This window comes from Primulina tabacum, chromosome 11 (assembly GCF_025594145.1).
Source record: "Primulina tabacum isolate GXHZ01 chromosome 11, ASM2559414v2, whole genome shotgun sequence".
NCBI classification, from domain to species: Eukaryota; Viridiplantae; Streptophyta; class Magnoliopsida; order Lamiales; family Gesneriaceae; genus Primulina; species Primulina tabacum.
This window is the reverse complement of record NC_134560.1, coordinates 11,064,074-11,136,162: the sequence shown is the minus strand read 5'-3', so window position 1 is coordinate 11,136,162 and position 72,089 is coordinate 11,064,074. Positions and strand designations below refer to the sequence as shown.

The 72,089-nt window shown below is 34.8% G+C and overlaps 4 protein-coding genes across 8 annotated transcripts; all 4 read left to right on the top strand.

Moving 5' to 3' along the window:
* The first annotated feature begins 21,086 nt into the window (after positions 1-21,086).
* Positions 21,087-28,884, top strand: LOC142517705 (puromycin-sensitive aminopeptidase-like). The gene is given in 32 exon segments (XM_075620089.1): positions 21,087-21,171; positions 21,280-21,355; positions 21,976-22,052; positions 22,256-22,369; positions 22,517-22,591; positions 22,675-22,782; positions 22,864-23,076; positions 23,177-23,238; positions 23,321-23,348; positions 23,433-23,521; positions 23,601-23,627; positions 23,902-23,965; positions 24,051-24,131; positions 24,248-24,295; positions 24,420-24,438; positions 24,615-24,619; positions 24,731-24,742; positions 24,892-24,948; positions 25,061-25,104; positions 25,106-25,168; positions 25,570-25,650; positions 26,058-26,202; positions 26,204-26,242; positions 26,501-26,649; positions 26,727-26,865; positions 27,113-27,259; positions 27,358-27,439; positions 27,534-27,709; positions 27,986-28,096; positions 28,192-28,308; positions 28,521-28,592; positions 28,679-28,884. Coding segments are annotated over 32 exon segments (2,664 nt in total). The 5' UTR covers positions 21,087-21,108; the 3' UTR covers positions 28,760-28,884.
* A 4,997-nt stretch (positions 28,885-33,881) lies between these two features.
* On the top strand, positions 33,882-37,060 carry LOC142518395 (uncharacterized). 2 transcript variants are annotated; one of them, XM_075621183.1, is made up of 3 exons: positions 33,882-34,155; positions 35,350-36,630; positions 36,733-37,060. In XM_075621183.1, exons 1-2 carry the CDS (start codon positions 34,054-34,056, stop codon positions 36,607-36,609), a joined length of 1,362 nt encoding a protein of 453 aa, XP_075477298.1. In that variant the 5' UTR covers positions 33,882-34,053; the 3' UTR covers positions 36,610-36,630; positions 36,733-37,060. The 2 variants fall into 2 exon arrangements, with proteins under 2 accessions (XP_075477298.1, XP_075477297.1); XM_075621182.1 differs by having other exon boundaries at positions 35,350-37,060.
* A 1,363-nt stretch (positions 37,061-38,423) lies between these two features.
* On the top strand, positions 38,424-42,392 carry LOC142519133 (putative E3 ubiquitin-protein ligase RHB1A). 4 transcript variants are annotated; one of them, XM_075622067.1, is made up of 6 exons: positions 38,424-38,500; positions 39,668-39,799; positions 40,841-41,198; positions 41,285-41,394; positions 41,507-41,539; positions 42,270-42,392. In XM_075622067.1, exons 2-5 carry the CDS (start codon positions 39,731-39,733, stop codon positions 41,537-41,539), a joined length of 570 nt encoding a protein of 189 aa, XP_075478182.1. In that variant the 5' UTR covers positions 38,424-38,500; positions 39,668-39,730; the 3' UTR covers positions 42,270-42,392. The 4 variants fall into 4 exon arrangements, with proteins under 4 accessions (XP_075478182.1, XP_075478179.1, XP_075478181.1 ...); XM_075622064.1 differs by lacking the exon at positions 42,270-42,392 and having other exon boundaries at positions 38,452-38,513; positions 41,507-42,006; XM_075622066.1 differs by lacking the exon at positions 42,270-42,392 and having other exon boundaries at positions 38,458-38,502; positions 39,705-39,799; positions 41,507-42,008.
* Positions 42,393-52,119: 9,727 nt separating this feature from the next.
* LOC142518206 (uncharacterized) lies at positions 52,120-56,006 on the top strand. The gene is made up of 8 exons (XM_075620928.1): positions 52,120-52,389; positions 52,510-52,531; positions 54,049-54,105; positions 54,187-54,268; positions 54,430-54,525; positions 54,643-54,767; positions 54,865-54,883; positions 55,576-56,006. The coding sequence occupies exons 1-8, from the start codon at positions 52,290-52,292 to the stop codon at positions 55,816-55,818; spliced, it is 744 nt and encodes a 247-aa protein (XP_075477043.1). The 5' UTR covers positions 52,120-52,289; the 3' UTR covers positions 55,819-56,006.
* The last annotated feature ends 16,083 nt before the right edge of the window (positions 56,007-72,089 follow it).

Genomic DNA, 72,089 nt, shown 5'->3' with positions numbered 1-72,089 from the left:
AAAAATAAAAAATTATGGTAAAAAATAAAATCTCAAACTCACAAAATATATTAAACTACACATTTTATAAAATTTTCTTCATTTAATTGTGTATCTTCTTCACAAATTGAGAGACCTATTTATAGAATCTATTTGAAATAATCCAAAAATAATTACATCATTACATATATCATCACATACTAATTTTTAATATTTTCAACTCTTATTTTCAACACTCCTCTTTGTGATGATGATCATGATACAATGATTTTTTTAATCAAGCCTTTTTATACATGTCTCGTTAAAAACTTTACTAGGAAAAACTCATTGGGATAAATGTGAGGCCCGGGGCCGAAGAGGGCGGGGGATGATCGCCGGTGCCATGAGGTTGCACGGACAATGAGCGGCTCCTGACAGGCTTCTAGACGGAGGGAACATGGATGAACCGATCATACACCGGAAGGAGAGAGATTCTGAAACTGTTCAGGTATGGGACTGTGCAGTTGAAGAGGGCTTAAAAGATTTGATATGTACTACTCATATCAAGAAGGTGCATCTTCTTTTCGGTAGCTCATCACATAAGAACTCCAAAGTTAAGCGTTCTTGACTTGGGAAAATTTTGGGATGGGTGACCCCTGGGAAGCTTCCCAGGGTGCGTGTGAGTGAGGACATAAGCACGCTGAAAAGACTCGTCTTGGTACAGTGAGGATAGTCGTCAAATCTGGGGTGTTACAGTTGATATCAGAGCCGACCTCTCCGAGTACGGTGTGGTTCGGGGACGAACCAAGCGGAAGCTGGTGGGCATGTGAGGCCCGGGGCCGAAGAGGGCGGGGGGTGATCATTGATGCCAAGAGGTTGCACGGATAATGAGCGGCTCCTAGTAGGCTTCTAGGCGGAGGGAACATGTATGAACTGATCTTACACCGGAAGGAGAGGGTGTGAGGCCCGGGGCCGAAGAGGGCGGGGGGTGATCGCCGGTGCCATGAGGTTGCACGGACAATGAGCGGCTCTTGGCAGGCTTCTAGGTGGAGGGAACATGAATGAACCGATCCCACACCGGAATGAGAGGGATTCCGAGACTGTTCAATGTAATGGACTGTACAGTTGAAGAGGGACTTAAAAGATTTAATTGGTACTACTCATATCATGAAGGTGCATCTTCTTTTCGGTAGCTCATCACATAAGAACTCCAAAGTTAAGCGTGCTTGACTTGGGGCAATTTTGGGATGGGTGACCTCCTGGAAAGTTTCCCAGGGTGCGTGTGAGTGAGGACATAAGCACGCTGGAAAGACCCGTCTTGATACAGTGAGGACAGTCGTCGAATCTGGGGCGTTACAGTCGCGGCCGTGGTTTTGAAAACAATCGAGATAGTTACTATAACTCATCTCGAAAGGGCGTCATGAACCACCTACTGAAAAACCATCATGAGAACACGAGTGTTAATGAAAATCACTCAAAATGATTTGAAAGTTCTTGTTTTAGATGCGACACTGCAAGATATTAGTCTCGTATTTGTCGAGCCCCCGAGCACCTTTGTAAGCTCTATAAAGAATCAATAAAAAGAAAAGAAAAAGAGACTGATTTCACTTAACACAGTGACCATTTGAGTGATTCAACTCATTTTGATGCTGCAGATTTTCTGAATGATTTATCTGAAAATGATCAATATAATGGTGGAATAGAAATATAAAGTATTTTATTTTTCATGTACTCATATGATAATATTTTATTGTATAATTATGATATGTGTTATAATCAATATACTGGTGGGATAAAAATGTAAAATATTTTATTGTACCCATAACATAATGTTTTTATTGTATAATTACTGATATGTTTTATATTTTTTAATAAATTACATATGTAGTTTCTGTAACTTTTTTTCATTGCATATTTTTTTGAAGTTCAAATATGAAAAATGTTATGAACAAAGCTAAACAAGGAACTAATCACATGGAAGTTTGCATACCTTATAGTGGTACAACGCACACTATTCTCCGAGATAAAAGATTTTTCTTGGAATTAAAACCAACAAAAATAATCGTGAATACAATATCAAGTCATGTAGACTTGATTAAAGGTTGTAGTAAAGCACATTTTTGTAATCTAATGGTACTAAATTTCTGATAAATAATACTTTGTATTCACCATAATCGAAAAGAAATTTGTTGAGTTTTAATTAAATATATTCTCATGGGTATGATACTTAGGCAACAAATGAAGGAAATGAGAAATATATGTTTCTTACCACATATAAATCAGGAAAGAAATATATAGTTGAAAAACTATCAATGCTCCATACTGGATTGCATTATACACATATAAGTCCAATTGAATCAAAAATGGTAGTTGATAATTCTTCAATATTAATTAATTTTCATGATCAATCCTGGTTCAATAATGATGCGAAGAATGATAGAAAATACACATGGTCATCCGCTGAAAGACCATAAGATCTTTCAAAATAATAAGTTTCAATGTAAAATATGTTCTCTTGGAAAACTTATTAAAAAACCATCACCAGATAAAATCCAAACTGAATCACCCATGTTTTTTGAATGTATTCAGGGTGATATTTGTGGGTCAATTCATTCATCATGTGGACCATTTAGATATTTTATGGCATTGATCGATGCATCCAGCGGATGGTCACATGTATGTTTATTATCAACTCGTAATGTGGCATTTCGCAAGATTACTTGCTCAAATAATAAAATTGTGGAATCAATTTCCCGATTATACAATAAAGAAAATTAGAATTGATATTACTGGTGAATTTACTTCCCAAACTTTCGATGATTATTGTATGTCAATAGGAATCACTGTTGAGGATCATGTTGATCCTGTACATACACAAAATATATCAGCTAAATCATTGATTAAACTTCTACAACTGATTGCTAGACCAATGATTTTAAAAACAAGACTCCCTATTTCTATATGGGGACATGCAATTTTACATGCTGCTGTATTAATTCGCATCAGACAAAGTGCATATAATAAATACTCTCAATTGCAGCTTGCATTTGGTAAAGAACCGGACATTTCTCATCTGAGAGTTTTTGGATGTATGGTGTATGTGCCTATTGCACCGCCTCCACGAACAAAAATGGGGCCTCAAAGAAATATCAGAATTTATATCTGTTATGATAGTCCATCAATCATTCGATATCTTGAGCCTTAGAAAGGCGACGTGTTTACAGCACGTTTTGCTGATTGTCATTTTAATGAGAAAATCTTCTCAATGTTAGGGAGAGAAAAGAAACATATCGAATAAGAAATTACATGGTATGCATCATAATTGTTACATCTGGATCTAAGAACTAAATAATGTGAAAAAGATGTACAACTAATTGTGCACTTGCAAACAATATCAAATCAAATACCATATGCATTTGCAGACACAAAAATGGTCTCTAAATCATATATACATGTTGTAAATGCCCTTGCTCAAATTGAAATTTCAAAGAAACAAATTGAAGACACTCATGATGTCATAAAGCGATTGAAGCGTGGAAGGCCAATCGGTTCCAAGGATAAAAATCCTTGAAAAAGAAAATGCATAGAGAAACACGATGATCACAAAATAGAGAATGATATTCCGGCATAAACACATGATGATAAAAATGTTCTGTTAAAACCACAAATTGACGAGAATCGTGAAATCTCTATCATTTATATTAATTCTGGAAAAATATGGAACCGAAAAGATATAAAAGAAATTGATGGGATATTTTCTTACAATGTAGCATTTGACATCATAAATGACAATGAAGTTCATGAACAAAAATCTTTTGGTGAATGCAAAAATCGACATGATTGGATAAAATGGAAAGACCTCATCCACGTTGAATTAAATTCGCTAAATAGACGTAACATTTTTGGACCTATAGTCCTTACACCTGAAAGTATAAAACATGTTGGGTACAAATGAGTTTTTATTCGTAAGCGAAATGAGAAAAATGAAATAGTATGATATAAATCTTGACTTGTTGCATAAGGTTTTCTCAAAGGCTTAGAATTGATTATGAAGAAACGTATTCTCCCGTTATGGATGCAATTACGTTTCGGTATTTGATTAGTTTGGCGGTATCTGAAAATTTAGAAATGCATCTTATGGATGTTGTCACAGCTTACTTATACGGATCACTCGATAGTCATATATATATATATATATATGAAAATCCTTGAAAGATTTAAGATGTCTGAAGCACAAAGTTCAAAACCCAAAAAATGTATTCTATGAAATTACAAAGATAATTATATGAGTTAAAGCAATCCGACCAAATGTGGTATAATCGGCTTAAGTGAACACTTAATGAAAAAGGGATGTGTAAAATATTCAATATGCCTTTGCGATTTCATTACGAAACAACATCCCGATGCGTAATTATTACTGTATATGATGATGATTTAAACATCATTGGAACGAATTAGGAAATTCAAGAAGTTGTGTTGTACTTGAATGAAGAATTTGAAATGAAAGACCTTGGAAAAACAAAGTATTGTCTGGGTTTATAAATTGAACAAAAAGAATGTGGAATATTTGTCCACCAGTCAAATTATACAGAAAAGGTCCTTAAACATTTTAATATGGATAAATCAAATCTTTTAAGTACTACAATGGTTGTTAAATAATTAAACATAGAAAAGGATCCATTCCGTCCATGTGAAGATGATGAAGTTATTCTTGGTCCAGAAGTACCATATCTAAGTGCTATTGGTGCCTCTTATGTATTTTACAAATTGTACAAAACCTCATATATCTTTTGATGTAAATTTATTGAAAAGATTTAGCTCATATCCAACAAAGAGACACTGGAACGGAATTAAACATATATTCTGTTATCTACGAGGAATGACACACTTGAGACTTTTGTATTCAAAAGATACCAATCAAAGTATAATTGGTTATGCTGATGCTGGATACTTATTTGATCCACACAGAGACACAGTTCCCAAACCGAAAATGTATTTACTCGTGAAGGCAATGTAATTTCTTGGCGTTTACAGAAATAAACACTCGTAACAACTTCATCAATCACGCCTTGTACTACATAAAGCAAGCCGTGAATGTATGTGACTAAAATCAATGACCCAACTTATCCAAATCTCATGTGGATTATCATTTGACATGAAGTTTGTGACACTATATGAAGATAATGCTGCATTTGTTACTCAAATGAAAGAAGGATATATAAAAGCGACAGAACTTGAAACGTGCACTACTCGTTTTTTCTTCAAAATTTACTAGAAATTTTTTTTCTCATTCTATACTACTTTCGGCCGAATATAAACATATATAAATATATAACATTTTTTACACCATTTTAAAAATTAAACCAACCAACTGTTATTTAAAATCCAAAAGAAAGTAATTCAAATGTAAAATCGTAAAACGTCGACCAATCTAACCTAACATTGTTTCAAAAATAAACTTAACCCTAACATCCTCTCAAAAAGCTCTTAAAAGCATCATAATCAATAAAATCTCAAAAGTAACTTAAATCATTAGCATAAGTCATAAACATAACTGTGGAAAACTAGCGACAGTCCTTGGGTTATGTGCACCTTCAGCCCAACTAGTTCAACCATCAAGTCCTCCATTAATATCCATACCATGCTCACCTGCATCGATCACACCTAGTGAGTCTATTGACTCAGCAAACCCTAACCATGATTACAAGTAATACATATACAATCCACATGCAATAGTTAAAATACTTTTACTTAAAATAGCTTTTCATGAACATGCATAAACTTAAACATTTTTCTCTTCCTCATATCATATCATACTTCCTTTCAGCATATCATATCATATTTTCTTTCATCATATACGTACACGTTTTGCTTTTATTGAATTCGGATCGTTAGTTGTGACTTTCGTATCTGCTGAAGGTCGTTGGATCTATCTACGTGTAACCACAATACTGGGCGGCGGGGACATCAGCGACACTTTCAACCGTAAACTGAGCATTGGCCTTACATATCATCGTATCATCATAATAATCGTATTAGTCACAATCACTTCACCTCCTTCAACTTTTCATATTTTTATCACTTATAAAAATTCATGCACATATAAATCATTTTTCTTTTAAACCAAACATGCAACATATATTTTAGTATTAAAATTTCATCATAAAAATTCCACAAATATTTGAAATAAACTTTTTAACCTTATTTACAGCATTCAGGGCACTGCCAAGACGTCTAACATTTTTCAAGTGTAAAATGACCGTTTTACCCTTGGACTTAGAATTTCTCGATTTTGACTTTTTCCTCACGTTTATTAATTCAATACTATCCCAAATAATCATTTAAGCTTAATTTTTTTCTAATATTTTTATTTAACGTAATATCAAGGATTTCGAATTTAATTCTTAATTACTAATCCGTGAAGCATTTTAATCCCGAATTAATTCAAACTTAAATATTTTCTTCTCAAACTTTAAACATAGACTTTTTATACCTAAAAACCCTCGTGAACCATGAATCGACCTCCGTGGAGCATGGTTCAAACCCTTTTCCATTTAGTTCACTATTTCGAACCCTAAGTTGTTCTACCAAGCCATTTCTCGTTTTTCTCGAACCACACCCGAGCCACTTCGAACCATCCCCTGACCAGACAACCTAGGGACCCTAATAACCCACTTAACCAGCCCCTAGCCCATGTCATAGCCCCCTGTACATGAGCCGCGGCTTCCCCCCTTAAGCGCCTAGGACTCCTACTCGACTAGGACTCTCATACTCGAGCCACCACCGAGCCCAAACCTTCTTGACCCTTATTGGACCACCCTTCGCCCTAGCTTAGACCACTCTGGCCAAGCCGTGACTCCATCCGCACAGCAGCTGCCCTCGGGTTGCATGGGAAGAGTCCTATCTCGTGTGGACTCTTCCCTAGCCGCCGCACATGAGTCCTAGCCATGCTAGGACTCTTTCTCACACCTAACCACGTCCAACTCGAGCCCTGGTTAGGCCCTGGTCGAGCCGCACTCCTTGCTTCCTCCTAGCAGAAACCCTAGTGCACAAAACATGAAATTTTCGTTCAACCCTTCCCTAGCCCTTGTCCAGCCCTAAGCCATGACTCACGTGACCCCTAACACGATGGAAAATCAGTCCTTCCAAGTTACCCTACCACAAAAACTTGAGTTATTGACATGTCATGGCATAAAAACGAAAATAAATACAAGGTAAACATATTTTTCATGCAAACATGCTTCGAACATATAATATGGTATGATGGATGAGAAAAAAGAGATTAAGGTGTGTCATTTGCGTATTTTACGCACGAAAAACAAGTTGAGATGCGTAGAACGTCGACGAATGGAGGACCTTGCTGAATTTTTTTCTTCAAAACGTGACCTTCCCTTCAACAATACGTGTGTGTATGTGCTTGATTGCTGCTAGGAGAATTGTTTTGTTTGTTGTGTGTGGTATGCGTGAGTTTAAGGGTTTTGGGTAGGGTAGGGTTTAGGGCTTCTTATTTGTTAATTAAATCATGTGTGCAAGTTTAGGCTCATTAACATGGTGTAATAGGCACATTAAGCTCATTAGTGAATATATAAAATATTTTGTTTAGGGAAGTTCGTGAAAATATTAGCCGATTTCTTGAAAAGTTCATATTTTAGTCAAAAATCGAACACTGATTGAAAATACGACTCGGCGTATAAAAACACTTCAAAACACCCCAAATTCAAAATTTTCATTTAAATACATGACACATTAAACAATTAAAAATAATTATTTAATAAAAATAATTTTTCCTCATATGGTCCCTAGTCTACGTTCCTCGATTGCATCTTGAATAAACTTTAAAACATAGTTTTATGCATTCATGTAGAAAGATGCATTTTAAACATGTAAACATGCATATCATATTTAACTCATGTTATTAAAACTATTTAATTAGTCATTTTTTATTTTCCCTAGATTTGCATGAAGTTGGATTACGTTATCGTATTTTGGATCTTTCAGAACTAAACATATTCTCCTTTAAGTTCTTCGTATTCACCCAAAAGCTTAAAAAGAATAAAGATATTGATATTCGCTATATTCAATCAAGTGAAAACTCATAAGATCTCTTCACAAAGGCACTTCCTACGACAATATTTAGAAATCATATATATAATATTAGTATGCACAATCTACGAAATTTGCGAAGAATCGTTCGTGTTAACGTGAGGGAAATTTTTCATGACTGCACTATTTTTTCTTTAATATGGTTTTTATTGTAATGCCCCAGATTCGACGACTGTCCTCATTGTACCAAGACGAGTCTTTTCAGCGTGCTTATGTCCTCACTCACACGCATCCTGGGAAGCTTCCCAGGGGTCACCCATCCCAAAATTTCCCTAAGTCAAGCACGCTTAACTTTGGAGTTCTTATGTGATGAGCTACCAAAAAAAATACACACCTTCTTAATATGAGTAATACATATCAAATATTTTAACTCATCTTCAATTGCACAGTCCCATATCTGAACAGTTTCGGAATCCCTCTGTAACGTCCCGAAAATCTGAAAGTACACGTGAACCACGCGCATGTAAATTATTAATTTTCTTTGATATTTTATTAAATTCTTTTAAAGCATTAAATGCATGTTTATTTTATTAATTTGTGTTTAATTATTTTATGCATAATTCATGTATGATATGATTTAATTCATGAAATTCATGCATTAGGATTTCTAGGTGCATTTCACGATCGAAGAGGAACGGAGACCGGAGAATTTTCAGGAAAATTATTTTTATTACATGATTAATTTTTATTAATCAATTTAAGATGTTTTTAAGTTATTTTTCAAGAAATGGGTTTTTTTGGGTTATTTTACCCGAAGTATGTTATTTTTAACGGTACGTGAATTTTATATAATCGGGGGACTTTTTAAGGATTCGGCTAATATTTTCAAAATCTTTCTAAAACGAAATATTTTTCGGGAGTAAGTTTGGATTTAATGGCCTACTTTTAAGTTTTTCGAGTTTAAAACTCTTTTAAAACTTTTTAAATTAAATTGTGGCCCATTAACAAATTATTAACAATTGATTACCAATATAATTAGCATTTAATCACCATTTACCCTTAACCCAAAACGTGTATCAGCCGACAATCACCCTATTCAGATTCCATCCCCTCGGTTTCAACACACAAACAGCTGAAAGCATCGGTGTTTGGCTTGTTCTCGCAAGAATTGTCCATCCGGGTTCCCTTGTCTCGATCTTACACTTCAAATCACCAAGGCACGCATTTGTACCATTATTTCTGCATCATCCATGCTTTATACTATCGTGTGTATGTATATGTATGAGAAATTTTTCGATCCAACCATGTGTGTGTGAGTTTTTCGGTTTTCATTGGTAAAAGGCATTCATGTGCTTCAACTCTCGCGTTTTCCTTCAGTTGGTGCAAGGGGCTGCTGTAGGGTGTGTTTGAAGGTTGTTATCACCGTAGGGAGTGGAGTGGTAGGCTGGAAACAAGATCATCACAGCATTTTGTAAGGGTGGTCTCGATTCTTGTTTCTTGGTTCGGTATTGAGTTTGGTCGATGTTTGGAGGATTCGGCTGTGCATGGGTTCTAACCCAGCCATGTTTCAGACCTTGTAGAGTCTAGTAAGATGTTAGGAAGGAGTCATGGGTGTTTGGTTGAGGGAGAAGCTCGATCCTCGGAAGCTTGTTGTGAATCGAAGGGGAGGTGGTATTTTCGGCTGATTTTCTACACGTGGTGGTGCAGCGGCGTTTTTCTTGGGTTAGGCTTAGTTTAGAAGGGTAGTTAGGTTCCTAATGGTGAGTTTAAAGGTTGGACAAGTGGGGAGAATAGAGAGGACCGAAAGGTTAGGAGTTGAGGGCCATGTGTGCTAATGTGATAATAGAATAGTAGTGGCCGAGATTTTTGTCTCTTTTTGGGATCTTTCATCCGAAAGTTATAGGGCTATTATTAGAGTATTAGGGGCCTTTTAGTGTTTTTAGGATATGGTACAAAGTTGGAAAAAAAAAAAATTTGATTAAAGTTTCGAGTCGATTCGGGTTAAAACCGGGACCCCAGTTTAAGTTTTAAAACGAATCGGTTAAGTTCTGATTTTGGCTTGAGTTTACGTCTAAGAATGCTTTTAAAAATGTTTTGGGACATTTTAAGGAGTTTGGTAAGCTTCGGCTCAATTTTAGAAGTCCAGGGGTAAAACGGTAATTTTTGGGTTTCCAGGGGCAAAATGGTAATTTGTACCCGGGTGAGATTTTGGTCCTAACAGCGCCCTGAGCACAAATATAGGATATTTTAAATGATTATGCATCATTTTTACGATTTTTACGCAATTATGATAAATATGTTGCATGCTTGTTTTAAAGGAAAAGTTACGCATATGCATGTTTTTATTAAGTGATGAAAATGATGACATTTTTGATGGATGGGAATTGGTTGTGACTGACGATGTATATGTATACGATGACATGAGATATGATGAGCTGAGGCCCGGGCTCAGTGGGCGGGTAATGCTGTCGCTGATGTCCCTTCGCTGCCGGGTACCACGGTTTTTATAGATGGATCCATCGATATAGCTGATACGATAGAGCTGATACGAAAGTCACAACTAACGAACTGAATTCAATAAAAATAAAATGTTTAAGTTTATGGTGACACGATGAGCTGTTTTGAAACGTATATGATGATATGAGATGACATGATATGAGATGACATGAGTTGACATGACATGATTTTATACGACACGTTTACGTTATGCTTTTAAGTTCATGAAAGATATGTTGAGTATGATATTTGTCACTGCTGTGTGCTATGTATATGTACTGGTTATTAACGGTACAGGTGTGTTGAGTCTTTAGACTCACTAGATGTGTGTGATGTAGGTGAGCTTGTTATTGAGAGGACTCGAGGTGCTGAACACTGAGTAGACAGACCTGGTTCGGTGACACGACCCGAGGACCACATGTTTTCCGCATTATGTTTTATGAGATTTGAGAGGAGATGAACATTTTATATACGCTGAGGATATTACGATTTTTACTCCTTTACGTTTACAGTTTGATTTTGGTCATTTTAAACTGTGAGATTTTTATTGTCAAATAAAGACGATTATTTTAAATGTTATTTTGTAATGGCGAGCTTTTTTTAAAAAAAAATATTTTTGCACTTTTAAAACGGTAGACGTTTCAGCGACCATGACCACGACCACTTACACGTCCACGATTACGACCTCGATTTCGACCAAATCTTGTCTACAAATTTCATTTTGGTTTCTAGGTTTAAATTCATTTTTACATACAAAATTTACTTCTGCAAATGGGACTGATGATTTCTCATTAGCAATTCAGTTGTTCTTTTCGTCACAAAAAGACATGCGATATGTTCAGAATATCTCGTAAATCCACCATCTATATTGTTGTTGTAGAGTTATATTTGATGCATGAAAAGTAAAAAATATTTTTCAAGCATTTCCGTAACCTCATATTAATTGCGAGATATTTGATACATTACCGAGTTGTAATCGCTGACGTTTTTAAAATCTTGGAATCTTAACGTATTTCATTCATCACGGACGGTCGGAAGTATAACTTCTCTTATATGTTCAAATCTTTTTCATAAAGCCATGATCTTTTTCAATGAGCTATTTACATTTTAATCATCCATCAAGATGTCGACGTAAAAATATCATAATTTTTGCTTTTTTGTGATGATGAGATACAATTTTCTTTAATGATCTCATTTAGAGCCAATGGCTCAAGATGCATTTCTACATCGAGAGTCTATGACATATAATTTTTTTTCCGTAATGTCGAGCGCAACGAATTCGAATTTTGCCAAATTTGACATAGTGGTACTAGAAAAATAACAATGCGTTTTATTAGTTAATTTCTAAATATATTAATATGATAATGCAAAGTAACAGATAAATTATAAGTACAATACAAGGCTAATGAGTATAATAACCAAAATAAATATACAAAATAAACTTGAAAGAATCATCATCTTCTTCTTTGAAACATTGATGAAGAAAATTTTTCAGGGAGGAAGAGTAAGTTTGGAATGATTGAATGCATTTGTGAAATCATATTTATAGGACAAAAACTAGCCGTTTATGATCGTTTATACAGATACAAAATCTTAAAAAATAAATGTATGTATATGCATAATTTTATGGTAATAATATGATATATATAATGTTAATCATGTCTAAATAATTATGCATATGACATCATATTATTATAATGAGTTGTCAATGACTCTTTTTATATAATACTGTGATATTATTCAAACATTTATATATATAATTATTATATAACACAATAAAAATATATAAATAATGAAATAATCACATCACGTTATTATAATGAGGTGTCATAGACTCCTTTTATATAATAACATGAAATTATTCAAATATATACATAATAAAAATAAATAAACAGTAAAATAAATATTCTTACTTTTGAATATTATTACTTTTTTTCTTGTGTTTTGGAGTTTGGAAAAATATGGAGAACATTCAAGTTTTGTGCTGATAACGAGCTAAAAATAAAAATTTACGGTAAAAAATAAAATCTCAAACTCACAAAAAATATTAAAATACACACTTTATAAATTTTTATTTTTAGCAAATAAAATCTCAAACTCACAAAATATATTAAACTACACACTTTATAAAATTTTCTCCACTCAATTGTGTATCTTTTTCACAAATTGAGAGAACTACTTATAGAATTTTTTTGAAAATAATCCAAAAATAATTATATCATTACATACATTATCACATACTAATCAATATTTTCAACTCTTATTTTCATCAAGAACTAAGGATTAAAAGTATTGAGTTGAAATGTATAAGAACTAAAAGTATATTTTAAGAAAATATGAGGACTAAACTGCTGTTTTTTTCCCACAAAACAAATATCACATCAGTGCCCGCGCTTAAGTTTCTGTTTGCAGTGATCTTCTTTTTTCGCTGTCGCATCAGCCCGCATCATCAAAGAAGGTGATGCAGAACAATGAAAACTTGAATCGAAATTCATGATTCTTTTTAATACATAATTGAATTTTCCGTTGAATAAAGGGTTAATTAGGATTCAGTACATAAAATAAAAAGCCTTTGGTTCCAATACCTGGAGAGAGAAATTTTCTTTAAAAATGCCAAAAATATCCTTATCCCCTATTGATTTTAATTGATCCCGGTGCTCTCGAAAATGGTATCAGAGCTTAGGATAAAATTTAATTCAAACACATGATTTATTATTATAAAGCAACTAATGTTTGAGAAGGATAATTTCGAAAAAAATTATGAATCCGAACTCTGGTTCGAGAAAAATAATTTACAAGAACTATTCTTATATTTTGGAATATACACAAGAGCATCTAACCTTGGTTAGATATCAAGATCATCAAGGGACGCTACAGCACCCTCAGGTAAACTTATGATTCAAGCAAATAAGTTTCTGGAGATAGTACCAGATTCCTCTAAGCTCTCTTCGGATCTTAAGGAAATTCAGAAAATAGTACAAAATTATGGCAATATGCTATACTTTGTACCCCAACGAGTTGAAAAAATCCTTGAAAACCAAGAAGAAATTCTTTGAATATTAAAGGATATTCAAACAAGAATTCAAAAACTAGAACAACAACCAAGTTCTAGTAAAAGAACTTTAGGATGATGGTTACCACCATCATTTGGCACTGAACCTTTGTTACATCAACAAGAGGAAAACCAAAGTGGTGTCAAAACCTTTGACTGAAGAAGAAAAGATTATCAACCTAATTAAATCTGTCTCAGAAAAGAAATTAATCTGATGACAAGTTTAGAAAGGATTGGTTTAGAGGATCAACAAAAACTTGCGGAATCTTTCGCAAATCTCAAAGTTGTAGACCTGAAGATGAACACAGCAGGAGGTGAAACACCTGCTATAACCTGGTCATCTTCTCAGGAACCATCAAGAGAAAGTGTGGGATCTCAAAATATAAACATGAGAGAATCTCAACCCGATTTCCATACTGGTGGAGGATCACACCCAGCCGGAATAAGGACAAGGAGAAGTCAAATTCCCTTGCACCAAACACCCTATGGGAAAACTGTTTTAGATCATATACATCCTTATGGGGTTATGCTTAACCTTGATGCATTAGATTTCAAAAACAGAGAAGATCTCATAGATGACCGGAATATCTGCTATGAGAATCGCCACGGGTACACTTGATCTCAACAGAGAAGGATTTATTAAACTTTTAGAAATGAGTCTTATGGGATCAGTTAAGATTGCTTGGACATGACTTCATTAGAAACTAAAAGTTCAGTCCTAGCTAGTGAATCTCTCAGTGAGATCGCTGGAAAAATGGCTACCCTATTTAAAGCATAATTTATAGGGGTAAACTATTTTAACAGTCAAGATACAGAGAAGAGGAAGAAATATACTCAAGCTCTGTATAGTCTTGAATTACATGACATATGTTTAGTGGATGAATACATTATTTTATTCACTAAATATAGATAAAATTCAGGAGTCGAAGAAGATATACCTATGCAGCTTTTCTTAGCTAAAATGCCAAGTTCCTGGAGAGAAATGCTCATAAGGGAATACGCATCTGGTAATCCAGATACGTTGGCATGAAGAGCCTATTTCCTAAAAGAAAAATTGGCATAATGGTGTCATATGACAGCATTACAAAAGAATTACAAACTCTTAAGGGATATCAACAAAAGAACTCCTTTGTGTTGTAAAGAAAATGACTTCCAACAATTATTGGAAGCAAACCACAGAAGCTTAAGAGAAAAAGTTTAGGACTCATCTTTATCTGCTCTTAACTGGAGCATTGTTTCTCCAAACCGTCTGAAATCTTTCATTTTTGGGTTAAGAAGTTTTCCTTCATCACCACGCTTGCTGCGAAACTGGATCAGCAATTTTCTGTAAAATGCATCTCGTAGTCTCTGGACTATGATTTTATGATCACATGGTGTTGTGAACACTAATTGTCTAGTCTCATTTTCTTGAGTATAGGACTTGAACATTTGTAGGAAATTATTTCCCAGCAATATGTCAACTCCTGTACCATGAAAATAAATTGGTGGTGTTTTTACCTTGTACCAAGGTGCTTGTCCAGCACCAAAGGCATTTTTTCAGTCATCTTAATCCCTTTGCATAAGATTAAGATTCTTCTGGAAAAATCTCTTCCAGCAATCTTTGGTAATTCTTCTTCCAAATTATTTGGAAAAACTCCTCGTTTTGTTGTACAGATTCCAGCACCTGAATCAATATAAGCAGCAAAATATTCTACCTTATATTGTTCATATAACATTCCTACTGGAATGTATATGGAAAATGGGCTTGTGGTCATTGGATTTTCCACATTATATCATTGGCCATAAACTTCATTCCATATTCTAGACGTTTCTAAGATTTGTTTTCCTCGAGAAATTCTAGTCCAAGAATCAGTCGATTGATTCTTTCCCTGGAATTCCTTGGATATGAACTTCCAATTCTCCGATATTAATCAGTCCTTGGTAAGTTCCTATTGTAGGTTGTTCCAAATAGTATATGGTATTACAAGGAAATTGATTCTTTTGTTTCGTAATATCAAATAATATTTCTACTTCCTTCCACCCTTCTAGGCAATCTAAGCTTTCCTATTGTCGAAAAGCTTTTTGGCACCTGTTGGGTTTCTTGGACAAGTGTTTTCCCCCACCTATGACTTGTAATTCTATCTTCTTTAAAAGATAGTCTTCTTGATTCCAATCTAAGACTTTGATTCCTTTGTAGAATCGGCTTGTCTTGTATTTGGATATCTATTTCCTGTATTAAAGGAAACTCAACTCTTTCTGGATAAATTGCATGTGATGAAGGAAAACTTCTTGACCCAAAAATAAAAGATTCTAGACGGTTTGGAGAAACAATGCTCCAGTTAAGAGCAGATAAAAAACTCCAACCAAAATATATAGAATGCCTTAAGATAACTCTACACAAGAATGAAGTAGAGTTTGAATCTAAGGTGTCATTGGAATATGTCAAGAAAATGATCAAAGAAAATTACAATGAAGATTCCTTGGCATGGTGGGACAGAAATCAATCAAAGCCTGCCTTAAAATTAAGGAAGACAAAGACTATGAATTTTCTGTTGCAAGCATATCCCAATGAATATAATCGATCAAAGGGATATGCAGATTATAATCAAGGAACATTTGGACCTAGGTTTAATCAAAGCAGGAATGTCACCATATAGCAGTCCAGGTTTTCTGGTACGAAATCATGGTGAGATAAAACGAGGAAAACCCAGATTGGTTATTAATTATCAAGAAATTAATAAGATTCTGGAGTTTGATGGGTATTTTATACCTAGCAGAGAACATCTGATTAGTTGCATAAGCAACGCCAAGATATTCTCTAAGTTCGATTGTAAGTCCGGATTTTATCAAATTCAGATGCATGAAGAAAACAAGAAATTCTCAGCTTTCTCCACACCCCAAGGACATTATATTTGGAAGGTATTACCAATGAGATTGGCTAATTCACCTCAGATATTTCAAAGAAAAATGGATAATCTTTTTAAAGATTATTTTAAATTTATGTTTGTTTATATCGACGATGTTTTGATAGCATCTAAAAATATGGATGAACATGTTAAACACTTGGAGATTTTCTCTAAGATTTGTAAAGAAGAAGGACTGGTTTTATCTGAAAAGAAAGCAGTCATTGCAACAAAAAAGATTGAATTCTTCGAAATTGAAATCGATGAGTCAGGAATAATTTTGCAAGAACACATAATCGAAAAGGTGTAGAATTTTCCAGATAATCTCAAATACAATAAGCAACTTCAAAGTTTCTTAGGAGTTGTTAATTTTGTTGGGATATTTATTAAAAACCTAGCAAAACATAGAGAGGTGTTTAGTCCATTATTGAAAAAAAGATTCTAGATTTATATGGACAGAAGAACACACAAAGGGACTAAGCCAATTAAAAGAGATTTGTAAAAATCTTTCGAAAATGGCTATTCCTCAAGATGAAGATGATCTGGTATTATACAAAGATACCAGTGATCATTGGTGGGCAGCAGTTCTTACTAAGCTCACACCCGACGGAGAACAACCATGCAGATATTGTAGTGGTTTATTCTTAAATGCAGAAGCCATCAGATGACATATCAACGAGAAGGAATTTTATGCAGTAAAAAGGGCTTTTGAAAAATATCCATTATTTTTACTTGCAAAGAAATTTACTTTAAAAGTTGATAATACACAGGTTAAAGCTTTTCTGAGAAACATGATTGAATCCAATCCATAAAAAGCTAGACTTTTAAGATGGCAAGCTTTATGTCAAAATTATATTTTTGATATAATTATTATTAAATCTCATGAAAATATTCTTGCAGATTTTTTAACAAGAGATGGACAACATTGACATTGATGCTATTATCAAGATGCAGAAGCATTTGAGGAACACCTTGAAATGCTTTAAACCGAGTTCAACAAGTTAGGACTGAACGCAGAAATTGCGGGAAGGCTTCAAAAGCTGATAAGAGAATTGTCTCTGATCGAATAACAGGATGTTTACAGGCATATACTCAGTTATGGTCTGTGACATAAAGGCCTATTCTCCAAGGCATCGAGAAGCCATTGGTTTCCTGAATGAAGAGTTTTCGAGTACAGGACTCTATACCTGGAGTAGGGGATTCAAGTACCCCTAGCACAAGTGTTAAGCCATGATCATCTTCTGATGAGTCGGTCAAAACAAAAATTGAAACTCCAGATTTCAATCTCGAGTCTCAAGTCAACCCTTCACCTCGGGGATTGAAGAGGGAGAGATCAACCTTAGACCCAATACTGACAGGGGCAAAGCTAAGGTTGGTACTAATGAAACTGTAATTTCTCCATTCCAGGTGTACCAACAGACTTGGGAGAAATTAAACACAAGAATGGGCATCAACCAGCCATGGTTCGAGTTGATGTTGCAGGAAAATATCCTAAGGGTATGGATGAAAAAAAATTCATATCTAAAGGAGGTCAATGCTTGGTATAAATTTGGGGCTCTTGCCTCAGTTTATACTACTTCGCCCAGCTTCCCGGAGATTTCAGCATTACCAAAGTGGATACAGGAAGCGGTATATGAAACTTGGTGAAACAATGATAATTTGTCCAGATGAGATATTCTGGAGTTGTATTTTTTCAGTACAACACCAGAACCAGCAGGGAAAGGCTCACACGAAGCATTTCATTTTATCAAGCTAAGGAGGCCAGACATAAATGTCCAGAAATTCATCAAAGATCCTCCTGCAAACGAAACACCCCTAGTCTCTTCATTCAATGAAGATGAAATATATACCAGGAGAGCATGGGGAGTTTGGGTCTGTCTAACAGAGATGGAAAAAGTCAAGTATCCATTTAATTTTTACCAAAATTCTGTAAATGGATCCTTCATGTTGAATACAATGACAGGAAAAACAACAAGCTTCGCAGAAGATCTGTTCGAAAAGAAAAAAAATCTTCTGTGGAACAGCAAGCTGCCGGCAAGCAAAGAGACTCGCCGAAAATTCTGTAATATGGCACATGTGGGAAGATGGTCGGAGAACATCTTCCCAGAATGCCAAAACCAGAAAGAACCGGAGTTTGGTAAAGGATTCAAGTCGAGATCTGATCGGAAACACTTTACCGACACCAGTACAAGTGGGGAAGGACAACAAGCACGATTTTCTCGGGGACACAAAAAGCCAAATATTCCCCGATAAAACTAAAGTGGACATGTGATCATCCCACTAAACAAAAGAAAAGACCACCATGTGAGTGGAACACAAGGATCACCAATAATCCATGGTAAAAGACAAAGAACATTGGATTCTCTATCTTTAAAGATAAAAAAAATCCAATAAACAGACAAATAACTTTAACCCAAAAATTCATCTATAAAAGAAGTTAAAAATGGGTTAAAAGAAACATACAAGAACTAATACGAAACTTGAAAAATGTCAATATTCTTTGAATATCTTAAGGCAGTCAAGAGACGTATCAAAAGGAAAAGAGAAGAGCTGAGATTTTTCCGAGCCTATCATAAAAAATTAAAAGAAAAAGGCAAAGAAATTTGTGCAGACATAGCTCAAATCAATATCGAGCATATATGCCGGAAGATAAGACGAGAGGAAAAAGCTCTGTCTAGATTCATACTCTAGACAAAATCAGGGACCACCCCTATTGTGGAGAAAAGGAACCACTCAACCACTACAGAAAGTGGTCCAGATGCAAGCTGTAAAGGTTTACAAAGATTTGAAATCCGAGTTTCAAATCCGAAGAAACCTTCTATAAATAAAGAAGAAGAAAGAAGTTGAAATCATCGAACATTTCCTCAATTTCTTTCAAAAATAAGTTGTAATATTTTCTTTCAAGTTTATGTGTTTTGTAAGTTCAGCTACTATCAGTAGTTAAACAAGTTTCAAGTTAGGGTTGTGCCAAGTACTGCCTGAAGGAATCTGCGTCGGTAACAATCGATTGCGATCGCGTGGTTGGACTGTGAGGAGCAGTCTGTAAAATACGGTGAATATAATCCGATGATACTCCGGTCAAATATGTAAAAGATTTAATTTATCTTACGAAAGCATGACGAGCCTTTATTTATAAAAGAAAAATCAATTATTAAAAGATAAGGTTGAGGGGTATTTTGGGAAATTTGGCAGTGGAAACAAAGTTGGAACAAAATGGGTACTGAATCCCGTCGCCCTTGAATAAATGATTTTTGACACGACCTTCATAGAAGTACTAAAAACTCAGGTACCTTCTCCGCGTAACTTGATGTTTTTCTTGGTTTTTTCGTTTATTCTGTGGATTTATGGGTTCAAAGTTGTTTCTTGAGATTACGTGGATTGAGGTCATCTGGGTATTGCATATATTGAGTTAAAGATTGAATCTTTCTGAAAACCTTAGCGAACAATTGGTTTTTCTTTGTGTTGGATTTTTAAAATATTGAATCATTTTGGAAATTGCTCCGAAATTTGATTGCATATTTGAAATTTATCGGTCATTAGACTTCTTAGGAGTCAAAGTGGTAGGATTTATGATGTTTGGTGTGATTCTACCTTGCAAAGCTTCGAGCTTGTTGAATACATTCCTCATCTGTTTCTTTTTCTGTTCTCGTGTGATTACCTAAGTCCATTTCCATGTACTCTACTTCATACGTTCCATTGATTTGTCTGTTAAAATATTTGTAAAATGTTGTTATTAATTTTTCGAATGCTTAATTCTTCTGAAAAGTTTGTTTTCGCTTGGATTATGGTAATTCATGTATTTAGTAGAATCATAGCTTAATAACAAAATGGTTTGCCACTGATCAAATGCTCTTTATTTTAGTGATGTTATTCCGTTGAAGCGTGCATGTTTTCCTTTTCATTTGTTAAATTTTTTTAATCATAGCGTAATAACAAAATGTTTTGCCACTGATCAAATGCTCTTTATTTTAGTAATGTTACTCTGTGGAAGCGTTCATGTTTTCCTTTTCATATGTTAAATTTTTTTATCGGTGCTCAATTATTTTGTCTCGAAGAAGACTTGAACTCTCACTTGCTTTAGCACAAGATTTCGAGTTTCTCTGTCTATCATTTGGCTACGAAGCATGTCGAAACTTGAAAGTGCGCCCTATTGCGCCAGATATGAAAAATGAGAAAGATGTACCATTTCTATTTATTGATCTTGTATGCCCGACTTGGTCATTTAATTGTTTGTTATGTTGCTTCTTTTTTAAGGGTTCTGCCCTTTCTTTGGGATTTTTACAACATTAATGGTGATTTAGTTCTTTTTGATTTGCCATTGTGCTTTCTTATGTTTATTCCAATTCCAATTCCAACTCTGATTTCGTGTATTGATTTTACATCAATCCTGTTTGGGATGCCTTGTGTGATTTTTCAGCAATTTTGTCATATAGACTTTAATTCCACTAGGCTACTTTTCGTGGGAGGGAGTAATCAACCACCACATAACTCATTGCCTGTAAACCTTTCATTTCTTCCGAGCTGCTTATTATTTATATGATTCAATGTATTGCTTCTTTAACTCGATTACTTATATTTTATTTACTCGAACAGTTGTAAAGTGCGACGATTATAGGGCAGAAGTTCAATTGCTCAGTTGCCCCAGAACTGCTACCAAAGCAAGTTTAAGAATCTAATATGACTGCACCAAAAGAGATCTTTTTGAAGGATTACTACCAACCTGATTACTTTTTTGACACTGTAAGCTCAACCGCATCTTGATTCTGGTTCATTTACTTTATTGGTAAAAAATTAACGTTTGTTTACCCACAGATAATCTGAGCAAAAATATTTGTATTTGCCTCTTAGGTGGACCTGAAGTTTACTTTGGGTGAGGAAAAAACAATCGTTTCTTCAAAAATAGTTGTCTATCCCAGAGTTGAAGGTAACTACTGAATTTTATTTTTCAGTTTTTGGTTCTCGTTGGCATCGCATTCATCAGTGTGTTTGTCTGATGGTTATTAACACAAGAAATTGACTGGATTTGCTACAATTCTGAAATATGGTGGTGGTTTGTAGTATTTATCAGTTTTAATGTGAAATTTTGATTGTTCTTGTTGAAATTTTCTGTCTTATATCATATCTAGTGTTGAAGAACAATAGTTCAAATATCTTATGATCTTATCTACTGTTGAAGGAATAATAGTTCAAATTGGCTCTAGTTATACTTGTTTAAGCAGTTTGATGTGCCATAAACAGAAGAGTGAGCTTTGATAAATTAATAATCACAGAATGAATCCTTTTGGTATCCTATTTCCTATGATAAAAATATCAACTTGCAACTTGTGGTTCATGTACGGTTGCTCTGAATAAAAAGGGCCAAAATTTAGTGTATTCTCACTATTACAATTCCATTTGTGGTGGTTATACAAAACCTCATATTTACTTGTCCGCTAAATCGTTTTTACTGTTTTTCTATCACAGAGCCCGAGTTATGCTTTGGTCAATTCAAAATGTTTAAAAAATCTGAGAAATAATTTCAGCATCTAATGGCCTTCCTAACAGGTTGTTCTTTACCACTAGTCTTGAATGGGGTTGATCTGAAACTGATTTCATCGAAGGTTAACGGAAAGGAGCTGAAGGTAAGTGGCATATGGACTTCTTTCTTAAACCTTGCGCAAGATAGCATACAAAAAATGGTGTTCTTAAGCTACCCTATGATCTTAGTTTTTTTCTCAAAAAACACTTCTAGAAAATCTCTGATCTTAGGTCTTTTCATGATTAATGAAGAATATCGTTTACTTGACACTTATTGCCAAAGATAGTAAAAATGATTTTGTTCCAGGAGGATGATTTCCATCTGGACTCACGCCATCTGACTGTTTGCTCTCCTCCAAGTGGAAAATTTACGATGGAAACTGTCACTGAAATCTATCCTCAGAAGAACACATCCTTGGAGGTTCTGCCTTGATTTTACACTTACATCCAATCTTCATACATTATATGTACTAATTTGTACTTATTATATATATATATATATATATATATATATATATATATTTTACTTGATTTCTCAGTTTCAGCCTATTGTCATGTCTTAATGCAGGGGCTCTACAAGTCATCTGGGAATTTCTGCACGCAATGTGAAGCAGAGGGATTTCGGAAAATTGCATTCTTTCAGGTGTTGCTTTTAAATTACGTTGATACTTTTGCTTTGATTTGGTTTCTTCGGAGCTTTTTGTTGATACTTGTATGCAACATTAGGATCGCCCGGATATCATGGCAAAATTCTCTTGTCGTATTGAAGGTGATAAGTTATTGTATCCTGTATTGTTATCTAATGGAAATCTCATAGAGCAAGGAGAGATGGAGGTGAGATGCTTCGTTTCTAACTGATCATGAATTTTAACTTTAGATGCAAATTGATTGGCGTTTTCTTTTGTATTACTTCAGGGGGGCAAGCATTACGCAATTTGGGAGGATCCTTTCAAGAAGCTTTCCTATCTTTTTGCACTGGTTGCTGGACAATTAGAGAGCAGAGATGATTCTTTTATTACATGTTCAGGCCGGAAGGTCATACTTAAAATCTGGACCCCTTCTCAAGATCTTCCGAAAACAGCGCATGCCATGTACTCTTTGAAAGCAGCAATGAAATGGGATGAAGATGTATGATCTCTATACATTATATGAAGTGTTTGGAAGATTTTTGAATCTGGTAGTGATCACATTCACCACCTCTCTCTTTCTCTCTTTCTTGCCTTCTTAGGTGTTTGGGCTTGAGTATGATTTGGATCTCTTCAACATCGTGGCTGTTCCAGATTTTGATATGTTAGTTCACCCCTATTGAGGACCCATTGTCAGTACTTACATAGATATTATGTTACATTACTGAGGTTAATCTTATTGACAGGGGAGCCATGGAGAACAAGAGTTTGAATGTATGTTGAAAGCTGTTACAGCATCATATAATCTTAATATTAATGATATTTTTTCCATAAATTTTGTATTTTTTGTTTTTACAGATTTTTAATTCCAAACTTGTCCTGGCATCTCCAGAGACTGCAACAGATGCAGATTATGCTGCAATTTTGGGTGTGATTGGGCACGAGGTGTGCCTTTTTTGTATAAATTTGCATCTCTTTTTTCTTTATTTTCTAATCTTTACTGAAACTAGGATCTTTTTTAACTAGCCCTTCCCACAATTGGACAGGGAACAGGTTGGTTTGTATTTCTTGTGTTCGGAAATATTATATTCCTTGTCTTGTATATTATTATACGAGTTGATTGTGACTTTTGATTGCCAACTATTACTGTACCATATTATGGAGATTACTAACTTCTTCTACATTTGGGATTGGCAAGTTTTATTTTTTTACTTATTGATATCATTAAAACAGATTTTGTGATTTTATTTCTAAGTTGAGAATAGTGAGTATTCATCTTCAATTATTTCAATGTTGAAACAAAGTTTCACATTTAAGAACATACCAGAGTTACATGTCGGGATTGGTTCCAGCTTAGCTTAAAGGAAGGTCTCACTGTTTTCCGTGATCAGGTTGAGATACATTTTTGTTGGAGTGAGCTCCACATATTTTGTTATGTATTTAGCAAGAACATCAAACCCAATGTCTATTTTTCAGGAATTTTCATCTGACTTGGGAAGCCGTCCAGTAAAACGGATAGCCGATGTTTCAAAGTTGGGAACTTATCAATTTCCTCAGGTTTTGAAAAGTTTTCTGGTTGCATTACTTCATTCATTATGTTGTTTTATTTGTATGCACATTAAGTTTCAGTAAGTTTGGCTACAGTACCACTACCTTTTATCTTAATCTTACAGGATGCTGGTCCCATGGCGCATCCTGTGCCACCTCATTCTTACATAAAGGTTTCCAACACTTCCATTCTTCAAAATCTCTTTTATATATGTGTGTGTGTGCGCTATTAAAGTTTTGTACCAACTGATAATTTGGAAATTATTCTGACATCTTATCAGTTTACCCCTTTAACAGATGGATAACTTCTACACAGGCAAGTCTCTTCTTTCTATCTTTTGATGGGGACAATATTTCTGTCCATTACCAATTATTTTCAAATTATAACCTGCCCTTTTTTGGTGTCTGACATTGGTGATCGTTTGAATTTTTTTGCTGGCCCTTTTACCGATGCTCTGGATGTCATGGTTGACCTTGATCTTTGGCTTGCAGTAACTGTATGTCTTAGCCTTTGATCATTCTCTCGTTTATGTTGCAGTTTCATCTCATTAATTTTGACAAACAACTAACTCTTTTTTCGTTGATCTTGTTCGTCTCTTTCCTGACAGGTGTATGAAAAGGTTTGTTCTTTCTCTATTTTCTTGTTTGGTTTGAGACCTTTAATTTGTTAATTAATTATTTTATTTTGTTGGTAAGTTTGTCAGTCTCTAGAAATAGTAGAATTATGTTCTTGTCATCATTGTTTCAGTAATTTATTTTCTTCTGCCAGGGAGCTGAAGTGGTGAGGATGTACAAGACATTGTTGAGCAGTTCGGGATTTCGAAATGTAAAGAAGAATATTTTTGCTTGAACCTGTCACCTTTTTTTAATATTTTCTTTTTCTAGAGTTATATTACACCACAATAATTATATAATTGCATTTGTGGAGCTCCTTTTAGGGTATGGATCTGTATTTCAAGAGGCATGATGGGCAAGCTGTGACGTGAAGATTTCTTCACTGCCATGAGGGATGCAAATGGTGCTGACATGTCCAATTTCTTGTTGTGGTATGTTTTAAAATGTCTTTTTCTCTTTATGTTATGACTCGAATAAATGTGTATCTCAACTTCAAAATAAAATATCTGAGAATAAGAACAAATCTGGAAATGGAAATTATATTCAAATGATATAAGAAATCCCAGAGTTTAATTCCTCTGTACAAATGCTTCGCTAGCCATGCTAGTGTCACTCTTAGTAAAGAACAAAATATAACTGAATGAATTACTACCCTTCCCTCACATTTTATTCCTCTCGCCCTCCTGCCTTCCCTTTTTCCTTCTAGAACATATGGCTTTGATTATGGGCCTTTCCCTCTCCTTTATGTTTGGGCCTGCTGGACTTGGGCGCACAACACTTTATAAGCACTTGTGATTGATTCTGAGAAGCTTTATTTTAATGGAAATTGCAGGTATTCCCAGGCTGGGACACCCCATCTGAAAGTTAACTCTGCTTATAATGCTCAAGATAGTACTTTTTCTCTCAAATTTAGGTAAGATCCTGTTTGATCATTTTTATGTAATTAGTATTTTGCTATTGATTTTATGAATCTATAACAATATTTTAAGTTAAGGGCAATTTGAGTTCTACCAGAGAGACCACTCAAATCCTCGGACACTATAATTCTTTTTGGATATAAATTATGTATCTCAAGTTTTCAATTATTCAGGTCAGTTGAAATCCATTCATCTAATTAAATGTTTTGATCCAAACAACCTTAATTTTTATGCGCAAAGTTAGGGGTGGAAATATGCAGGTTGGGGTGATTTTATTGGTTTTTGACCCGGCCAGATATTTGCAGACTGATACTACAACAAAAGTTCATTATTTTGAAAACACAGTTATGCAAGTGTCTTGTGTGCTTAGTTCACTATTGATGTAATATGATCTGGGATGCAGTCAAGAGGTCCCCCCGACCCCAGGACAGCCGCTTAAAGAACCCATGTTTATTCCTGTAGCGTTGGGCCTTCTTGACTCTAAAGGCAAGGACATGCCTATATCCTCCGTATACCATGATGGGAAATTGGAAAATGTTACCAGCAACAGGTCAGCCAGTACACACTATAGTTCTCAGGGTGACAAAGGTTAATTCTGAATTATTTATTTGAGTGTAAATATGTCTTCTCTATTTTCGAAAGGGTTGCAAGGATCGCCACTCAGTTGACGAGCTATGGATTAAGTGATATAATGGACTATTTTTTGTGTTCTGTAACTATAAATTAGATGAAAAATTAAATTTGGCTTGAGCTGCTCGACCTCATTGTATCCACGTTAAATGATATGCTCTAATATTTGTTTATGTTGCCGCAAGTTTTATTTGTCTTGTTGTTGATTGTGTGCAGGAAGAAGAAGAATTCGTGTTCAGGGACATCCTAGAGCATCCAGTACCATCTATACTTAGGGGTTATAGTGCTCCTGTTCGGATGGATTCCAATCTCACTGATGCTGATTTGTCTTTTCTGCTTGCTAATGATTCTGATGAGTTCAATCGGTATGTGATTTTGGACATATAATCGATTTACGTACAAATAATTGGAAGAATCCGAAATGTTGTTTCTGCTCTTTTAGTTGGGAGGCTGGGCAGGTGCTAGCAAGAAAATTGATGCTTAGCCTAGTGTCAGACTTTCAGCTAAACAAACCATTGGTTCTCAGTCCCCGGTTTTTACATGGAATCCAAAGTGTACTTGGTGACTCGAGCATGGATAAGGTAAGAAAAAGTTTGGACTCTATGGGGAAACATGTTAAGAAAATTATTTTCCATAATATTTCTGCTAATTGTTCTATGTCTGTTTGTTTGACTCTGCTAGAATCAACAATATTTAAAAGCTGTCTCATTTTATTTATTTTGTCCATTTTTGCACTCCTTACAACAAAATCTTGGATCCAAATATAACTATTTTTTCTTTTTCAAGAAATAGGTTTGCTGAAGTTTTTAGATGTCCTGATTTGTTTAGGAATTCATTGCGAAAGCTATAACTCTGCCTGGTGAAGGGGAAATCATGGACATGATGGAAGTCGCGGACCCTGACGCCATTCATGCGGTTAGAACTTTCATAAGAAAGCAGATCGCTACTGAATTGAAAGAAGAGTTACTTAATGCGGTATGGGGCTCTCTAGTTTCTCTCAGAATACCTCGTTTTTCCTCCGCACTTCTTCTATGAAGATTAATTACCTATTTTTACTTGTTCATGTCTCATAGGTGAAAAACAATAGGAGTTCTGAGCAATATGAGTTCAACCATTCGGATATGGCAAGGCGTGCTCTTAAAAATATCGCCCTTGGTATGTTTTATCTCTATCAATTTACCAAAGCCTAACTTTTGATTTTAATATTCGTTGTTTGTTTTGTAACTTCTTGTTTGCCACTTTTCTGCAGCCTATCTTGGGTCACTTGGAGATGCTGAGATAACCGAGCTTGCTTTGGAAGAATATAAAACGGCCACAAATATGACCGAGCAATTTGGAGCTTTGGCAGCTCTAGATCAGACACCTGGTCAAATGCGAGATGATGTTTTGGCTGATTTTTACAACAAGTGGCAGCATGATTTCTTGGTAAGCATAGTTGCGTTCTTCAAAGTAGTTTTGTTTCTCTCTTTTTGGTCTTGAGAAGTCTTGGGGTAATTCTGATCTACATGTCCCTAATGTTGGTTTGCTTACAGAAATTCCCCTTATGGTTTTAATAATTATAACAGATACTATGTTCTTAACTCGAACGCTTGTTGCAATTTCGTGAATGTAAATAGTTTAGTTTGTTCTTCTCCGGGATATCTTCAAGAATTCCCATCAGAATTTTCGAGATATTTTTGTGACGATCATAATTCTCTTCAGGTTGTAAGTAAGTGGTTTGCTCTCCAAGCCATGTCGGATGTCCCTGGTAACGTGGAAAATGTTAGGAATCTCATAAACCATCCGGCATTTGACATACGTAATCCAAATAAGGTTTGTAAATTGTAACAAAGCTAAACTTATTACTTTAACCTCAAGTTTTCGACGTCATTGAGAATGATAACCGGTTTTTTCGGTACTTCATACAGGTATACTCATTGATTGGAGGATTCCGTGGATCTCCAGTCAACTTCCATGCGAAAGATGGATCCGGATACAAATTCTTAGGTGAAATGGTCGTAAAGCTAGACAAGTTGAAGCCTCAGGTCTGTACAAAATTTCTCATTCATACATCACTTTCAAATCTTCTTCTATTTTCAGTTTTGCATTCTTTGCGACAATTTCACGCAGCAAGCTTCCGGTAAACCTAAAGTTTTACTGGAAGATTTGAAATGATATTTAGTTCCCATTTCGCTCTTCAGTGCTACAATTTCATTCTATATCGTTTCGCAAAGTGGTGGGATTGTGTTAACTGTAGATGGCTTCTCGAATGGTGTCAACCTTCTCGAGGTGGAAGCGATACGATGAAAACCGGCAAGTTCTTGCAAAGGTAAGAACAAGGGTCGATTCTTGTCTACCTTTTTCTTCTTGTCTGGGATTAAGGAATCATTTTTCTACCCTTATTTTCCTCGGCAGGCTCAGCTGGAGATGATACGGTCTGCAAATGGGCTCTCCGAGAATGTTTTCGAGATTGCATCAAAGAGTTTGGCTTCTTGAACTTACATATCCTTCTCTTGAAAATCTGTGGATTTATGTTTTCATCATGGGAAGAAAATATTCATATTTATATCCTTACTTTTTTCTTGTCTGAAATTTGAAAAATAAATAATACCCAATTATTATTTTATTCAAATAAATATATTGATGAAAGTGTTTACTACAATTTAATCAATGCATATTTATTGTTTTCTTCTTCGTTCAAGGAAGATAATCATATTACCGATCAAGCAATTGTGTATTGTTGTAAACATTGAGCTTCATTTTACGTTAAAAGGAAAAATCCTCACCCTTTTTTTAATAATAATAATATAAAAAAAAAAAGTGGATGAATTTGAATTTTCTCAATTTTGTTTGACTTTGAGAAATGTTGTTGACAATATGATCGATTGGGAGTATTTTAGTCCATTAATTGCACTGAATTTTCAATTTAGTTGAACCACCCCGAACTCCCTTATCTAGAATTTTAGACTATTTTTGGGGGCTACATCTTTGCCAGCAAAATACATAGAAAATCAATATTTTTTATATAATTTTTTAGGTGAAAATTTGTGTGAGATGGTCTCACGGGTCGTATTTTGTGAGACGGATCTCTTAATTGTGTCATCCATAAAAAAATATGATTTTTTATGCTAAAAGTATTATTTTTTATGCTAAAAGTATTATTTTTTATTGTGAATATCGGTAGCGTTGATCCGTCTCATTGATAAATATTCGTGAAATCATCTCATAAGAGATCTACTCAATTTTTTAATTTAATTTACTCGGAATCAATCCTCTCTTCTTTCTTCCTCCAATTAAATTTTGAAGCAAATATGATGGTGACTATTAGATAGGACCTTTGCCGTACTTGAGTACCAAAGATATTTCATGGAATAGTGTTTCAAAATATAAGCAATTAGAGAGGTAAATGAACAAGTTAAGCTGAAGAGTACCTAGTTCGATCTCGATTCGAGTTTTTATCATAAAGATCGAATTTGGATTGCTTTAAAATTACTAAGGTTGTGAATAACGCGAGCTCGGTTAGTTAATAGTTCGTTTATCATGTTTAACGAGTCCGACTAAAGTTCATCTCGTTAGTAGTCTCGTTTTTGAGCTCGTTAAGCATATAATCGAGCACTGAGTTTGATTTGAACTCGTTAAAAATAGAATCGAATTCAAACATATAATAAAATATATCTGTATAAGCTAATATTAAACTAAGACAAAAATATTAGTATTCTTGTTTTCGAGCTCGTTAAACATATAATCGAGCACGAGTTTGATTTGAGCTCGTTAAACATAGAATCGAGCTCAAACTTATAATAAAATGTATCTGTATAAGCTAATATTAAACTAAGACAAAAATATTAAATGAACGTGTTAATGTATTAAAATTTAACTACTAAGATCATACTTATATTTTTATTTATGAACGAATTAGCAATTCAATTTAAACTATTCAAAAAATTAATAATAAGAATCATATACGATAAATAATTATTTTGATGATTAAAATTAAAACTATCGAATGTAAACATAGTTAAAGTACTACAAAACAAACTAACAATTATTCTCAATTTTAAAATTTTCTTGAGAAAAAATACGAAAAAAAAATTAGATAAGGGGTAATAATTATTAAGATATCACCACAAAAACCAACCTAAATGCATTATTATTAATATTTTTATTTGTCAACTCAACAAATGAGTCGAGCTCGCGATCAGCTCGAGTTCGGTTCGATAATATTAATGAAGAATCTCAAACAAGTTTTTCACCGAGCGGAACTTCGAATAACTTGTAAACGATGGCTTGGTTCATTCAGATTCTCGTGCTCAATAGGCCTATTTAACTAGTTTTCGAGTTATTTTTTTAACACAATAAACAAAAGGTTACCAAAACTATTTCTAATACTGATATTGTATATACATATTATTATTGGTATTTTGGATTCTTGAAACTTTAATATCTTGGGAAATAGTTGAATGTCTATTTTAATCCAAAAACTTGTGATCGAATTGTTCGTAGGCTATTTTTTATTTATTTTTTTATTTTTTTATTACAATCGAGATTGGTGGTTGAGGGGTCTCGAACATGAGACACGTGTCATTATTTGACATATTTGATGTCACTTGGGACAAATGTCGGTGACGTTCTTAGGCTTTTTTTTTTTTGTATTAATTAAAATTCAATATTTCTATATGACTATCATGTAATGTTTAACTAATTCTTAACAAGTTGGTCAAGGTGGACTTGAGTCAAGGGAATTCAGTTGCAAAGGCTCGCCCCAACTTTGGAAAACAACTGTCTCAGAAAGAAACGATCAACTGTGGTAGTTGAGAGTTGTAAACTGATATAAAAGAGTCCTTGGAAACTCATTGATGCATGTGAAGAAAGGGAAAAATTCGCTCTGTAATTTTTCATTTCCGCCTTTCTTTTGTATTGAGTTGTAATTGAAACTTGAAGGAAATATAATTGATGGTTGTTCTCTGGTACATCGAACCACGTAAACTCTCTTGTGTTCTTTACGCATTTAATCTTCATTATGTTGCATTTTCAATACGTAGTTTTACATTCTTGTTCGAAAAGCTGCTACACGCTGAAGATTGGCAATTGCTCAAAGAGTTGGAGATGATCAGTCCGGATCAATAACTTGATAAAAACATTTCCCAACACTAATAGTTTTACATTTGGAATGGAAGCTTTTCTATCTTAAACTAGCTTGCTGGCTGTAATGGCTCTTGTATTGCTATTAGCCTAATTGGCCCTAAAATGCGAACTTTCTATCTCATTTGTTTGCTAGCTTGCAACTGCTGTTATGGGAACTGAACTAAATTAGTTGTCCCGACATCGATAAGGGATATTTTATTCTAAAAGGATAAGAAATGACTCGCGAAGAAAGAAAAATATATAGATATTAGCATTAGACCTTTATTTCCTAATAATAGTAGTAGTAAAAAAAACTGAGGAGCAAAAGGAGGAATTCGCCCGAAGATTCGGCAGCTACCGCCACCCCTGCTTCCTTTTCTTTTGCCGCATTTGCTCAAAGGGTTGAAGCGAAGTTGGACTTAAAAGCATCGATGGCTCTATCGCACCCCGTGGTTTCCAGTCGTGGCGTATCATTTCTAAAATCTCAAGACATCGGGACGAATTAGGAATAAAATACAAAGCAAGTTTTATCGCTCGAATTTGGTTATTCTTATTTGCATGTTTTTCGAGCTATTTTTTCGCATTTATTACTCGTTACCAAAACACTTTTATTCCCTTTTGTTTGAGATCAAATCTGTTTCATGCACTCTTTTCTTTCTTTTTTTACGATTATTTAATTTCATACAGTAAACATGTATACAATTAATAAATTTGGCGACTTTTTAGTGCATTACAAATAAGATAAAAACTTGTGTGAGACGGTCTCACGGGTCGTATTTTGTGAGACAGATCTCTTATTTGGGCCATTCATGAAAAAATATTACTTTTTATTGTGAATATCGATAGGGTTGATCCGTCTCATAAATAAAAATTCGTAAGACCGTCTCACAAGAGACATACTCTACAAATAAAAAGAAGTAGATGGTTTTGATCCCAACAAATAAGGGAAGAAAAATAAAAGAAAAAATATTTATACTTAATTAAATCTTGTAATAAGCTGAAATATGTGATAAAAATACCTACGTGATATTGAATCTCTAAATAAAAATAAGAAATCAAAAGGGAAAAAAAAGTCAAAGGTAATATAGTAGTCTTGAAAAGACAACTTTTGGGAGCAATAAGTGGGGAGATAGTCAGTCAATCATCAATTACCTATTAATTAAATTTAAAATAAACTATAAGTAGTCTAGGAGACGTGAACCAACCGTGCAAGTTAGTTTGGGTTGCAGGTAAAGGGGGAGAATTTCCACGGTGGGCCCAAACATACGCGGGGTGCGCACGAAAGCGATGAGCGCACGTGCGCACACTCAGTGATCAGAACAAAGAAAAAGGTTTTCTTGGTAATTACGGCCATCATCCTTGGAAGAAGAAGCATCTATTATATTTAATTTAATTAACTAATTAATTCATTCATTCAGTGGCCTTTTGAAATTACGAAAATACCCTTATTCTCTTTTATTTATTAATGTCATAATTAATTAATTAATTAATTAATAAAACCATATAAAAGGAAAACAATGACACCGTTGGTTTATTAGGCCAAAAATTAAATTATTTTATTTTTATTATGTCTGATTTTGGTTATTGTGGTTTAGTATTGTATACGACTTAAGTACAAACACTTGAAACATTGAAAGGAAAGCTAGACCGGAACAAAATGACTAAAAATGTCTTTTATATGAAACCATTAATAATGTTAAAAGAGACTGAATTTTAGATAAATAAAACAAGTGACGCGATTATATAGAAGATGAATATATTACAAATGATTAAAAAGAGAGTAGAGTAGGTTTCTTGTGAGACGGTCTCACGAATCTTTATCTGTGAGACGGGTCAACCATATCGATATCCACAATAATAAGTAATACTCTTAGCATAAAAAGTAGTACTTTTTCATGGATGACCCAAATAAGAGATTCGTCTTACAAAATACAACCCGTGAGACCGTCTCACATAAGTTTTTGCCAAGATTTAGTATACATATTTTACTTGTATTATATTTAAATCGATTGGTTTTTTTCATTTTTAAAACCCAAAAAAATGGACGTAATCAAAATTTAAAATTCAGACGTTTATTTTGACAAAAAACTTGTGTGAGATGGTACCACATGTCGTATTTTGTGAGACAAATCTCTTATTTGGGTCATCCATAAAAAAATATTACTTTTTTATGCTAAAAATATTATTTTTTATTGTAAATATCGTTAGCACTGACCCATCTCATTAATAAAGATTCGTGAAATCTTCTCACTAATATTCTACTTCATTGATTTTACATATTTGAAGTTAGATCCATTTTTTTCGATTTAAAATCAATTAATGAACATCCTAACCAAAATACCTATACTAGCCCCGGAATCGAATGCAAGTCAATGCATCCCGGGAAGCCCTTTAATGACATTTCGATCATGTACAGAAATGTAATTTTACTCATGACCCTAATGATAATCATCATTATACAATTGAGAACCCCCTTTTTGAAGTCATTGCCGTGTTTGACGTCCAAATCAATCTATACTTACACATATACTTACAACTACATTTTTTTTCTCTTCATTTATTCAATCGTAGTTTGATTTTTGTTTTTGTTCGATGAATATGTGAAATTTAAGCTCCACATTCGGAAATTTTTTGAGTGAAATTTTGTGTGATTGATCTGGTCAACAATGAGAAGAGGAGTGAATGGAACGGATGCGACGGAGACGATAAGCGCCGCCGCCACTGCGGTCGCATATTTGGAGAATCGCGTTCCTCAAGCTTCGTTTCAGGTGTGGAGAGTTTATTTTTGATTATTTGGATGATTGAAGCGTTTTATGTGCTTAGTTTGTGTTGAAAGCTACTTTGTGATTTTTTTTGTTTACCTTTGACTTTGGTTGTAATTTGATGGTGGTGTTTTTAGAATTCTCTTGGTTGAGTGTTTAATGCATGTTTCAGTTCCATGTTTTTTTATTGGATTAGAGATCTGATGATTAAGTTTTATGATTTGTCGTTGCTGTGGAGAAGTTTGAATTTTGTGTGTTTTAGGCATGAATGTTGTTGTGAGTGTCGATATTTTGACTTGAACCGGATTTTGTGTAAAGGAAATTTAAGAATATCAGGTGATCTGAGTTTCTTCATAGGAGAAAGGGTTTCGAAATTATGCCGAGCTTGTAAATTTTGTTGGTCCATCGCGAAAGAATGTAGAAGCAGAACTCAAGTTTCTCTTCTGAGAAAGTTGTTTAATTTATGAATACGCATACAAAATTACAAGGAATGTTGATCACAGTGGTCCACCTGTTTTATTGTGGGTTGGTTTACTAGTCTGGATCTTACCATTCGCAGCCAGCGTTCACTTTGATTAAATTCTTTATCTGCTAGGATAACCCTGACACTGGAGCACAACTCATGGTACATGTAGAGTCGCTGCCCATGGATCGCTGAAATTTTTAAACTTATTGAAGCTGCAGAATTTTGAATTATTTGTAATCAGAATTTTTAATTCTTTGTAGACTTCAATACGGACTGTACTCTGTATCATGATGTAGCCCCAGTGGTGCTCTTATTTTTTTCTATTCTACCAAAGAAACTCAAAACACTAGTGAGCAAAACCAAATTTACCTAACTCTGATTTTAACAATAGTAGTTGATTTCTTTTGAGCTGCTATATCTAGTTGCCTTTGTGCACTAGAATTTGACAAAGGGAAGAAGTTTCTTCAGTGTGGTTGTGGACACTCTTAGGTGTTGCCTTGTATTTTATCTTTATTTTTTACTAAAATAGAATGATACTACTAACTTCTGGCGAATTTCTGGATCTTGCGTAAATTTTCCCCTTTGGGTTCAATGAAGAATGCTGTCCATATGCTTTATTCTTATTATGGTCATGTGCTGTAAATTTTCAAGGGCTTCATTTTTCATAAATCGGATTGGTTTCTGTATAGCGATGCTCATTCTCATGTAATGTGATTTGTTCTATGTTATTGTAGAAAAGAAGGTGGGGAAGCTGCTGGAGCCTTTATTGGTGTTTTGGATCGCAAAAGAATAGCCATCGAATTGGACATGCAGTTTTAGTTCCTGAAACTGCAGCTGCAGGAGCAGATGCTCCCGTAACTAGACATCCATCCCAGCCACCTTCCATAGTGCTGCCTTTTGCTGCACCTCCTTCATCTCCGGCATCATTTCTTACATCAGAGCCACCTTCTGCAACTCAGTCACCAACTGGCTTATTATCTCTCACTTCTGCCTCTGCAAACATGTATTCTCCTGGTGGCCCTGCTTCAATATTTGCTATTGGCCCTTATGCGCATGAGCCCCAGTTAGTGTCACCCCCAGTCTTCTCGACCTTCACCACCGAACCATCAACTGCACCCTATACTCCTCCCCCAGAATCAGTCCACTTGACCGTGCCTTCCTCTCCTGAGGTGCCTTTTGCTCGGCTTCTTGAATCCAACCTGCACAATGGTGAAGGTGATCAAAGATACCCTTTATCCCAGTATGAATTTCAATCATATCAGCTTCAGCCTGGCAGTCCGGTCAGCCATTTGATCTCTCCTTGCTCAGGCATCTCTGGTTCGGGCACCACATCACCTTTCCCTGATCGTGAGTTTGCCAGTGGACATCCCTTTTTCCTTGAGTTTAGAACTGGAAATCCACCTAAACTATTAGATCTTGACAAGATCATTCTTTGTGGATGGGAATCACGCCAAGGATCAGGTGCAGTGACTCCAGATGCTGCTGGTGCTACATCTTGTGAGCCTTGCCTTATGAAGCGCCGAGATTCAGATGTTGCTTCGCTTCCAGATACACATAATGGATCGATAGATGATGATGCTGTGGTTGTTCACAGAGTTTCTTTTGAGATACCGGCCGAAGAAGTTTTACAATGTGTGGAAAAAGAGCCAATGACCTCACCGAAAGCCGTAGCAGTGTCTGTTGAGAATGTAGAACGCAGAGGAGAAGAAAAGCCATTACAATTCACTGATGAAACTGGTGGTTCAGCTGGAGAAATTATCATTGGCATCTCCGAGAAAGCTCAGACCAACAGTGAGAATGGACCGCATCATGAAAAAACCCGAACAATTACTCTCGGATCAGCCAAAGAGTTCAAATTCGACAACATAGATGGACACTGCGATGAACCAGTGGTGGGGTCTGACTGGTGGGCGAATGAGAAGATTCTTGGTGAGGAGGGAACATCATTGAACGACTGGTCTTTCTTCCCAGTGGTGCAGACTGGTGTCAGTTAGCTGCAGCAAACACGAAAGAAGGTATTACCTATATAAAGTTAGAACACATCCGGTGACTACTTTGTATATTTTGACCTTAAGTGACACTGGAAAATGGGATATTTAGCTCTTCACGTTTTGCAGGACTGATTATTACTGAAGGCCGTTTTTCGCGTACTTCCTGACCTGACCCAATATAGAAAGTGAATTGTTTAGGTTACTGACTATTCTGCAATACCCAGAATGGAAACTTCTTGATGTATATGTATTTTTGTTTTTTTATAAGTTAGGTACTTTGATATAGTTAGAAATGTTTCAGTTTCAAGGTAATACCGTAATGGCTTTTTTTATAGAATTCGGACAATAATCGCGCCAGTCAAGCTTGGTGATGTATGATATATAGCTTGTTTTTGCCAGCCTTTAGTGCATCTTTTATCTGTTCATTAAATTTTATGCAACTCAATTTGTATTTTGTTGACATTTTGCACATACCCCTCCGATAATGGGAATATACAGATGTGTATGCACAATTTTGTGCAGTTGCTTAGCATTGGTGTCTCATTAACCAATTCTTAGGGAACTAAGAATTGCAAGCCCTTTTTATCGACTCTTCCGTTTTTAGGATTCCGGACGATAAGAGCTAAGCTGTTTTAGCAAGTATCATCAATTTACCCCAACCTCCCTCGACTCCGAATCGGAGCTGGCGATAGACTAGGCAAAAAAGTGTACCCGCAGTAACTCGAGGAGGCACCCCTCCATTCACGTTTGAGTGAACTGACAATAAGTTGAGTTGATTTTCATGAATCTCGGTTCTGGTTTTATTTCTCTTCAGTCGTGATCATCTTTTGAAGATTGAATGATGATCTTAATGGGTGAAATATCTACATTATTGTTCACCACCTTTTCCAAATCATTATTAAACATTATTTCAAATTGTAAGCATTGAGAAAACAGTATTTCTACAGTTTTGGTTCGTTATCTTGTTAGTTTTGAAATTTTAGTTTTTTTTTTACTTAACTTTGATGTAGAACATATGTGATGTCTATGTGTCTTCCACATGACGTTGATGTGTACATTTTCATACCAGTATTTTAATGAAAAATGACTAAAATTATTAAAAAATTGAAAGACGATATTATTATGATCTAAATAGCAAAAAAATAAGACCAATACAGCTTTTTAAGAATACTTCCTTGTTGATATGTTACTAAAATTATTAAAATATTTCCTTATTGATATATGTTCTTTTGAATTATAATTATAATCATAAAAAAATATAGAATACATTACTTTAAAGGTAAATTTGTGAAATCCTCTCCACATCTTTGAATTAAAATTCAGTATCTCGCCGTAATTTTTTAATATTTAGTACCTGACAATGATATAATTTTAGTTTTAAAAACATACAAACCCAAGTTACAATTTTGTCCTTTTATTATTTAAAAAATATATAATTTTATCCACGAATCGTCTAAAATATAATTTTTTTTTAAAAAAAATATTTCTCACTTTTCATGAAATAAGAGTAAATACTTGACATACGAACTAACTATTATTGAGATTGGGATAATTGATTTCACTATTTGAATACTCCAAATTGTATAAGAAATCAAGTTTTTTCTTATACACGATTGATTATTCACGTGCATTGTATTTTTTAGTTGAATTATTTGTATACAAAAATAATTATTAATTATGTTAACATTAAAGTAGCTATAAATTTGTGAAAAATCATTTAAAAATATATAAATATAATATTTATTAATTAAAAACTATAAAAAAATCATTTTAAAAAATATAAATAAAATCAATTATTTATTCCAATATATTTAAACCTTTTTCAAAGTCTTGTTCCTCTCAGTATTCTCAGAGTTTTCGATTATTTTCCTGTCAATTCCATCGCCTCCAAGAGGTATTTATGCACAGTACCTACGCATACACGTCTATAATTTTGTATGTATTCGCGAGTTATACTTTCTGGCCACGTAAACGTGTTTGCGTTTTTGCCCGTGTTCTTGCTTTTGCTGTACTGAATTCCTCTGTTGAATTATTTGGATGATTAATCTGTTTGTTTTTTAGTTTGTTGAATTTTTTTGGCTGATTAATCTGTGATATGGGTTTTTTTTTGTTCATATCGATTAGTTTTATTGAATCGGTATTACTGAGTGCGGTACGAGTGTGTGTTTTTGTTTTTTTGTTTGTTTTTTGAGGTTTTACTGTGATGAATTTCGTTTAGTTTGTTTGTATTTTTTCTGATGATTTAGCTGAGCTAATTGCCTTACTTTATTTCTTAGAATTATTTTATGATTCTAAAAGTTTATGTGATCTACCGCCTACGTTTATATGTTTTTGTTCATATGTGCTTACTGGTTTATGTCATATTCGACTATCCTTTATCTTCCACTTTTGCTCAGTTGTTTATGTTTGACTTTGTTTTAGTGGAAAATAATTGTAACTATATTTATACCAGTTTATGTCATGGGATTTATAAATTGAATTTATAGGTCTACGATTATGATCATGTTTGATGTAGTGCTTTCACTATATCCATATTTCTTCTATTCTTTTTGTATTCAAAATGACGTGGAGTCGGATGGTCTGTAAGAATTGGTAGTGCCTTTACTCGAAGAAAAAAACAAGATGATCATTGTGGTCAAGCCAATTGTGTTGAGTTAGTGCCAGGGTAAATGCATAGAGAATAGAGGGAGTAATTTTTGCACCTGGCAAAAGTCTATATCCTCTTACAAATATTGAGTGCAATGGTAATTTCAATGTTTCTTTACGGTAAATTATAAAATTAAATATTTTTGCTCGGTCTTGAAATTTTCTCTATCTGCATGTTGGAATGAGCTACTATGGCCTACAGTATGTGATGCTGGTGTTTTAGTAATGTTCAGCTTCTTGCTTGCTATATTTCGGAAAATTTCTTAGTTTATGATTATGGCTACTATGATTTTGCTTTCTAATTAATTAACTCTGGACTGTACATTCTTGTTAACCAAGTATGGGCGACGCAGTTCAGATTTCAAAATGACATTTTTCATGACTCATATTATGATGTTTCTTTTTATGTGTATAGTGGTGGAACAATGACCAAATTCCTGGTTGCCCCGGGTGAACAGAAGGGATAATTTAAGCACTGATGGGAGGCTGCTGTTGTTGCTGTGCATCTGAGAGTACTGAACAGAACAGTACATCAGCATACTTTAACGTCGGTGATATCCCCTGCCTAATCAATTGCACTTTTCTATCAATCTTAATAATATCGATGGGTCCATCAGGTTGAATAAGACCTCATAAAATTTATCTAAATGCTTGATTTTCTGTGAATTGTAAAAGCAGTGGTTTACTTATTTCTTGATGTCTGTGTTCAAGCAGCATTCTATGTCAAATTCTCGTGTGTGAAAACAATATCATTTTTCTAGTAGACATTAGGTTAACCATCCCAACTTGGTGATTATGAGAAATCTGGTCTGGATTGTAAGTCTTTAGTTTCGTCAAAATCACTGCTATTCAAAATGCGGATTGCAATAACGTAAAATTCACTGAATGTGTCATTGTAATCTTGCTTCACGTGAAATCTGGCAATGGCTATTGGGCTGTCCTGGAGGCCAGTGACATGTTTAGTATCTGTGCTCTGTGCTAGTTATTCTGGCATAGGAGTGCTCTGTGCTAGTTATTCTTAAAACTCTGTGCTAGTTATTCTTAAACGCAGTACACTGTACGAAAATGATTACCTGAATGCAAGTAATAATCCCCCCTCTTCTCCACCAAATCCAACAGAAAAGAGTGATGACCGTGAACGGCTTGGGAAAAAATGGTGGTGAAAGGAAATCAATGTAGATTGCTTATATTAGCTTGTGCTTTAGTATTGAAAGGATCAGCATCGTGATATTTGTGGCAATATTATATTAATGAAACACATAATGCAATGACTTGTTCAGAATGTTTTAGATAGTGCTTCTGTGCTGCTGATGAAGGAAACTGTTCTCTCTTGCATCTCAGTGTGTTGTAGAACAAACCTTGCTTTAAAAATTCTTTCTTACACTATTCTGTATAATAGCACGAATTATTAAACGCTCGTTAATTTTTCCTATTGCCTCTGAACACAGATGTGTTATGTGTGTATTAGCTCTTGGTTTCTTCCTTCTTCGTTAGCTGTGATTATGAGTTACTATCTTGTTTTGGATATTCTTGATGTAGGTTTTTAACTAAGTAATTTGATTTTCTATTGCGGCGATTTAACTTGCAGTATCCAGTCTCTGAAGAGCATGAACCCTTGTCACCTCACATTTCAACAGTCGCTACTCTCTCTACGGGGATTTTGGTCGATACAAATCTAGATACCTCAGTCCCAGATACTTACCGGTCTCCGCCTGCGCCTATACCATTTGTACCCCCACCTGCTCCACCATCGAATCAAGAAATTCCTGGAAATAAAGTGGCAGTGGCTTTGAAAACGACAAACACCATTGTTGTTGAAGACACAAATTTAGAGACCAAGTTAAAGAGCCTGAATTCTGATGGGAAGGCAGAACTTAAGAAGTCAGTTGAGCCTTTTGTTCCATCTTTGCAAGATGAGGAGGATGTTTGTCCCACTTGTCTTGAAGGTCTGACAAAACCACTTTTGTAACTCCTCTCATGCGCATTTTTTTGCTTCGAGAACTGAAATTTGACTTCTTCACATTTGCTGCAGAATATGACTCAGAGAACCCAAAAATCATCACAGGATGCGACCACCATTTCCACCTTGCTTGTATACTTGAATGGATGGAAAGAAGTGATGCCTGTCCCATTTGTGATCAGGTTTGGATGATAGCTACACCATGACCGTGATTATCTGCTCTATGTTTTCTGATGGCCCAATTTCTTTATCCTGAAACACTTTTAGTAACTTCTCTATTTTTCTTAAATGCAGGAGATGACTTTTAGCCCTTTCACAGGAGAGTAGGTAATGAAGTTCTTCAGTTGATATCTTAGAAATGCCCTAGAGTTTTTGATGCTTTCGTGGGAGCGGCTCAGTTTTGTGTCCATTTACTGCCTCACTATTATGCTCATTTTGTCTCTTTATATGTTGATTTTCTACATTTTCCCATAATTTGTGAAGATTTTGAGATTTCAAAGAATAAATTTTATTTTATTTCTAAAATAACAAGTTGTGGTTAAGGTTGCATAGTTTTCTTGTACATATTACCTGGGACAGGTGGTCATCCCTGCTAGCAATTCAAATTCTACAGAATGTATTGTTTCATTTGATTGATTTTAGATTACATGATGCAAAACCATCATTGGCAAAGGCTTTGTTTATTATGCATCTGTATAGAAGTAAGAAGTTGGGCAATCCCATTTCATACTTATTTGTCATGCCAAACGTTAAGGTAGGTTTGTTCCTTTCTCTATTTGATCTCATCTTGACTTGTCAAATTACCCACAGTGTATGGAGTAATTTTTTACTCTGTACTCTCTCTCTCTTATATATTTGTAGAAAGAACCATAAATCAGAAATTTTCATTAATTGAAAGGGACTTCGGTCGTAAGGTACCAACAATCTAGCAAAAGCAGAGTAAGGGCCTCTTTGTTTTGTGTTGATAATTTTCCAATAGACCCTTTAATTCTGATGGACGCTAGTTAAAGAAATTTAGATCTCTGATTATCTTTGGGCTGATTAGGAAATGTAGTAGGATGAAGTGGCAAAATATGTCGATGCATCTCATAATGTCCTACTATAAGAAGGACACTTAATCGTGTCGTATTACTCCAAGTTGGCCCAACAAAAAATAAATCAGACTGTTATGGTCAAGAGTAAGGATCTACGTTACGGTTCGATTCGGTCTGTAAATATAATGAAAAGTAATATTTTTTGACATAAAAAATAATATTTTTCTGGGTCGGGTTGGAGATATTTTCCACAAAATTGATGCGCAAGACGGTCTCGCAAAATTTGTTGTGTAACTGAAGTTTACAACTTGTTTTTTTATTTGATCATTATTTATCTATAGGGGGTTACACGTTTAAGAATTTATATGCTAATTTTTTTGTGGATATCATTTATCGGTATCACTTAGGTGTTCAAATGAATTTAATATGGTGAAAAATTCAAGGCTCGAATTCGGTTCGAAATAGATATATTTGAACTCGAGCTCAATTCGAAATTCGAAAATTTTAAAAATTTTGTTCGAGTTTGTTTCGAATAAAGGCTCGGATTCGAGTTCGATTCAAAAGACGTGAACATGTTCGCAAGCTATTCGAAGTATTACTCGAAAATAAATACTTGAAATGATCGAAATTAATTTATTATATATTAAATAAAAACAATATATATAATATAAAAACATTAAATACAACTTGATGAAATATGAATTAATTAAAAATTATCTATCAATAATTAATTTTAATAGATAATTAAATGTCACTAATTCAATGGAAATATGTGTCAAATTTGGGGAAAACAAGTGTCAAAATTTGAAATAAATTAAGACAAATGTCCAAGCTTAGTGGCTCCTCTACTCCTATAAATACATCCATTCTGAAGTCTTTCATCAGAAAATTTGATCTAGATTCGTGGGTTTAAAGAGAACAAGTTGTAGTGGGAAGTTAGAGTGGAAAATGTGGGGAAAATAGAGAAAATTGAAGGAAAATTACCAAATCTTGTCCAAAAATATCCAAATTTTCACACAACCACCCCTTTCATATCTAGAAATCATGATTTTCTTGAGGTGTAACAATATGATGATCCAAATCCTCCCGGAAAATTCAAGTTCATGAAAAACAATTTTTTTGAAAAATTCCATAAAACCGAATCTGAGGTAGTCATTTCAAGCTCGAATTACTCCTCTTGAACGAATTTTCCTTCGGTTTTGAAATACAAGTTGTTCAAAATGTTTCTTAGTTTATAAATGCGCCAGTCGATCATCCAAAAAGTCGCCGAAATACTTTTTTTGGTCGTCCAAAGTAAGCATGATAGTCATTCTATTTTTTCAAATTATGTTATTGAACAGTTTCGTAATAACATCATAATGGAAAATTTAAGACGCGCGTGGTCATCGAAGCAACCACTTGCGGCGCTAGGCACCACTCCGATTTTTCGGTTTCTGATTTCCGAATGATTCTGCATTATTTTTAGGAATTTCCGGAAATTTTAATGATTTTTGGATGTATATTTTAATTGTTATAAATTTTTAAAGCTTTATTCAAAACTACTTTGGTACAAATTTTGTACAAAAATGTTTTTTAAAAGTTTCAACACCTACTACCAGTCTTAACCAATGTAAAATATCAAAATTATATTTATAGGAAATTATTTTTTATTGGGATTGAAATTAAGACGAAAAGTAAGCTACCGAGGTTTCTACCGAGAGGTTTTTGCTACAGATATCGTCAATGATAGGTTTTAACATTTGGCCTGTAATTTACAATGAAGTTTATAAACTACTGCTTTATTCATATATTGTATCATGTTTTTCATGTCACAAATTATTGATCATATTGTACTGCATATTTGAATATATGGATTTATTGGTTCTTGACTTGTTACCAATCGGCTATTACTGAATGACTGAATGAATTGAGCCTGGATAATGACATATGTACCTGATTGCTAGTCCACTGGACAACGCGGGTTCGGCTCGAAAATGTGAGTTCACTTTGGCTCATAAATGATCGATTGCACATATCCTACCTGAATACGTGGGAAAAAGTGATACACCAAATTTTGGTGGGGGCCATCTCTTTAGCCGACACTATTTACTTCAGAGTCCTGATTATTCACTACATGTCACTTGACATGATATTTTCATTATGATATGTTATTACTGATACATGTTATCTCATATTGAATTATTGCAATGATAAATTTTTGTTTGACTTGTTATAAATATGTATAAGCTCAATTTTATTACCTTACGTAGTCCTCAAAGGCTTAACCTCTATTTTATTTCTATTTATTGTAAATTCTAGATACATGATTTCGGGACTTCAAATAGGATGAAAATTGAGAAAGAGATTGTTGGACCGTAACTGTTCTATTGAATTCACAATTTTTTATTTTTATAAATTAAAGAATTGCATTTGCATATGCTTCTGGTACACTAAATATAAATTAATGATAGTGTTTAGCAAAAAATCCATAGCAACGCTCTACAAAGTTTCTCTCATTTATTTTGTTGTTTATTTCTATTTTCAGCAATTTTCTTCTACAGATTTTAATATGTCCATCCAAGTTTCATGTAAAAGCTTTGTTCGAATTTATAACAGCATAATAAATGTTGATATTGTTTATGAATTCCTCCTTTAATTCCATTATATTTCTTATTCCGTGTTCATATTTTTGGAGTCATTTAGAGGGAATTATTACGAACGATCGAATCGAGAGTCGCAACGTTTGATAAAGAAGTCAGATTATTCTACAATTTTGGCACGAACACGTGCCTGGCACGCTCGCAATTTTCGTGACAAACAAGTTGGCACGCCCGGTGGGACACTATGCCTCCAAAGCGTACTGAGAAGAATGAAAGAATTCCTCCATCACAGGGGAAAGGTCATCGCTCACAGGAAGAAGAAACTGATGCAGATGGAAAAACTGTTGAAAGACTTGTTCATCAGTTCGAAGAGGAGACTACGAAGGAAGGAGTTGTCGTTTCTGGTGGTGATGGACCTTCAACAAACTTCATGGTGACTATGGAAAAGAATATCCGTAGTGATCTCAGAGAAATGACCTAAGCTTTCGCTACTGTTATGATGGAATTTGTGGCAGAGGTGAAGGAATGGAGGAAGTCTGCAAAAGGAGAGGTTGTCACATCAGAAAATGATAAACTTCAAGAAGTGGATACTAAACTATTTAAAGATCAAGACCAAGGATCAGGGATTCCTTAAGCAGGTGAAAATCGTCGCTTGGGAGAAGCACTGATTCCTGAATCTACCAAGGAAGGAAGATACACTCCTCTGCACAAAAGAGATGAGGAATTGGGGTTAAAATTCCAAAATTGCAGTAACAGTAAACAAGTGGCTGATAATATGTTCTATGTGACGTCTCCTAACTTACATCCAGGGATGTATGGTGATGGAGGAATGCGTGGATATTCAGTGCCAGGTTCGGGTAATAACACTCGGGGGGCAATCTATTCTCCTCACCAGTTACGACAAACTCCAGTGTTGGATTTTGAGATGGTACGTGATGTTATTCAAGAGTTGTATGGCCCAGGAGTTAGGTCAATCAACCGACCAGAATTCCATAAACCGTATCCTGATGTTGTTGATCGTGAAAATCCTTATCCATGAGGATATCGCATTCTAGACTTCACTTTATACTCTGGGGAAGATGGTCAGTCAAGTGTGGAACATGTAGCAAGGTTCACAATCCAGTGTGGGGAATTAGCAAATCTGGAGAATTTTTCCAATTACAAGCTACGCCTGTTCCCAAATTCTTTGACTAGCACTGGTTTCACGTGGTATGCGACGCTACCTCGAAACTCTATTATGACTTGGCATGATATGGAACGTCAATTCCATACACAATTTTTCCGAACAGTGCCTGAGATCAGTATAGCGGAATTGTCAAGGGTGGTCCAAAAACCGGGGGAATCTGCTAACGATTTCATTTGTAAATTCAAGAAGGTGAGAAGCAGATGCCGAGTTTTCCTCCCCGAATCAGAATACGTGAAGATGACACAATGAGGGCTCGATTTTGAGCTTAGAAAGAAATTCCAAGGGATGGAATTCCGTGATTTTTATGAACTTGCTGCCAAAGTATCAGAGTATGAGGAATTGTTGCGGGAAGAGAGTCATAAAAGAAAGTCTACAGTGGGCACTTATTTCCAGGAAGTGGAGGATGTTGCATTGGCAGATGTAGCAAATTTCGGATCATGCACTGTCCCTTTCTTGAAACGCAAGAATGAAGAATTCTCCAAGAAAAACTTTCCTCCAGTGCAAAACACCCTATACTTTCGATGCATCAAGGACGGAGGAAATTTTCGATCACTTAGTGAAGGAAAAGTTTATAACAACATTTCCCTCAGATCACAAGCTGCCCACTAGGGAAGAGTTGAAAGGAAGAGATTACTATAAGTATCACAATTCCTTCAACTATAATACTAATGCTTGTTTGGCTTTCAAGAATGTCTTGGAGGAAAGAATCAACAAGGGGGTCCTGAAATTTCCCGAGAAAAAAGAAGCAATGATAGTGGATGAAGATCCGTTTCCCCCGGTAGCCAATGTGAACATGAGCAGTACTGACTTGCATTTTTTAATCAATGAGAGGAGAATGAATGGGAGTGGGGACATGTCCATTAAACCAAGACTTACCATAAAGAAGTGTTGGGTGCCTCGAAAAATGATATTTGAGGTTAAAGAGAAGAGGACAGAAGCTACTCCTGGAAAAGACCACTATTACAGTGGGGGCAGTCTGCATTATACTGAAAGGAATATGAGGTATGATAGGGAATCCATGGCCAAAAGGCCGGAGAACCAGTACCTCAGAAGGAGCCCATGTTCTTGGTCGGTGAATAGCGAGAGAAGAAGTGACCTTCAGTCATTTCAGAAGATAATACAGAGGCCATCTCTTCTGAACACCGATAAAAATTATGAAAGGAAATCCCGCTTTGTTGTTCCTCCCAGAGCAATTTCCGATGGCGTATGCAGGCGGGTAGAACATCCAAAATTCCCAAAACATCTTTCTCGAACCCAAAAATGACGCCTGTTGAGAGAAAAAGCTGCTGAACGCACATTGAATATGGAGTAGTCATGTAAAGAGAAGAAAAAATTTGGGAGGAAGGATACTGAAGATAAAGAAGAGGAAGATGATGACTTGTTGTCGGAGGAAGATAGTAACGTGGTCAAGAAAGCTAACTGCAAGGTAGGGCAGATTCTTGTTTCATTCGAGTGTACCACTGGCTCATTAATGCTGCCAGAGGAGTTTAAACGCAAAAAAACGTTTGAATCCAATGTATTCACTGGAAATCAAAGTGGTATAGAATCCATTCAAACTGATATTTTGAATGAGAGCGTCGGTGTTCTTGTCGATGAAGAGAAAAGAGTGTTGATGAAGCAACCCACCAACGAAATGACGAAACATATCAAACCACTCTACATTGTAGCACACGTGAATGGAAAGCCGTTGTCTAGAGTGCTGATAGATAATGGGTCTGCTGTGAATATTTTTCCATACAGAATCCTTCAGAAGTTGGGGAAGAATGTGGAAGACTTGATCCCTACCGAAGTCTCTGTGGCAGCTTTTACCGGGGAATCTACGAAAAATTTGGGAGTGTTGCCAGCAAATGTTACTGTAGGGTCTCGATCCTTGCTGTCAGCTTTTTTCGTGGTCAATTCCAGTGCTAGCTTCCATGCTCTGTTGGGAAGAGATTGAATTCATACCAACCATTGTGTACCATCATCCATGCACCAGTTACTGTTGATATGGAAAGGGGATGAGGTGGAAGTGGTACAGGCTGATTCACAGCCGTATCAATCTAATTCAAACACAGTAAAGGCTAGGTATTATGATGGAGCCTTCGGCCCTATTAAAATTCGTGACTACAAGGTGAATGGACAGCAAGGTGCAGTCTACATGGATACTAAAAAAGTGAGAGAAACAGTTGAAAAAATTCTCAAACCCACCGCCATGGTCTCTCCTAGACCCATGGTCCGGCCTATTATCGAGGAGGTCGATGATTAAGTTCACTAAAGAAGAGATGGAAGTGGATGCAACTTCCGAATGGAAAGCCACATTGCAGCAGCTGGTGAACGAAGTGCAATCTCAAGAATTGGGGGATATCGATGGTGTTGAAGTAATATTTGAGGGGGAATGTAGAGGAAGCGAGGAAAAAAAGTTACAAATGGAGGATTTAATCTTAGCCCCGGCTCCGATGAAAGATCTACAGCCGGAGGCAAATGGTTCATAAAGATGGAATAGATGAGAAGTATTGTAAAAAGTAGGTTGGATGACCACTTTGGTTAGTTTTGTCATATTGACTCATAAAAAGATTCTGTAAATATGTGAGGATTAGGCTTTTAAGCCATTCCTTGCTGAAGTTTTTTGTAAATAATGATGGAGCATTGTGAATAAATAAAATGATTGCTCATGGAATCCGATGTAGTTGATGTATTTTGAGAGGAATATTTATTGTGTTGGTTGGCTAAATTGATGAAAAAGTGATGTTTGTTTATGGCATATCTTGAAACTTTGGGGAGTATTGTTTGAATAATGTTGTTTAACAGTTGATTGGTAACAAGCAGTGTTGACCCATCATGTTTGCATCAATGTTGAAGAAAACAGGTTTTTGCCGTTTGTTTAGTTTTTAGAAAATTTTGGCAGAGTTTTCCTTGTAAATGTGAAATGTCAAAATACAAATACATGAAAACAAATCTCAAGCAACATGTATAAAGTAAACAACATGTTTCCAACAACAAAGTTTGGCTTTTAAGCCATTTTCTCAACTCTACACATCATAAAAAACACTTGTCAAACAATGGCAAACAAGTGCAAAAAGTACACCTACTGTCCCTAGCCTACGTATTTTTTTTTTTACTTTCAATGTGTATGACATTCCATACATATATGCTCAGTCAGTTGCAAAGATATTTATCCAAGCTTGGAAATTTATTTTGGATTGGCCGGCGACACTCCCAAGAGGCAAGATTTTCCTTCTCCATTGGTATTTAAGGTACTGCTTGCATTGGCCTTTGAGATAAATCCTCGATTTTTCCAACTATGTTCCTACGAAATAAATGTGATCACATGAGAAATAATGGGGTGTTGATCAACAAAATTATGCTTTGTGTGTGCTATATGTTGTCATTGATGTGGCACGCGCCACTTCTTTTTGAGATGGAATGAATCTTGCCATTTTTGAATTTATGGCTTGCTAAAATTCCTGTAAATGAGATCTCGTCCTCAATGAATTTGGTGGAGCATCACAATTCCTTGTGCTAGTGCATTTCGTGTAAACACATGGAAGATTATATAAGTTGCACAAGCTATAGACCAAGCTCTGAATATGCACACCAAGGAAGTTGCTCTGTTGAGGTGCAAGCAGTGAGTGTTGCAAGGTGTTGCTATCAAAAAACTCATTCAAACATAGGCACAAACACCTTGAGAGCAGTATGAAATGTGGAAAATTCTACTGTGTTTTTGTGATAGAGGATTGAGAAAAATGGTAAAATATACCTAACTTGAGAAGGTGTGGCTTGATGTAAAGAAGTTTGATGATGACAGTTTTCAGAAACTTGGATGGCATTACAAAGGAGATATAATCGGCAGTTTCTTCGGGAAGATCGGTGGGTGCTGATGTAGATTTGGGTGGATGGAATGAGAAAAAAAGAGATAAGGAAGGGGTCAGGGAAAGCACACTCGGATCTAACCTGTTGGAGGAAGAACATGCATTCTAGCTGTCAATTCTTCTTCAAATCCATAGAACCAATCCTTTCAAAACCATATGACTGTACGCTGAGCTTTGAATAGCTAGAAGACCAAACAAAGTAGCCAAATAGCCAAAACGGACCAAATTGGCCATTGGCCCAAATTGGCTAGGGGCCAGTTGTTTAGCCCAAATATTTGAAAACCCACCAACTATAAAAGCCTGCATAATATGAGAAGGCCCAATAAACAAGCCCATAAAGTGTCAGTTGAAGACCATGACGGAGGAGGTGATCCATGACACATCATGGATAGACGTGGAAAATGGCCAAACCGTTTAGAGGAGTTGTATAAAAATGGAAACGAAAGAATCAAGAACCCCCGACAAAATCAACACCAAAATCCATAGCAACGCTTTGCAAAGTTTCTCTCATTTATTCTGTTGTTTATTTCTATTTTCAGCAATCTTCTTCTACAGATTTTAATATGTCCATCCAAGTTTCATGTAAAAGCTTTGTTCGAATTTATAACAGCATAATAAATGTTGATGTTGTTTATGAATTCCTCCTTTAATTCCATTATATTTCTTATTTCGTGCTCATATTTTTGGAGTCATTTCAAGGGAATTAGAACGAACGATCGAATCGAGAGTCGCAACGTTTGATAAAGAAGTCAGGTTATTCTACAATTTTGACACGAACATATGCCTGGCACGTCCGCAATTTTCGTGACAAACAGATAGATATCACACTTTTGGGTTATATGTTCTAAAGAGATTATTTTCTGATCGATAAGTCTAAAAGTTTGCAAAATGCACCAAATAATTGAGTTTTTATTTTTTTGGCTTCCCATATAATGGTCAGCCAATATTTGTCAACTTCTAGAATTTGGCCGGATTTAGACTTCTAGAAAACTAAAATTTGGTAAATTTGTACTACCCTTTGTGAAATATATCTGATATAATAATAGTTGGTCAAATTATTTAATATATATATTATTTCATGAGAGGAAGTCGGTCATTGGTATTAAATTTAGTTCAATCTATTGCGTAGTATGGGACCATACAATTATACAAAGACAAATTTTCTACTTTGAAATTTCAATCTTTTTCTTGGCAATGAAAGATTTAGTCACCGGAGCAAAAAAATTGAATTTTAAATTACTGCATAAATAGACCCGTACCAAACTCGAGGCACATGATACGGTCGCCTGACTCGCCTCAGGTAGTATTTTTGTAATCGGATCGGACCGTTAGACTGGTTCACCCGAGAATAGTTGACATGACCGGTGCTGAAACTCGAAAAAGTAATCGAATCGTTTAAAATCGGTAGAGAACCGGTAGGTTATTAATAACCAACGGGGTCTTTGATTTTTCATCAACATTTTTTATGTGTACTCGGTATTTGGTTACATGTGAAGTTAAATGTAATTTGGATTTTAGAGTTTGAATCGTGATGTTTATGTGAATATTTGTTGTATTTTTCGGCTTAAAAAATTTGGTAAAACCTATAAAATAATAAATATATTAATATTTTTATTTACTATATAAAATAAATATAATATTAAAATAAATATAAGTAGCGTCTCATTGTTATCTGTCAAAAGCAAATAATGATCCTTACACATTCTCAAAGTTTGATAAACCAAAATTCATTAAAGTTTTAAAATAAAAATATTTCTTATTACTAATCAAACAATTAAAAGAATCAGTCTTGCACAAAAATAGAATTATTTGAATGAGTACTTCCCTCCACCATGAACCGCCCTATCCTCTTTGGTCATCGTCTATCACTGGTTCCCTCGCCTACATTGATAAAAACTCGTAAAATACCCAAAATTTTAAACACAAACATAAAACTTTTACCATCTACATAAACACCTAATTTTCCCTTAAAATTTCTTTCATAGATAACTCATTTAATTTTATGAAGTGTGCCTCAGAAATTTTCTCCAGTCAATAGTCGTAGTTGTTCAATCGAACATACAAAAATTTAATGGCCAAAATATAGTCTTTTTTTAATAAAAAAATATTATAGTAGGATCCGAGGAATTGTTTCTCAAACTGTCACATAGTTTTAAAAAGCTCTCATTTTTATTATAGTTTGGAAAAAAAAAATTATTTTTATAATATTTTATTAAAATCCCCGATTCCGTGTGCTAATTACTTCTTTATATTCAACGTACTATGAAAGCAGTCGTTTCTTCGAAGCCTCGCAATTATCCACATTCCCAGCTGTATTTCTACGCTTTCCTCTGAAATCTCAGTCCATCTTCCGGATTTTTCTCTTCTTCGCTCAAAAATCAAAACTCAGATTCGATTTCAGTTTCTGCGGAGGAAGGAGAAGCAGCGGAAATGGGGTCGCAGCAACATTTGGATAAGATGCAGCAGCGGCAGAACTACCGGAACCTATGGCACACAGATCTTATGCGCACCATTCAGAATGATCCTCCCTGTATGTTTGATTGCATTCCAACTTTTTTTTTTGTGTGTGTACGTTGTTGTTTCTGTAATTGATGGGTAACTGTTTTACCCTTTTATGATTTCCTTTTTGTGTTGGGTTTCTATTTTGCAGATTGTTGCTTGGCGCTGTGGTGGTGAGTGAGTAATGGAGTTTTGATTTTGTTGTGCTGTGATTTTCTTGGCGTTTTTGCGGTGATTTAAGTTGCTATTGCGTTCTGATCTGAGTTCTTGTTTGGAGTTCGATATTTTTTCCCCTAATAGATGAAAAGTCAATTGCTGTTTTGTTCGGTAAGACATATTGGTACAATATTAAAACTTTTCTGTGACAAGAGAGTTGCTTTGAGCAATTTATTTAAATTTCATGTATCGAACATTGATTTCTAATTTTTTTTTTTGGTTACCAGATTTTAAATTGACTTTGACTTGCACAAATATTTAAATTCCCCGTGCATGGTTTCACATCACAGAAAAATATATTTTATAGTTCTGCATTGATTTAATGCACATACACGACTAAGGAGTAAATAAATTTACCACTATTCAAAGGTTAATGTAGAACAATGAGTAATAAAAGTTTCTTCCTCCATGAGTATTATTTCTTACTGTGAAATGGAATGGATCTCAGGATCCCTTAAATGCTCGAGAGGTATTATCGTGATTTGAACAACTTTATTCCTTTTATTATTTTGTTTTTGAATCTGACTGCCTTTTTTTTACAGAATCAATCCCTTTTTAAGGCATAGTGTAAATATTGTTTTTTGTTTTTGGCAATTGATTATTGGAATTAAAGGCCAAATGGTACTATGAACTTTTGTTAAGCTCCCACTTTTGCTGTAGAGGTACCCAACTACAGTTATTTACTTTCTGTGTCAACAAGATCTGTTTTAGAAAATAAAGTATAAGATCTTCTATATCCCATTAGTCTTGTTTCGTGTCATCAGTTGATTAAGGATACCTGTTCATGGCTATCTCGGGAAACCTCTATTTTATTTCAAGGTGGTCCCTTGACTGAGTTTTTCATGCTTCAATGGTGTAGTCTGAATATGATATCCATAGATAATAACTATGTTATTCTTAGCTTAGTGTCGGCATAAAACTGTTTCCTCTAGGTTTGTTGAAGAAATATAATGATGCTAACACGGGACTGTAAATTACTTCAAAGTAAACCAAAATTCTGATTGATGTGCCTCATAGTTAATGAATCAATTGTAAAATTGAATCGAGGCCTGATTGTATGATACAAATGAAGCTTTCTATATATTATGTATGTGAAATGAAATTCATGTGTTATGGATCAGTGATATGGAAATGATAGTTGATTGAACGATATCAGTGATCGAACGATATCAGAGTTCTTTTGAAAACTTTTGTGTTGACCTGATGGTACTTATGTCATATCCGTATCCGTGTTGTATCTATGTCCGATACTTTAGAAATTTTTTTTAGGAGTATCCGTGCTACTTAGAGGATTGATTGTATGATATAAATGAAGCTTTCTATACATTATGTATGTGAAATGGAATTCATGTGTTATTGGATCAGTGATATGGAAATGATAGTTGATTGAACAATATCAGAGTTCTTTTGAAAATTATTGTGTTGTAACTGACCTAATGAAATTGTACTTATTTCGTGATTTCAAAATTTGCAGCGGACCATGTATATCTTATATGCTTCGGAAAAGAGCCCTTTACAATGATATGACTCGGTAGTTGAAGTCTCCTCCCTTGCTAGCTTGTTATTGGATCCACCTGCTTGCATGATCAAAGTGTAATTGTGTGTTCAACAGGTATGTCTGCTGTGCTGGCTATATGCCTTGCAGTGGTCGATGTGGAGAAAGTCGTTGCCCTGAATTTTGTCTTGCCACAGAGGTAAAACCAAATTTGGTTTTGATTGTTTTTGAGAATTAGTATTTTATCTTAAAATGAAAACATTATATACGGTCACTGTAATCGCCATTTTTCAATTATGAATAATAGTAGTGTACTGAGACCGATTCTTATTATCTATTTATTGTCTTTCAAAATTTCAGGTGTTCCTATGCTTTGGAAATTCAGTAGCCTCAACAAGGTTTTTATTGCAAGATGAGTTTAACATACAGACAACGCAATGTGATAATTGCATAATTGTATAGTTTCTCTCTCTGGATCTATTTTCGCATCAACCCTTGTCTCCACGACTAAATATGGCTGTATCTTTGAGTTTTTGTACCCTATTTGATCTTGTATTGATTCTTTACTTTTAGGGTTTCATGTTTTGCCTCCAACAAATTGCTTGCATTTTTTCAATCGTTGCAATGATTGTTGGAAGCGAGGAACTTTCAGAGGCTTCTCAGATACTGTCTTGCTTCTCTGATATGGTGTACTGCTCGTAAGAAACTTAGCTTTAGCTCATCCGATTTCTGGTAAAGGTTGTTGAGTTGTAATGATATCTTCTGGAAATAACTATATATTTTTACGCTTTGCAGGGTTTGCGCTTGCATGCAGGTTAGCACAAACTTCATATGATTACTTGATGGATTATGATACAGTAAAATTTATAGACTGACACGAGAAATGTGGGTGAACCTTGTAGGGATACATGGAGGGCAATTGCCCCACTTCAAATGCAAATACGTTCAGTATTAAATATATATTATATATTTGTCTAAAAACACTACTTGACTTCCAAAGTGTAGTAAGTTGCACCCTTCATCTGATGTGAGAATGAGGAAGTGACTTTCCGAACATTCAGAAATTGTGAATTAAAATAAAACTGGATTTTATGAAAATGCTCATCACATTGTTTGTTGTACACATCGGTATTCTCTTTAGTCCTTGATTCTTTGTGGTAAAACATTAATAAAATTGCCATTCTTTGGTTTGGTTTTAAGGACTTGAATAAAATGTTTGCATTGTTGTGTTTCATATATTTTTTCTGATTTATGCTTTTCTTTTATTCTTCTCACCCTGTTTGTCTCACCTACATTAAATGCATCTTAAGAATGTATGCATCTTAAGAATGTAATCCTGACTCTTTGAAAGGAGAATGGATTAAAAGCAAGTTACCTATCTTTCTCTACCCTTCTCACTATCTCTAAAAAATCATGGATTCAAATGTGGCATAAGCATGTAGTTAACATTAACTAGCTCGTGCTTTCTCATCTTTGAACACTGCTTGTTTGGTCTTGATATTTCAGACGCAACACAAGATCGAAATGGACAAGCGAGATGGAAAGTTCGGCCCACAACCAATGATGGCGCCAAATGTCCAGCAAATGTCACGTCTCGATCAGCCATATCCCCCGTCTGTTGGATATCCACCTGCATATGGCCAGCCCAATTATCCTCCACCTCATCAGGCCCCGGGCTACCCACCTGCCGGCTACCCACCTGCCGGCTACCCACCTGCCGGCTATCCACCTGCCGGCTATCAGAGGTGATGATCGTTCCAGTTTTTTATGTCTTTCTACTACAAACTCGAGACCATAATTTGCCAGTGCGTGCATGATTGGTTTGTTATGTTAAATAGCGATATAGTTGCATATTTGATGAATTATTGTAAGTTTCTCAATTGATTGATGAACATATCTAGTTTGCAGCATCTATATTTGAGCTTGCAACTTGTTCATACTTTTGCATTGAACCCAATATTTTGATGCGCTGAATTTTTTATATGAATGGGCCATGAGGTGAATATATACAATTCTATTCACTCAGTCGCTTTTGCGGCATTCATTTCTATCTTGTTTTGTTCTCAGCAATAAAACACTAAATTGGTCATGTGGCTTTTACTTGCTAATTCTATTGAAGGTGAACATAGTTTTTCAAATGAGATGAAATATGCGAAATCACAAGTTAGCTCGTTTAGCATTCGTGTTATGATGTCGTATACGACTCATTGTCCAAACGATGATTCATCTGATACTTGTTATTTTGCAATTTTCATGAATATGGTAGGGTAATCTGCAACTTTAAAAATTTTAGATTGTCTTTGGATGGGATGTATTTAATTTAAATTAAGGGATTTGATTCGAAGATATATTTGAAATAACTTCTGGATGCTTTTGAAACCCATCCTCTCAATCGCCATAACATTTGCTAAATTAGTATGGTGTGTTGAAAATGCATTTATATGTTGTATTTGGGTGTTGAATTAGAAGAATACATCTGATACAAGGAATTATATGAATGACATGTTGAATATATTGAAATCGTTTCTACTTATTATGAAATTAAAAGAAAATAAACATTTGATTAAATTTACACCTCTACAACATTTGAAGTCATCCATGATTTCAAATAAGTCAATCCAAATGCACTATTCACATAAATTTATCCGAACAATTCACAGATAAAATGAAACCCTGAAAGCATGATTTCTAGAATATCGAAGTGTTGAAAAGAAACAAAAAAAGAGGCAATAATAATATTTATTGTAATATCAATCCTTTGTCGTTTTACTAAAAGTGATAGCTGGTGATAAAAGTGCAACTTAAATATTTTAAACTATACAATAGCTCGAGTACCACAATTCAATCGCTCTGTCAGTAGGATCAATTATTGCACTCCAAAAATTAGGATCAATTATTGCACTTCAAAAATCTATCTCTCAATAATTGCATTTCTTGCGTTCAATGAGAATCGAACCCGTGACCTTGAGTTTGATATCAATTGTATGATCGATCGTTTGTCGCTTTACCAAAAACTATAACTGGTGGTAATGGTGCAACTCAAATATTTTAAATAGTACATCAGCCGAAAAACCACGATTCGACCGGTTTTCCAGCAGGGACAATTATTGCACTTCAACAACATCCCTCTTAATAATTGTATTCCTTACAATCAACGTGAATAGAATCCGTGATCTTGGCTCTGTTACCAATTGTAAGACCGAGTGTTTGTCAGTTTAACAAAAACTATAGCTGACGGTAACGATACAACTTAAATTTTTTAAATCGTACAACTGTCCAAATAATACGATTAAATCACAAAAATAATTATCACACTCCGTACACTTACTATATTAGTTTTCTTAAATTAATATCTCCCCTTGTATTCATGCGATAAAAATAATTGGTGGTTTCGACACCGTGATCCCCTAACGCATCATGTGAGGTCTCCCTCTATATGGAATTACCTAACATCAAAGTCGGATTGTGGTAGGAACTACATGTGGCTCGAAAGCGTTGTTTGGAACAATCGCCTCGTTGGTAACGCTTTTTCCAATTGAATAACACGAAACCATACGACTTAATTCACGAATCTATACTATACTATCATATAATCACCTAATCGATCAACTTTTTTCTTGGAATATAATCATAATTTGAGTTTAAAAAGGTCAAATTGGGCGGCCTAACAACAAAAGTTTAGAATTTTTAAACCACGACATAATTTAATAATCATTCAAAATATTCAGAAAAAAGCCCAAATAAGATTCCAAGAAGCAAAGAATAATATATAAACTTATTCAAAAGAATCTATGCTAAAATATTATAGACATGATTTAAGTTTCAACAAAACAAAAAAAAAAATTATAATATGCAAAAAATTTGTATTTTATTTGGACGAGGAATTTTTTTTTTAACTATATTATAAAATTATGACTGAAATTTAACAACAAATTAATAAATGCCCATTTTTAATCCCAATTTGCGTAATTTTATTTTAATATTTTAATGGGCATAGAAAATTGGAATTTAATTTTGTATGTTGTTTGGTTGGTGTTGACTAGACGTAGACGTGATCTTGGCTGCCACATGTGAGGAAACTTCTTCGCAGGCATCTAAAGAAAAAGATAATACTTTTTTTGTATATTAAATGAAAATTTGTATTTTATTTTATTAATAAATTTTATTCATAAAATGAAGTGAATAGAACATGAAATCGAGTGCAAATAAAAATTTTCATATTTAATTTGATATTAAATTACGTGAAAATTATATCTTGGTTCAATATATTTGTCTTTTTATAATTTAGTTATATATATGTTACTAAATTCTAGTTTTAATTAGGGGTGATCAAATTTTTTTATTAACCGCCCGAACCGAATTGCACCGCACCGTTTTTCATAAGATTTTATAAAAATCACGATTAAAAATACTAATCATAAACCGCACTGCATACGCGGTTCTGTTATTTTTTTTTGTCAAGAACCGCACCAAACCGCACTGCCTAAACCGCTTGCCATAATATTGAGCCTAAAATTATAATAATTTGTAAACAACATATTCAAATAAAGAAGTCATCATTCATAATATCTCAACTCTCTTCAAAATTATTATTCTTACAAATAAAACTTATCATTTTCTTAATTATTTTTTATATTAGTCTTTTATTAAAGTATTTATTTCTTTTGCGATAATATTTTGTTTGAAGTTTAAAAATAAAAAAGGATAAAATAGTGTAAATGTCATTTTTGTTGTGAATGTGTTGTGTTGTTAAATTATTAACTTATTTTTGAATCTTGATTATTGGTTTTTCTATTTTGATCTTTATATGCTTTGAACTATATTTTATATTTGAAAACAATATACTGTTGTTATTTTCAAATAAGTTAGAATATATGTTCTAATATTTTTCATTAAAAAAATCGTAAACCGACCGCAATCGCTCAAAACCATAAGGCTAATTTTTCATGTAAAACCGTGATTAATTTTTCAAAATACTAACCGACCGCATATGGCAATTAGGTTTGAATTTTTTTAAAAAAACCGCAAAACCGCACTGTGATCACCCTTAGTTTTAATATGTTATTTTTGTTAGATCAGGTGTCCGGTGAGCTAACCAGTGGCTTGTGTTTTATCGACTCTTATGCAAAAAAATATTTATTTAATGATATTTTATGATTTTATCCAATTATGATATTTATTTGATTTGTATATCAATGAAAAATGCATACATAAAGCCCTTGAATATACAAAAAATATAATGAAGTCTTTCTCGTAATGTAATATCATGAAACTCATTAAGAAGTATCCAGTGAATTCTAAAAAAGTTCATATTCGAATCAGCCGCATAAAATAAGGATAAATGTCGGTTGAGACTAATATTTGTAATGTAAACGTCATGTTTCGTTAACAAGGGCATGAAGATATTCATTCATACAAATGGATGATCATTTGATGATGCACTGAACAACTCTCACTCGAACTGTCTAAGTTGTTATCACTTATCGAGTGAAATATTCACCATTTGCCTGTGGGTGAAGATATCATATGTGATCTGATGAGTTAATAGTGCAAGTAATCTCTGGCCAGAGTAAGAAATGTGCATTTTGGAGAGGTATTTCCTCAATTGCACATGCCATGTCACTGTTATCACTCAAAGATACATCACATCGTTATCGAATTCCTATGCAACTCTCGAAATACCAATGGTTGTAGATTCGATCGAGATATATGAGGTGAAGGGACCGTACTGTATGCTAACCATAACTTAAGTTCCCTGAAGGCATTATCAGTGATACTTAAGTGATCATGAGGTGATGCTACTAGACACTCTTATCATGATCTGATAGGTGCAATCGTACTTGAGTTCTGACATTCTTGATCAATGGGTTGATGAAAAGAATGAGCCTAATTAGAGTAAGCCCGAATAAGAATAAATGTTATTCTGAATCACAAAAAGTTGTGAACCCACGACTAGCTGTATACTTGAACCATTGAGGGCCACACAAGTATTGGATTCTGTGTTCCCATTGAGACGGTGAAGTCTAATAAATTGAATTTGACAACTGTAGTTTGATGAAAATCAAACAGATTTCTTATAAAGAAGTTTATAAGTTGGTTCCATGTATTTGAAGTTATCGAAGTTAGCTTAATTGTTAATTAAATGAGGAGTGTGAAGTTGTATATTTTGGTGAAGAAGTTCACAAAAATGGTAGCTGTAAAAAATAATCAGTGGAAATTTTGAACTTTGAAATTTTTAATTTTCATTATATGAACAATATTTATACTCTCGGTATATCGACGCTGTCCGTTAGTCGATTGGGGCTATAACAAGCCCACAATTATATATTTATTATATTTAGAATCCATTAATTAAATAATAATGTCTGTGGATGTGATTATTACCTGTACAAGATTGTCATGGAATGTTCAAGAGAGGTCTAGAATTAAATAATCGAATGATTAATTGACAGTTAATTAAGAAATTAAATTATAGTTATTTAATTTACATATATATGTACACACATGTGAAAATGTATGTATAGATATATTAATATAAATATAAATATGTGTGTGTGGAGATGTAAATATATATACATTTATATCATACATTATCAATAATTGATTTTGTATAATATATAAAACATGAAAATTTTAATTAAATAATTAAAATAAGAATCATAAATATTTAATTAAAGGTCATATGAAACAAGACATTTTTTGCACACAAAAATTTTTCTTCTCTCCTAAATTTTTCTTCTCTCCTCCCTCAACAAAGTTTTCGGCCACCGTGAATTTCACAAGAAAATTTCCATGCAAGGCAAAACAAAATGCTAGAGAGAGAAATTGCTCTCCCCACTCACTAAAGTGGGCGCATTGTGTTTTGGCTTTGTGTACTGTTCTCGATCAATTCTCCTACTGCTTTATTCGACTGCTTTGTGTGAATTATTGGTGGTCTTGGGTGTGTTTAATCTTGCTATTACCATCCTCCTTATTCTATAATCGGGCATTGACAATTCTAGAGTTGCTATAAAACTGTACGTGCCAAGTGTTTGTGGAATTGCCTAAATGAGTTACAGCTCCACTAAGGCCATTGCTGCAGCTTTGGGCGATGGTTCTAAGAACAATGTGGCTCATAACCAATCTGCCACTGACACTACAGCCTAGGAATCAATGGGTCCTAAGGGTTCGACTTTGAACAAGCCATCCTATGCTAATCTTTTTCGCAACAATAGGGTGCCGAATGAGAATTTCTTGCTCAAATACATTACTTTGGTAGGTAATGAGTTGACTCTTACTTTTGTTGAGATTGATACGGTGGAGGATTCTTTGGGTTTTTGCTTGGTTGGTTGTGTGGTTGGAAGAAAATTGAATGGATATGCGGTAAAGGAGGTGATCCGAAAATGGGGCAAGAATGTTAAGTTCTCTATTCATGCGAGTGGTGGGATTACCTTCTTCTTCGCGTGCGATGATGATCGACAAGTAGTGTTGAAGGGGGGCCATATCTCATCTTTGGCCCATACCTTTATCTAAAAGAGATGCCACGCTGTTTTTTGTATCGAGTTGAGGATATGCTATCTCTTCCGACTTGGGTGCAAGTCCGTGGCCTTCTGGCCGATTGTTGGACTAATCTTGCCCTTAGTCGTATTGCTTCTGAAACGTCTGCCCTCTTAATTACTTTAAAAGTATTAGAATTTTTTTTTTTTATATAAACACTCGATTTTCCGGCCCTGACATATAACACATGAAAATATTTTTATAAAATATTTTGCCCCTTTTAAAATAAAACATCAGCCAACTAGCATTTAAAAATCAAGTGAAATAGCCACAAAATGAAATCGTTTACTGTTTTACCAAACCTAAAGAAAACAATAATTTGAAAAGAATAGTCCATACTAAACCTCTCAAAAATCTCTCAAAAGCATAAATAAATAATCTTAAAAATCTCTAACATAAATCATGAGTCATAATCGTAAATGCGGAAAGATAGAAGCGCTGGTCCTCGGGTTGTGTGCGCCATCAGTCCAGTCAAATCATCCGTCAAGACCTCCCTCAATCTCACCTACATCCATCACACCTAGTGAGTCTAAAGACTCAACACACCATAATCTTTATAACAAATAATACGTAATACATTCAACATATAACAGTGAAAAATACTTGTACTTAAAATATCGTTTTCATGAAGATGCATAAACTTCAAACATGAACATTTTCGTAAACCTTTTATGATGCATGAACTTTAGATAGAAACATTTTCAAAATGATGCATCAACTTTATGCATAAACATTTTCATGACATGCATAACATAAACCTTAACTTTTTTTTTTTTTTTCCTCAACATGACATGACATAAAACATTTTTTCATGATCATAAACGTTTTTCCATTTCCTTTTCTTTTTCATTTGTTGAATTCAGATCGTTAATTGTGACTTTCTTGATCATGATCATAAATCGATGGATCCATCTACATGTAACCACGGTACTGGGCGGCGGGGGACACCAGCAACACTCTCACCGGTCAACTGGGCCCTGACCTATCATTTTTCGAATAGAAATACGATCGTCGGGGCTCCCTCTGGGGCCTTTTCCCATAAATGGGCTCCCTCTGGGGCCTTTTCCCCTCACGATATTCCCATTCTTACCGTTACCACAAAACCGTTACCACATATTCGTAATGAGGGAAACACGATCGTCGGGCTCCCACTGGGACCATAACCCTCACGACGTCGCCAACATTAACGAATTAGTCACAATCACTTCACTTCCTTCAATATTTACATTCTCATCACTTTATAAAAATCATGCATAACATAACATTTTGTTTTGAAACCAAGCATGCAACATGTCTTTTAAATGTCTTCCTTAATTCATAAAAATCCCAATGGACATTTAAAAATCATAATTTAATCATGAACATTTCATAAACATTTAAAATGACATTTTAACATATAAAATCCCATAAACGTTTAAAATATCATTTTAACATAAAAATTCCATAAACATCCATAACTATAGAAAATAATCATTTTAGCACATAAAAGAGCATTCAGGACACTTCCATGACGTTTACTAATTTTTAGGTGTAAAAAGACCGTTTTACCCCTGGACGTAAAATTTCACGTTTTTGACTTTTCCTTGAATTCATTGACTCTAAAATGTCCCAAATAATTATTTAAGCCTACATGAATTTTCCTATAATTTTATTTAGCTTAAATCGAGGACTTGTAAATTAATCTTTAAATGTGACATATTAATGCGTTTTAATCCCGAATTAAACCAAACCTTAATATAAAATTCCCAAATTGAAAAATTAAACTTTTATAGTTATTTAAGCTTAAATATAATTTTCCATAATTTTATAGAGCTTAAAACTAGGCTTTTTCCCAATTCGTTTTTTTAAACTTAGACATACTTCCCGATTTTGACTCGTATGGACTCGTAACTTAACCAAACTTTACCAAACTTGAACCAAAGCTTCCTCACACATAACTAAACCTTTTTCAACCAAAATAAGCTAATTAGAACCCTTGAACACACCCCTATCAGCTACTGAAATTTCAGCACAAAGAGTCTTAGTTCTAGTGTGATTCAAACCTAGCCTAGCTTCGACCCCAGCCCCTTAGCCGCATGACCAGACCCTTGGCCACCCTCTTAGGACCCTCAGCGAACCCTAGGTAATCTCCTGGACAGACGCTAACACCCCGACAGCAGTAAGAAAAATCGAAACCCTAAGCCCATGCATCTCCAATTTTCGTTCATCATACTTCACCCTAATTTCCAGCCCTTAAACCTTCATCTATGGACCCTCAAACATATGGAAAAACATCCCTTCAAGTTTCCTTACCATGGCAGCCCCTTTATGCATCAATAGGAGGAGTTTTAAAAAAGAAAAACTCTTGTTTTGTGCATATATAGCCATAAAAACGAAAATATAAAAGTTGTATCATGTTTTTCATGCAATCATGTAGCAAACACATAATATGGTGTGAAAGATGAGAAAAAAAAGATTAAGGCGTGCCTTTGCGTATTAAACACACGATTTAACGTTGGCGATTGAAGAACGATGACGACGAGACGATGGCTTGATAAACACTAGCAACTTGATGCTTTATCCTTCTTGCTCTTGTGTGTGCGTGTGGTGTTTTTGGGAGGAAAAGAGTTTGTATTGTTTGGGGAAAGTGGGCGTGGGGTTGTGAGGTTAAGGGTAGGTTTAGTATATTATATACTTAATTAATCCCTTAACAAGGCTTAGGCCCATTAACAAACTTAATTAAGCTCATTTGACCCATTAGTGTTTAATTAAAACATAAAATTAATTTTGTTTAATAAAGTTTGTGAATTTATTAATCGGGTTGCCAAAACGTTCGTATTTTTGTTGAAAAACCAACACCGATAAAAATTACGTCCCGACGTATAAATTCACCTCAAAACCCCTAATTTTCAAAAATAATAAAAAGCATGACCCATATTTAAATAATCAAAAACAATTATTTAATAAATTTTTTTTTCCTATTTTCAGCCATCGGTCTCCGTTCCTCGATCGCAACTCGAATAACCTTTAAAAATTACATTTTAATGCAACTATGTAGAAGAATATATTTTAAACATGCAAATATGCACAACATAATTAATTTATGCAATTAAAACATATAATTAAAATCCAAGAGAATTTAATAATTGCATGCATGAGGTTTGCGTGAACCTTTAAATTTTTGGGACGTTACAGCTTCGATTGTTGGTAACCCTATACACACCGATCAACTTACCCAATCGAGAGATAAAAAGGAATTTGCTCGTGTCTGTGTGGAGGTGGATGCTTCCAAACCCAATATCCATGACTTCACTATCACCCTCCTCACGGGTGTCAAGGTAACACTTAATTTTTTTAATGAGATGGATCCTAAGTTTTGTGTGGAATGCAATGTGTTGGAAACTAAATTCCGGCGTTTGACAAAATATGAACCAACTAATACTCGCAATTCAGCAACTGGATTTAACAATTGAAATTAGCTGATCTAATAAAGAAAACGGATCAGTTGGAAACCGATCGGTTGATACATTCAGCCATATGCTTTTAAACTGATCAACCAATTGATACGCGCGATTAAATTCAGCAACTGGACTTAACAACTGAAATCAGCTGATCTAATAAAGAAAACTGATCAGTTGGAAACCGACAAGTTGATACATTCAGCCGTATGCTTTTAAGCTATGCATCCTTCAGCTAAACATGTCTCGGAAAAGAACACTCAACCGACAAAGAGACATAGAAGACTGCAACTGAATATGAAACGCCGCACTTCAATCAATACAGCTTAGAACAACGCATTTCGGCTAAAGCAGTTAAGACGCCGCATTACAATAAATGAAGCAAACAATGCCCAAGAAATAATGAAGTGTCAATCAACGGATACAAAGATTCAAATATATCTCAAGTTATCGTTGGAAGGGAAGCTTATAAATATGACAGAAGAACAGCTGAATAAAGAGAGAGATCACTCTACTCAAAGCTTGCTGTTACTCTGCCAAAATCCTAGCTCACTCTTACTTGATTTATTCGTAGCAGTCAAGGCTACAATTTGAGCTCACTAGCACTTTGTAATAATCGTTAAATTCGATAGTGCTAAGATCAGTTACGCACTGAGAACATTTTGTGATACTAAAAGTTTCAGCTTTTGGCAGTGATAAGTCCAAACTGAAGTGGGTCAGTACAAATCTTGTATTCGATCAAAGTCTTTTAGTGGAAATCATATCCTTGAGATAGAAGGGGTGACGTAGGAGTAATTGAAATCTCCGAACATCCAGAAACAATCCTTGTGTATTTTATTTTCGTATTCTATCTTTCAATCAGTTATTTTCCGCAACTACTTTAGTTTAACTGATTGTCATTGACCAACAAGATTTCGAGAATCAGTTTGTCACCAAACTGAACTCAAAATTCGAAAAGATCAGTTTTAATTGTGAGTGTTTATTCAACCCCCCTTCTAAACACTCTTGATACGTTAATCGTTCCTATCAAGTAGTATCAGAGCGGTTGAATCTTGTTCTTGAATACTTTTGATCTATAAAATTGCTAGCATGACTTCTTTCAACAAAATTCCTATGTTCTCCAGAGAAGAATTTGATGATTGGAGAATCAGAATACAGGCTCATTTAGCTGCACAAGATGATGACATGTGGTATGTCATAACTGATGGACCCATGAAGATTCTAAAAACAAATACAACAGTTGCCATAACAGAAGGGGCACCACAAAGAATAGAAAAGCTCAGAGATGAATGGACAACTGAAGATAAAAGAAAAGCAAATCTTGATAATGTGGCCAAAGACATTCTGTACAAAACGCTGGACAAAGTAACCTTCAGCAAAATAAAGATGTGTAAGACAGCAAAAGAAATTTGGGAAAAGCTCATCCAGCTGTGTGAAGGAAATGATCAAACCAAAGAAAATAAACTTTCTGTTGTTGTTCAAAAGTTTGATAACATCAAAATGAAAGCAGAAGAATCAATGCACGAGTATGATGAAAGAGTAAGCAGTATCGTCAATGAGTTAAATGCACTTGGAAAAGTGTATACCAACAAAGAGATTGCACTGAAGGTAATGAGAGGTCTTCCCAAGGAATGGGATGTCAAGACCATGGCAATGAGGGAGTCCAAAGATCTGAACCAGATTGAACTTCATGATCTATTTGCTGATTTAAAGGCTTATGAATTTGAGCTGCAGACCAGAGAAGGAGAACCATCTACCCCTGTAGCCACAACTGCTCTAGCTGCTGTCAGAACAGAACCAATCAATTCAGTCGAGAAATCTGCTGATCAGTTGAGCAGTGATGCTATGTCATTGTTCATCAAAAAATTTGGAAGGTTCACGAGAAAGAATCAAGGAAACTTCCAGAAGCCATACCAAAGAAACAGCTCCAAAGATGAAACAAATGCCTGCTACAACTGTGGCAAATCAGGTCACTTTATTGCTGATTGTCCTAAACCCAAGAAGGATAGTCAAGGCTCAATTGATAGAAGAAAGAAATCATATTAGCACAAAAGAAGACCCAAGGAAGATAAGAAGTCCTTCAGAAAGAAACATGAGGTACTCTTAGCTGAAGAAAACAAATCTAAATGGGCAGAAACTGACAGTGAAGAGTCAGAACCAGAAAGATCATGCAGCTCTAGTGATGATGAGGAAGTCAAGTTCTTGATGGCCAATGATGTAGAAGAAGAATCATCTAGCCAACATGTATTTGATTTCAGCTCAACTGATTTCACACGAGAAGAACTCATTCTAACACTACATGACATGGTAAATGAGTATCAAAAGCTTGCATCATCATTTGAAAAAATCAAAGCAAAGCAAACTGATCCCACAGACAATAAAGACAAAACTGATGAATCAGTTGATGGGTTGAGTCTAAAAAGGGAAATTTCTGAGTTAAAAGCAGAAAGAGACAAAAATCAGTCATTAATCCAGAAGTTGATTCTTGAAAACTCAAAACAGACTGAGCTCATTCAGTCTTGGAACAAGTCATCTACTGCACTGAATGAGATGCAGAATTCACAAAAATCAGTTTATGATAAAACTGGTTTAGGGTTCAACACTCAAGGAGAAATGTATCCAAATGATACTCAACCAAAGCTAAAAACAGACAAAGGGAAATACATTCACTTTGTCAAAACAGCAGAGGTACAAGAACAAATTGAGCCCAGTAAACTGATTGAGCAACCTACTGAGAATATGAACAAGACTAGAAGATATGGGATTGGTTATAGTAAAAAATTCTCAACTGATTCACAAAGTCAGTCATCAAAGAGGTTTCACAAGAACTATTCGAATAGCTATTTCAATTACTATAACTGCAAGCCAGTTCAGAAGAGATATAGACTGAACAATCAGTTGAATAAAGCTAAAACACATATTGTATCATCTGTACACTACACACCAAGCACACAAAAGCTGAGAAAAACCATTTGGAATACAGCTACTGGAAAGTCTGTTAGACTAATCCAAGTATGGGTTCCTAAGGGACTAATCAGTTCAGGACCCAAATAGATATGGGTACCAAGTTATATTATGTGTGTGATTGCAGGTAACAGGTACAAACAAGAACTCATTATGGTATTTGGACAGTGGATGTTCGCGACATATGACAGGAGATGCAAGTGCGTTATCTCAACTGATCAAATGATGCAAGTGCGTTATCTCAACTGATCAAATACAGTGGTCCAAACATCAGTTTCGGGGACAATTCCAAAGGTAGAACTGTGGGTAAGGGTAAGCTTATCCATGGTAACTTTACTTTTAAAGATGTTCTATTAGTAGAAAACCTGAAGTATAACTTGATTAGCATCAGTCAGTTATGCGACAGTGGATTCTCAGTACAATTTGACAAAAATTCATGTTCAGTCAAAACTTCAACTGATAAAATCATACTAACTGGCAAACGTTGTGGAAACACATATAAAGTCAGTTGAAATGATCAAACTTATGCACCAGTTTGTTTTATTGCTTCCAAATCGTCTAAAAACTGGTTGTGGCATAAGAGACTAAATTATTTAAACTTTAAAACCATTGCCAATTTGAGTAAACATGAACTTGTAACTGGTTTGCCCAAAATAGACTTTTCAAAAGAAAAACTTTGCTCATCATGTCAGTATGGTAAACAAGTACGATCCTCTTTTAAAAACAAGAGATGTAAATCTTCATCCCGATGCTTAGAACTGTTGCACATGGATCTCTTTGGTCCTATACCAGTCATGAGTTTAGGGAGAATGAAATACACCTTGGTAGTCGTAGATGATTTTTCAAGATTTACTTGGGTTATTTTTCTCAAATCTAAAGACCATACTGCTTCGCAACTAATAAAGCTCTTCAAAAGACTTTTAAATGAAAAATCAGTAGGAATTGATCGAATCAGATCTGATCGAGGAACTGAATTCATCAATCAAACACTTTCAAACTTCCTAGAAAATGCTGGAATTAAGCATGAGCTTTCAGCAGCCAGAACTCCTCAGCAAAATGGTGTAGCTGAGAGAAGAAATCGGACCCTTAAAGAAGCTGCTAGAACGATGCTTGCTGATTCTGGTATTTCTCAAAGATTTTGGGCAGAGGCAGTAAACACTGTGTGTTACACTCAGAACAGATCAATGATTAATAAAAATCATATGAAAACACCATATGAGATCTGGCATGGAAGAAAAAGTATAATTACTTATTTCAAAATATTCGGCTGCAGATGTTTTATTCTTGATAATGGTAAAAATTATTTAAAAACGTTTGATGCTAAATCTGCAGAAGGAATATTTCTTGGATACTCATCAGTTAGCATAGCTTATAGAGTCTTCAACAAGAAAACCCTAAATGTTGAAGAATCTGCTCATGTTGATTTCGATGAAACTGAACTAACTGATAAGCCAACTGATTAAGTTGAGCTAGTTGATCGATTTACAGATATTAGTTTGGAAGATGATGACAAAAATGAAAGTCATGGCAATCAAAACATACTTCAAACACCTGAACCAGAAGTACTGGACCAATCAGATGTGCAGGAAGTCGTTGCTGATGATCAGTTGATAGAGCATAATGATTACATTCAAATACCAGTTGACGAAGCACCAACTGAGACTGAAAACTGTGTTCAGTTACCAACTGAAGAAATTGCTGATACAACAAATACTGAGTACAGATGGAGAAAATCACATCCACCTGAACTGGTAATAGGAAATCCATCTGATCCAGTAAGAACTCGCAATCAAATGCTAAATTTATTTATCTATTCAGCTTTTGCTTCACAACTAGAACCGAAGAAAACTGATGAAGCTCTTGCTGATCCTAACTGGGTAAATGCAATGCAAGAAGAGCTAAATCAGTTCACTTATAACAATGTCTGGAACTTAGTTCCAAGACCAATTTCAAAAACTATTATAGGTACAAAATGGGTATACAGAAATAAACTGAACGAGGATGGTTCAGTTGTGCGCAATAAAGCAAGACTCGTAGCACAAGGATATAGGCAAGAGGAAGGAATTGATTACGATGAAACATATGCACCAGTTGCAAGACTGGAGGCAATCAGAATATTCCTTGCCTATGCTTCATTCAAGAACTTCAAAGTCTATCAAATGGATGTAAAAAGTGCATTCCTAAATGGCCAGTTGCAAGAGGAAGTATATGTTGAACAACCTCCAGGTTTTGTCAATCACAACTTTCCTGATCATGTATATCATTTGAACAAAGCCTTATATGGTCTTAAACAAGCTCCCAGAGCTTGGTACGAAACTCTTTCAAAATTTCTAACTGATCATGATTTTTCTGTTGGATCAGTTGATAAGACCTTGTTCAAATTTGCCAAGAATGATCACATTTTATTAGTTCAAATTTATGTTGATGATATCATATTCGGGTCAAATAATCCCAAATTATGCGAAAAGTTTGCTAAGCTAATGCAAGATAAGTTTGAAATGAGCATGATGGGTGAACTGACATTCTTTCTTGGACTGCAAGTGAAGCAACTGGAGACTGGTATATTCATCAGTCAAACTAAATATACAAAGGAGCTGCTGAAGAAATTTGGCATGGAATCATGTTCAGCTGCAAATACTCCCATGAGCTCATCAGTAAAATTGGACACTGATCAAGGGGGAATATCAGTTGAGGCGACATTATATCGAGGTTTAATAGGTTCATTGCTGTACCTAACTGCCAGTCGTCCTGATATTGTATTTGTTGTCTGTATGTGTGCTAGATTTCAAGCAAATCCTAAACAATCACATTTCTCAGCTGCTAAAAGAATTTTGAAATATCTTAAGGGTACACAAAATGTTAGGTTATGGTATTCTAAAGACTCTACTTTCAATTTAGTTGGATATTCAGATGCAGATTATGCAGGATGTAAGCTTGATCGTAAAAGTACAAGTGGATCTTGTCAGTTTCTAGGATACAGACTGATCTCTTAATTCAGCAAAAAGCAGACATCCATAGCTACCTCAACAATTGAAGCAGAATACCTTGCTGCTGGTAGTTGTTGTGCACAACTGATCTGGATCCAGCAACAACTGAGAGATTATGGAGTAATTACAAATGAATCACCCATATTTTGGGACAATACGAGCACAATTTCCATCACCTATAATCCAGTTCTTCACTCAAGGACCAAGCAATAGATGTCAGGCACCACTTCATTAGAGATCATGCTTTGAAGAAGGACATTAGACTGGAGTATATTTCAACTGAGCAACAAGCAGCTGACATCTTCACCAAACCATTACCCGAGACTAAGTTTTCTCACTTTCGCAATATTCTTGGTTTAATTGACTTGTCTTAAAATTATTATTGATGCTGTTTTACTAATAAAATTCTTTGCAGAAAATAAGAACACAACAACAAATTGGAAATGATACTTTATTAAGAATAAAATCGATCACATCTTACAAAAGATAACTTAGAACCAACTGAATCTTGCCATTCTGTAATCCAATTATTCAACTCATAAATTCGGATTCTAGAAAATGATTCAGTTGTATAAATCTTCTCAATCACATGCCATTCCTTCCATAGCATTGCTTGTAACAGAACATTGTCATCAACCAGGTCTGTAACATGCCTGACTTCAAAACGATCAATGTATTTTCTTGCTGTTGCTGCTTGAGCACGAGAAGGAGCAGCACCACTACTACTTATCCTCTGCAAATCATGAATTTTGAACCATGTTGACATCACTTTCGTCAAGACATATTCTTCCATCGTTTTCTTCAACTCTTCTAAATAAGGACTTAATTGTTCAGTAACTTGAATATGCGTACTGCTGCATGCATCAGAATTACTTGAATCTGACATTGAATTGTTATTGTCTCACATTTTATCTCTCTCGTCTTATTTATAGACAGATGACATTAAATGTTGAAGAAACCAAAGAGTCTCAAGTCAACCGAAGCGTTTTTCTCATTTACCCAGGCTTCTTATTTATCAGTTGTTCATTATCAACTGATATCAGTTTGTCATTTATTACTTAATGCTTAACTGATTTCAGTTCATAGTCAACTTATA

Bases quoted from the DNA above. Each gene is read 5' to 3' on its own strand.
- LOC142518395 (XM_075621183.1), top strand. From the start codon at position 34,054: ATGAGAAGAGGAGTGAATGGAACGGATGCGACGGAGACGATAAGCGCC. The intron at 34,156-35,349 runs GTGTGGAGAGTT...ATGTTATTGTAG, and splicing joins TTCCTCAAGCTTCGTTTCAG to AAAAGAAGGTGGGGAAGCTG.
- LOC142519133 (XM_075622067.1), top strand. From the start codon at position 39,731: ATGGGAGGCTGCTGTTGTTGCTGTGCATCTGAGAGTACTGAACAGAAC. The intron at 39,800-40,840 runs GTCGGTGATATC...TTTAACTTGCAG, and splicing joins GTACATCAGCATACTTTAAC to TATCCAGTCTCTGAAGAGCA. The intron at 41,199-41,284 runs GTCTGACAAAAC...CATTTGCTGCAG, and splicing joins TTGTCCCACTTGTCTTGAAG to AATATGACTCAGAGAACCCA.
- LOC142518206 (XM_075620928.1), top strand. From the start codon at position 52,290: ATGGGGTCGCAGCAACATTTGGATAAGATGCAGCAGCGGCAGAACTAC. The intron at 52,532-54,048 runs GTGAGTGAGTAA...CAAAATTTGCAG, and splicing joins TGTTGCTTGGCGCTGTGGTG to CGGACCATGTATATCTTATA. The intron at 54,526-54,642 runs GTATAGTTTCTC...CTTTACTTTTAG, and splicing joins AATGTGATAATTGCATAATT to GGTTTCATGTTTTGCCTCCA.